The sequence below is a fragment of the Coregonus lavaretus genome (genome assembly GCF_964263955.1).
Source record: "Coregonus lavaretus genome assembly, chromosome: 21".
Lineage (NCBI taxonomy): Eukaryota > Metazoa > Chordata > Actinopteri > Salmoniformes > Salmonidae > Coregonus > Coregonus lavaretus.
Window position 1 is genome coordinate 15607130 of NC_140008.1, and position 69742 is coordinate 15676871.

Consider the following 69742-nt stretch of genomic DNA (forward strand, 5'->3'; position numbering starts at 1 on the left):
GCATAATTAGCAGGCCACGTTAGCATTTCTCCCTCCGCTGTACCGTAAAATACCATTTGTTAGCTAAATTTATGCTACCACGAGATCTGTGGAATCGACACGAGAGATTGCATCAAACAAGCCGTTCGTCAACCGCCAGCTGAGGGGCAATATACATCATCAATATACCACGGTCTCCAGCCCATCGGACTCACCTAAAACACATCTAACGCGTATCAGGATTTTCTGGCCCACCTTTAATAGGTCGCCTGTCTGCCAGGGCTTTTCCATGATTTACAGCGGCTCTAAGTTACATACACATCTGCCTAGGCATTCCTTATTCCTCTCTCAATCGATTGTTCTTGAACTGTTATTCAAGCAAAATCTCTCTATAGACACTCTATAGGCTCTCTCTCCCCCCTTTTGCGCTGTCTACCAGTGCAACCAAATTTATAATGATTAGCCAGACCCCCAGTTCTCAGCAATAACGCAACACCAGGCACACATCGTTCCTTTACACGGTACATCTCCCCAGCGCACATACCCAGAAGCAGAGGAACGAAACGCACACAAGACCGTGAGAAATCTCACCTTATGCCGGCGCCTTGACAGAGAGTCACGTCGTTGCTCATGAATATAACACTGAAGAGACGCAGACCGTCCCTTTTCGTGACGCCATTCTGTAGTGTCGAGTAAAATGTTGCTAGTCATTGCTGTAACAAAGGAGTCCGCTCATACTGAACCTTGATCATAAGTTTATTCACATCACAAGCTTTCAGCATGAGTTACAGGTGTCAAGATCACCCGGAGAGCAACGTCCCAGATTGCAATGGCTGCTCTAACCTCTTCTTCGCTTTTTACCCAGTATATATAATCTTCCCAAGATGTGGGTGGCTCCCTCTACTGTCCAATCCCCTGTCTACAACACACACTTCCTGTCTGTTGTATGTGGCGTTACACTAAAACATTCCCTCTTGATACTAAAATAAACATCCTCAAAGGTTCCACTTAAACCCATAAAGAAAGTCATAATCTTAATACACTACACAAGACTTGAAAATACCTGTCTAGCAAAGATCAACAACCAACTTGACAGAGCTTGAAGAATTTGTGTATTGACTCAGGGGGTTGAATACTTATCTAATCAAGATACACTACAGTTGAAGTCAGAAGTTTACATACACCTTAGCCAAATACATTTAAACTCAGTTTTTCACAATTTCTGACATTTAATCCTAGTAAAAATTCCCTGTCTTAGGTCAGTTAGGATCACCACTTTATTTTAAGAATGTGAAATGTCAGAATAATAGTAGAGAGAATGATTTATTTCAGCTTTTATTTATTTCATCACATTCCCAGTGGGACAGAAGTTTACATACACTCAATTAGTATTGGGTAGCATTGCCTTTAAATTGTTTAACTTGGGTCAAACGTTTCGGGTAGCCTTCCACAAGCTTCCCACAATAAGTTGGGTGAATTTTGGCCCATTCCTCCTGACAGAGCTGGTGTAACTGAGTCAGGTTTGTAGGCCTCCTTGCTCGCACACGCTTTTTCAGTTCTGCCCACAAAGTTTCTGTAGGATTGAGGTCAGGGCTTTGTGATGGCCACTCCAAAACCTTGACTTTGTTGTCCTTAAGTCATTTTGGCACAACTTTGGAAGTATGCTTGGGGTCATTGTTCATTTGGAAGACCCATTTGCGACCAAGCTTTAACTTCCTGACTGATGTCTTGAGATGTTGCTTCAATATATCCACATAATTTTCCTTCCTCATGATGCCATCTATTTTGTGAAGTGCACCAGTCCCTACTGCAGCAAAGCACCCCCACAGCATGATGCTGCCACCCCTGTGCTTCACGGTTGGGATGGTGTTCTTCGGCTTGAAAGCTACCCCCTTTTTCCTCCAAACATAACGATGGTCATTATGGCCAAACAGTTCTATTTTTGTTTCATCAGACCAGAGGACATTTCTCAAAAAAGTACGATCTTTGTCCCCATGTGCAGTTGGAAACCGTAGTCTGGCTTTTTTATGGCGGTTTTGGAGCAGTGGCTTCTTCCTTGCTGAGCGGCCTTTCAGGTTATGTCGATATAGGACTCGTTTTACTGTGGATATACAGTGAGGGAAAAAAGTATTTGATCCCCTGCTGATTTTGTACGTTTGCCCACTGACAAGGAAATGATCAGTCTATAATTTTAATGGTAGGTTTATTTGAACAGTGCGAGACAGAATAAAAATAAAAATAAACAGAAAAACGCATGTCAAAAATGTTATGAATTGATTTGCATTTTAATGAGGGAAATAAGTATTTTAACCCCTCTCAATCAGAAAGATTTCTGGCTCCCAGGTGTCTTTTATACAGGTAACGAGCTGAGATTAGGAGCACACTCTTAAAGGGAGTGCTCCTAATCTCAGCTTGTTACCTGTATAAAAGACACCTGTCCACAGAAGCAATCAATCAATCAGATTCCAAACTCTCCACCATGGCCAAGACCAAAGAGCTCTCCAAGGATGTCAGGGACAAGATTGTAGACCTACACAAGGCTGGAATGGGCTACAAGACCATCGCCAAGCAGCTTGGTGAGAAGGTGACAACAGTTGCTGCGATTATTCGAAATTAAAGAAACACAAAATAACTGTCAATCTCCCTCGGACTGGGGCTCCATGCAAGATCTCACCTCGTGGAGTTGCAATGATCATGACAACGGTGAGGAATCAGCCCAGAACTACACGGGAGGATCTTGTAAATGATCTCAAGGCAGCTGGGACCATAGTCACCAAGAAAACAATTGGTAACATACTATGCCGTGAAGGACTGAAATCCTGCAGCGCCCGCAAGGTCCCCCTGCTCAAGAAAGCACATATACAGGCCCGTCTGAAGTTTGCCAATGAACATCTGAATGATTCAGAGGAGAACTGGGTGAAAGTGTTGTGGTCAGATGAGACCAAAATCGAGCTCTTTGGCATCAACTCAACTCGCTGTTTTTGGAGGAGGAGGAATGCTGCCTATGACCCCAAGAACACCATCCCCACCGTCAAACATGGAGGTGGAAACATTATGCTTTGGGGATGTTTTTCTGCTAAGCGGACAGGACAACTTCACCGCATCAAAGGGACGATGGACGGGGCCATGTACCGTCAAATCTTGGCTGAGGTCCTCCTTCCCTCAGCCAGGGCATTGAAAATGGGTCGTGAATGGGTATTCCAGCATGACAATGACCCAAAACACACGGCCAAGGCAACAAAGGAGTGGCTCAAGAAGGAGCACATTAAGGTCCTGGAGTGGCCTAGCCAGTCTCCAGACCTTAATCCCATAGAAAATCTGTGGAGGGAGCTGAAGGTTCGAGTTGCCAAACGTCAGCCTCGAAACCTTAATGACTTAGAGAAGATCTGCAAAGAGGTGTGGGACAAAATCCCTCCTGAGATGTGTGCAAACCTGGTGGCCAACTACAAGAAACATCTGACCTCTGTGATTGCCAACAAGGGTTTTGCCACCAAGTACTAAGTCATGTTTTGCAGAAGGGTCAAATACTTATTTCCCTCATTAAAATGCAAATCAATTTATAAAAAAAAAATCTGGATTTTTTTGTTGTTATTCTGTCTCTCACTGTTCAAATAAACCTACCATTAAAAGTATAGACTGATCATCTCTTTGTCAGTGGGCAAACGTACAAAATCAGCAGGGGATCAAATACTTTTTTCCCTCACTGTAGATACTTTTGTACCTCTTTCCTCCAGCATCTTCGCAAGGTCCTTTGCTGTTGTTCTGGGATTGATTTGCACTTTTCACACCAAAGTACGTTAATCTCGAGGAGACAGACCACGTCTCCTTCCTGAGTGGTATGACGGCTGCGTGGTCCCATGGTGTCTATACTTGTGTACTATTGTTTGTACAGATGAACATGGTACCTTCAGGCGTTTGGAAATTACTCCCAAGGATTAACCAGATTTGTGGAGGTATACAAAAAAAATTCTGAGGTCTTGGCTGATTTCTTTTGATTTTCCCATGATGTCAAGCAAAGAGGCACTGAGTTTGAAGGTAGGCCTTGAAGTACATCCACAGGTACACCTCCAATTGAATCAAATTATGTCAATTAGCCTATCAGAAGCTTCTAAAGCCATGACATCATTTTCTGGAATTTTCCAAGCTGTTTAAAGGCACAGTCAACTTAGTGTATGTAAACTTCTGACCCACTGGAATTGTGATACAGTGAATTATAAGTGAAATAATCTGTCTGTAAACAATTGTTGGAAAAATTACTTGTGTCATGCACAAAGTGGATGTCCTAACCGACTTGCCAAAACTATAGTTTATTAACAATAAATTTGTGGAGTGGTTGAAAAACGAGTTTTAATGACTCCAACCTAAGTGTATGTAAACTTCCGACTTCAACTGTATATATACAAAAGTATGTAGACACCCCTTAAAATTAGTGGATTTGGCTATTTTAGCCACACCCGTTGCTGACAGGGGTATAAAATTGAACACACAGCCATGCAATCTCCATAGACAAACATTGGCAGTAGAATGGCCTTACTGAAGAGCTCGGTGACTTTCAACGTGGCACCGTCATAGGATCCACCTTTCCAACAAGTCAGTTTGTAAAATGTATGCCCTGCTAGAGCTGCCCCTGTCAACTGTAAGTGCTGTTATTGTGAAGTGGAAACACCTAGAAGCAACAACGGCTTAGCCGCGAAGTGGTAGGCCACACAAGCTCACAGAACGGTTCCGCCGACTGCTGAAGAGCGTAGCGAGTAAAAATCGTCTGTCCTCGGTCAGCACAATAACTTTTCCTCTGGATTTTCATGAAATGGGTTTCCATGGCAGAGCAAATGGGTTTCCATGGCACACAAGCCTAAGATCACCATGCACATTTCCAAGTGTCGGCTGGAGTGGTGTAAAGCTCACCGCCATTGGACTCTGTAGTAGTGGAAACACGTTCTCTGGAGTGATGAATCACGCTTCACCATCTGGCAGTCAGGTTTGGCGGCCCGAATGCATAGTGCCAACTGTAAAGTTTGGTGGAGGAGGATTAATGGTCTGGGGCTGTTTTTCATGGTTCAGGCTAGGCCCCGTAGTTCCAGTGAAGGGAAATCTTAACGCTACAGCATACAATGACATTCTAGACGATTCTGTGCTTCCAACTTTGTGACAACAGTTTGGGGAAGACCCTTTCCTGTTTCAGCATGACAATGCCCCCGTGCACAAAGCGAGGTCCATACAGAAATGGTTTGTCGAGATCGATGTGGAAGAACTTGACTGGCCTGCACAGAGCCTTGACCTCAACCCCATTTAACACCTATGGGATGAATTGGAATGCCGACTGCGAGCCAGTCCTAATCGTCCAACATCAGTACCTGACCTTACTAATGCTCTTGTGGCAGAATGGAGGCAAGTCCCCACAGCAATGTTCCAACATCTAGTGGAAAACCTTCCCAGAAGAGTGGCGCAGCAAAGGGGGGACCAACTCCATATATTGGAATTAGATGTTCGACGAGCATGTGTCCACATACTTTTGGTCATGTAGTGTATATTAGTGTTTATTTTTCATAAATTTTTTTCAAATGTTTTTACAAAATGTCTACTTTGACATTACAAAGTATTTTGTGTAGATAGTTGACAAAAATTACAACTAAATCCATTTTAATCCCACTCTGTAACACAACAAAATGTGGAAGAATTCAAGGGGTGTGAATACTTTCTGAAAGCACTGTATATGCTTAGGCTATATGATAAATATTACCCAACTACAGTGACGACCTGTTGGAGGAGTTGGGTACATTTCAGATTAAAACCCTGCAGTGTTGTGACTTGTCTCCAGATGTTGTTGGGTTGGTCCAATTGGTTACAGTAGATGGGGGCGGGCCCTGCCCCTTCACCAACCCAAACCCTGCACCAACCCAAAACCTAAGCCTTTAACATTTAACCATGTTAAGAAGTTTTCTGAGTATCATAGGCCTCCTGTTGTGAAAGCAGAAGCCTGTATTTGTTGCTGTGGTTACGGCTTGTTTTCCGTCATAACAGCTTATATGTAGACTTCTTTATTGTGTGTGTAAAGAGCCATGACACTGTGATGTCACCACATCTTGGTAAATAACAAGTTGTTACAACCATAAACTAAATACTAAATATTCTAAGCGTTCCAATTTAATAACGTTTGAAAACTGATTTCCAGGTAAAACGTTTAAGGCACACCTTTCATTTCCAACGTAAAATGTTAAACTTGGACCATTAAACATAACCCAAGCTAAAAATAGTACACAGTAAAAATAACACATTCCAATGGCATGACATTGTGACGGTCGACATTTACCCATTTAGTCCAAATATTGCTGTAGCCTACTCCCCGGGCGGTTTGGAGTATAAATATGGGTGGGTGAGAGGCACGTTCCCAGAATAGAGCCTTTCTGTGTGTTGAAAAGGATAATTGCTCATCTTAGCTCACCCAAGATGCAACACTCTCTCTCTCTCTCCTTATCCAATGGCAATATAAACTTCTGCTGCATTCTTGGGAGAAATAGTTATGTTGACCTCTCTCTCTTTCACAGTGTTTTTTATTTTTGATCTGGGGGTTGATAGGAGCGTTTGTACTGCAGAGAGAGAGAGTGGGGAGGCTGGACTGAGAGACTGAGAGCTAAACTAAGCTGGTGTGGGTGGATTGTGTGTGTGGGAGTGGGGGGGGGTGACGACATCAGTTCTCTGGCTCTCTGGTTATTTGAACATTGAGAGTCAGGGCCAGAAATGAGGGAGTAGTTATGCATGGCCCTGGCTGTTTATTATGTGGGTCAGTAGGCTCCTCTTTAACCTTTCAGCTTCACCTCTCTCCTACAGGAAGTGACCAATAGACCCTGAGCCGTGAGTCTGGCCTGACTGAAAAGACAAGTCATGTGTGCAGCCTGGAAAGGAAGTCAAACACAGTGACAGCGCCAGAGAAATCCCTTTGTAGTGCGTCAATGCAGAGGGCACCAATTATTGTGCTGTTTACTCGAGGGAAACAAGGCAAGTGTTTGGTTGGATGGATGGATGTGCAGCAGTACCAGAGTTTTATCAGTAAAGACTACAAGGCAGAGGTTAATGGAAGGGAGGGGCATCTGAGTACTGAGAATCCTCTTAATTAAAGACTCTCTCTCTCTTTCTCTCCCCCCTCTTTCTCCCTCTTTCTCTCTCTTGCTCTCTCTCTCTCTTTCTCCCCCCTCTTTCTCCCTCTTTCTCTCTCTTGCTCTCTCTCTCTGTCACTCTCGCCCACTCTTCCGCTTGCTTGCTCTCTCTATGTCTGTCTCTCTCTCTCTCTCTCTCCCTCTCTGTCTCTCTCTCTCTTTTTATCTATCTCTCTCTCTCTCTACAGGGGAAAGTACTGTACCAGTAGATTAAAAAACAAATCTCAATCTAAATTGTTGATGACATTTGCTGAGGCACAGACCGGACAGACCGGTGCTTGCGTTTGGCATCACATGCACCCAAATTGGCCTTCCTGTTTACGCAGCTGCTTTATATCCAAGGGAATTCCAGATCAAACAGCTCTACGTTGGAAATTACAGAAAATACGCTGTCCTAAATATCTGCACCTGGAACTGCGTGGTCAGACTCCTCCAGCCATACTCTGGCCTCCCTCTATGAGACATTATGAAAAGCATGTATGTACTCACTACTGTAAGTCGCTTTGGATAAAAGCAACTGCTACATGGCATATTCTATTAGAGTTAGGGGGGCTAGACGACCACCTCTGAGTGGGTTGGAACAACACTAAAAGCACAATCCTGGGGACCACAGTAGCCTGCAAACAGTTGTTTGTTCCCCTGCTCACTCTCCCAAGTTCTGCCTGTGAACTGGATCTCTCTCTCTCTCTCTCTCTCTCTCTCTCTCTCTCTCTCTCTCTCTCTCTCTCTCTCTCTCTCTCTCTCTCTCTCTCTCTCTCTCTTCTTTCTCTCTCTCTCTCTTTCTTTCTTTCTTTCTTCTCTCTCTCTCTCTCTCTCTCTCTCTCTCTCTCTCTCTCTCTCTCTCTCTCTCTCTCTCTCTCTCTCTCTCTCTCTCTCTCTCTCTCTCTCTCTCTCTCTCTCGCTCTCAGGATGTAAGGACACATCTGTCCACAGCAATGTCCTGCCAGGAGTTGTGTTATTGCCCCTTGAGGCCAGGGATGGAAAGACAGGGAGGGAGAGACAGGGAGGGAGAGGGATAGGGAGATGGAGAGGGAGAAAGAGAGAGAGACAGTTGGGAAAGGAAAACAGGATAACATGAAACAGAGAGAGGAGAGGGAGAGGGAGAGAGAGAGAAACAGAGAGAGGAGAGAGAGAGAGAGAGAGAGAGAGACCCAGTTCACAGGCAGGGGCAGTGGCAGTGGCAGAGGGAGAGGGAGAGGGAGAGGGAGAGGGAGAGGGAGAAGGAGAGAGAGAGTGACACCACCCTGCTCCAACCCAACAGCCCATGTATCACATTGAACAGAAGGTTCATATTTTGGTTTGTAAGGGCATATTGAGAATACACTAATATTAACCTTCCTTCTTTAACCTGTCTCTTCCCATTCATCTACACTGATTGAAGTAGATTTAACAAGTGACATCAATAAGGGATCATAGCTTTCACCTGGATTCACCTGGTCAGTCTACACTACATGACCAAAAGTATATGAACACCTGCTTCTCGAACATCTCTCATTCCAAAATCATGGGCATTAATATGGAGTTGGTCCCCCCCTTTGCTGCTATAACAGCCTCCACTCTTTTGGGAAGGCTTTCCACTAGATGTTGGAACATTGCTGCAGGGACTTGCTTCCATTCAGCCACAAGAGCATTAGCGAGGTCGGGCACTGATGTTGGGCGATTAGGCCTGGCTCGCAGTCGGTGTTCAAATTCATCCCAAAGGTGTTTGATGGGGTTGAGGTCAAGGCTCTGTGCAGGCCAGTCAAGTTCTTCCAAACTGATCTCAACAAACCATTTCTGTATGGACCTCGCTTTGTGCACGGGGGCATTGTCATGCTGAAACAGAAAAGGGTCTTCCCCAAACTGTTGCCACAAAGTTGGAAGCACAGAATCGTCTAGAATGTTTACCTTCACTGGAACGAAGGGGCCTAGCCCGAACAATGAAAAACAGCCCCAGACCATTATTCCTCCTCCACCAAACTTTACAGTTGGCACTGCATTCGGGCAGGTAGCGTTCTCCTGGCATCCGCCAAACCCAGATTTGTCCGTCGGACTGCCAGATGGTGAAGCGTGATTCATCACTCCAGAGAATGCGTTTCCACTGCTCCAGAGTCCAATGGCGGTGAGCTTTACACCACTCCAGCCAATGCTTGGCATTGCACATAGTGATCTTAGGCTTGTGTGCGGCTGCTCGGCCATGGAAACACATTTCACGAAGCTCCTGACGAACAGTTCTTATGCTGACATTGCTTCCAAAGGCAATTTGGAACTCGGTAGTGAGTGTTGCATCCGAGGACAGACGATTTTTACGCTCTACATGCTTTAGAACTTGGCGATCCCGTTCTGTGAGCTTGTGTGGCCTACCACTTCGCGGCTGAGCCGTTGTTGCTCCTAGACGTTTCCACTTCAAAATAACAGCACTTACAGTTGACAGGGGTAGTTCTAACCGGGCAGAAATTTGACTAACTGACTTGTTGGAAAGGTGGCATCCTATGATGGTGCCACGTTGAAAGTCACTGAGCTCTTTAGTAAGGCCATTCTACTGCCAATGTTTGTCTGTGGAGATTGCATGGCTGTGTGCTCGATTTCATACACCTGTCAGCAACGGGTGTGGCTGAAATAGCCAATCCACTAATTTGAAGGGGTGTCCACATACTTTTGTATATATAGTGTATTTCATGGAAAGAGCAGGTGTTCTTAATGTTTGTACACTCAGTGTATACTCCTAATACTGTGTTGACATCAGTTGTTAGGAACGTCTATCAATTTACTAATAATAAATAAAAATAAATAAATTGGTCATTTAGCAGACGCTCTTATCCAGAGCGACTTACAGGTGCAATTAGGGTTAAGTGCCTTGCTCAAGTGCACATCGACAGATTTTTCACCTAGTCGGCTCGGGGATTAGAACCAGCGACCTTTCGGTTACTGGCACAACGCTCTTAACCACTAAGCTACCTGCCGCCCTAATCTTTCCCACCCTGCTCAACATGTAGTTGAGTGTAGTGTATTAAATATCTTTGTTTTGAGAAGGGGACATGTAGGAGGTGTGCGTTACTGCCTTTGATGTTTGTCAAATCCTGAATACCTCTGCATAAATATTTTTGTGCAGTCAGAAAGAGAACCAAGATATGGTAGCTCCTGACTGGCAAATCATACAGTCGTTGCCAGAGTGATGATGAGGGATTGTAGTTTAAAGACAGTCGTTTGAAGAAAAGCAACACTTCAGCAACTTGGAAATTATATGGAATATCCCCTCTCTGTGAATGTAAAGCAGACTCACTTGGCACAGATGTCTATTCAACATCTAGTCCACGTGAGTTCAAAGTAATTTAATTGAAATGACGTGGAAACAACATTGATTCAAAAAGTGTGTGCCTAGTGAGTAGTCTCTCTCTCTGTCTCTCTCTCACACTCCCTCTTTCTCTCTCTCTCCCTCTCTCTCTCTGTTCTCCAGGGTTTACCATTGTCTTCCTCTTCTCACTCTCCTCAAACCACAGGGGTGTGCCGTGCACCCCTCTCCTTTGTTGCTCTGTTCCACACCCTCTGACTCTCTACTACCCGTAGCCCCTGGCACTCAAACCGTCTGAACCCTCTAATATCCTTCAGCTGTCCAGAACAAAGACCCTTTTCCCCCTCTCTTTCTCCCTCTTATCCCCCCTTTCTATCCCGCTCTCTATCCCTCTCTCTATCCCTTCATCATATGCCACCTTTGGTTTCCCCCCCACCCCCCCGACTTAATTTCATATCCAGACCACTCCAAAAAAAAAAACTCCATCCCCCCACCCCTATGGATCATCATTCACTCTACTCTTACCTCTCCCCCTCAACCAATCAACCAATCCCCAGACAGGTTTGGAGCGTTGTGTTCAAAAGGGAAGAAGTATAGTCTTTCATCAAGCCTGCACAATTGAAAGGAGGGGCTCAGAATGGGGGGAGAGAGGGAAGGTGGAGAAGAGTGTAAGCAGCAGGAGGGAAGGGGAGGACCATCCTCCTCAGTGAATTTCATAAAAACAGAAATGGTAAAACATTAAAAAAGTTATCCTCTATAGATAAAACTATATTCAATATATTCACGTCACTAAATAGTCGTGGTCAAAAGTTTTGGTCTCCACAAAGTTTGCTGCCTCAGTGTTGATGATGGCAATTTGCATATACTCCAGAATGTCATGAAGAGTGATCAGATGATTTGCAATTAATTGCAAAGTCCCTCTTTGCCATGAAAATGAACTTAATCCCCAAAAAACATTTCCACTGCATTTCAGCCCTGCCACAAAAGGACCAGCTGCCATCATGTCAATTATTCTCTCGTTAACACAGGTGAGAGTGTTGACAAGGACAAGGCTGGAGATCACTCTGTCATGCTGATTGAGTCAGAATAACAGACTGGAAGCTTTAAAAGGAGGGTGGTGCGTGAAATCATTGTTCTTTCTCTGTCAACCATGGTTACCTGCAAGGAAACACGTGCCGTCATCATTGCTTTGCACAAAAAGGGCTTCACAGGCAAGGATATTGCTGCTAGTAAGATTGCACCTAAATCAACCATTTATCGGATCATCAAGAACTTCAAGGAGAGAGGTTCAATTGTTGTGAAAAAGGCGTCAGTGCGCCCAAGAAAGTCCAGCAAGCGCCAGGACCGTCTCCTAAAGTTGATTCAGCTGCAGGATCGGGGCACCACTAGTGCAGAGCTTGCTCAGGAATGGCAGCAGGCAGGTGTGAGTGCATCTGCACGCACAGTGAGGCGAAGACTTTTGGAGGATGGCCTGGTGTCAAGAAGGACAGCGAGGAAGCCACTTCTCTCCAGGAAAAACATCAGGGACAGACTGATATTCTGCAAAAGGTACAGGGATTGGACTGCTGAGGACTGGGGTAGAGTCATTTTCTCTGATGAATCCCCTTTCCGATTGTTTGGGCCATCCGGAAAACACCTTGTCCGGAGAAGACAAGGTGAGCGCTACCATCAGTCCTGTGTCATGCCAACAGTAAAGCATCCTGAGACCATTCATGTGTGGAGTTGCTTCTCAGCCAAGGGAGTGGGCTCACTCACAGTTTTGCCTAAGAACACAGCCATGAATAAAGAATGGTACCAACACATCCTCCGAGAGCAACTTCTGCCAACCATCCAAGAAAAGTTTGGTGATGACCAATGCATTTTCCAGCATGATGGAGCACCTTGCCATAAGGCAAAAGTGATAACTAAGTGGCTCGGGGACCAAAACATCAACATTTTGGGTCCATGGCCAGGAAACTCCCCAGACCTTAATCCCATTGAGAACTTGTGGTCGATCCTCAAGAGGCGGGTGGACAAACAAAAACCCAAAACTTTTGACAAACTCCAAGCATTGATTATGCAAGAATGGGCTGCCATCAGTCAGGATGTGGCCCAGAAGTTAACTGACAGCATGCCAGGGCGGATTGCAGAGGTCTTGAAAAAGAAGGGTCAACACTGCAAATATTGACTCTTTGCATAAACTGAATGTCATTGTCAATGAAAGCCTTTGACACGTATGGAATACTTGTAATTATACTTCAGTGTACCACAGTAACTACTGACATAAAGATCTAAGAACACTGAAGCAGCAAACTTTGTGGCGACCAATACTTGTGTCATTCTCAAAACTTTTGACCACGCTGTACAGTAGCCTCAACAGCACTCTGTAGGGTAGCACCATGGTGTAGCTGGAGGACAGCTAGCTTCCGTCCTCCTCTTTGTGCATTGACTTCAATACAAAACCTAGGAGGCTCTTGGTTCTCAGCCCCTTCCATAGACTTACACAGAAATTATGACAAATTCCGGAGGATGTGCTCCAACCTATCAGAGCTGTTGCAGCATGAACTGACATGTTGTCCACCCAATCAAAGGATCAGAGATTGAATCTAGTACTGAAAGCATAAGCTACAGCTAGCTAGCACTGCAGTGCATAAAATGTGGTGAGTAGTTGACTCAAAGAGAGAGAAAGACAATAGTTGAACAGTTTTGAACAAATTAATTTCATCAAAAATGAAGGAGAAGCAATTTCTTTTCACTTTCGGTTTCACTTCGCTAGCGAATGCACCTAGCTAGTTTAGTCTACTCAAAACACCCGGCTCAAACAAAGGGATGTTAGCTAGCTGGCTATGACTATCCAACACAGCACTGGAACCCTTCCAAGTCAAGGTAAGCTTTTGGTTTTATAAAATTATTTCCACCGGGGCCCGCCAGTGTAACCGCTATACTGCTTAGTGACTGTAACGTTACTGCATGATTGTAGGAGGTTTACTAATGCATTAGTTGTATTAGCTATGTTGACTAGGACATTACTTTAGATAATATGGTGACATCGATGTAGGCTGTGTGTAGCGGTTAGGATATGGTTTGAAACTTTTTTTTTTTCGCCTGGTCACATCCTGCTGATGTGTTGTGCATTGAAGTCCACAAACGAAGGGAAAAGGTGAGTGAACTGTGCTTACGCGGGATCACGGGCGTATTCATTCGCCGATGCTGTTGAAAAACTTTTCTTAAACGGAAGCAAACGGAACGAAACGGGGATAAACATACCTGAATTTGTCCAATAGAAACTCTTGTTTGCAACTGTTGGACTAATGATTACACCCTAGATCAGCTAGATGCAAGGCGGTATTGAATGTGTCGCTGTCTGTCACCTCAACATTTTCTCTCAACCTGTGTGCAGCTACGTTGTAAGCTTTCATTCATAGGCTAGGTTGTAACAACCTCATGATGGGTATAGGGAAATTTGAGTATCAGGGAAATTTGAGTATCAAGATCGATGTTACATTGAACTGGGTGAATGGAATATGAATGACAGTCATCCAATTTGCTGTAATAGAAATAAGACCATGCTCATAAAAAATTAAAATTAAATGTCCTCCCTCTTCATAAACGGCACTGACCGCCACTGGCTGGGACAGATACATTTTCAAAGGGCTATTTTTTCATTTGTTTTCCTTCAACATTTCACTAAACAAAAAGAGAGAAAAACCACCCAGTCATAAAGGGGAATCTTTCAGGGACAACTCACTCTCGGCATTAGGAGAAGACATTCCCCATGCTTGTGGCTGCCAGGGAAGGGGAAGATAGTATCTGTGCCCAAAGAGCAAAGCATCTCTCCATTTCCAGCTGTCACCTTAAGTGAGCATCAAATGGGACTCACCAGAAGAACTCCTCCACCCTTTCTTGCAGCCATTAAGAGGGGTAGATATCTGTCTGAGACACTACATCCTACAAATTAAACCAGGATGTATGGATAGATCACCCTGAGGGTTGCTTTAATCCACCATCATCAGAACAACCACAATGCCACAAAGATCCCTCAGTTCCCACAAGCATGCTTTGGACAAAAGGAACATTTTTTATGAATTTCTCTGAAGGGACCTTATATCATTTGACATTGACATACGGTTGTGACTGAGAGCGTTAAGGCATGAACCCTGGTGCAGAAGGAGAGAGGGGGAGGGAGGATGATGATGAGGGGAAGGGTCTGCTCTGAAAGAGAGAGAGAGAGAGAAGAGAGAGAGAGAGAGAGAGAGAGAGAGAGAGAGAGAGAGAGAGAGAGAGAGAGAGAGAGAGAGAGAGAGAGAGAGAGAGATTATCTCAGTAGTTAACACTTCATTACCTTGGGTCTCACATTGTTTTATGTGAACTGCTGTGTCTTTGGTGGGTTGTAACAGGATAGTGAATGTCAGGCCCCACATACTCACTCTTTTCCCCCTTGTTCTGTAGACACCCATAGACAACCCTGGTGTCAGGCAACCTGTAGCCGCTAGTTCAGCAGATTTGCAATCCTGCTTCATGCTGAAACTGACAGCCTAACCAGATTTGTTTACTTGCAGACTGGTTGATGAATTACATTAGTAATTTACCAGCATGTGAAACCGACGTCAGTGTGCTGTTAACAGTATAGCTTCCTCCACTGTCCATGTCCCATACCAGGCTCGAACAAGTGGTCCTCTGATCGCTAACACATGTGACAGCCCTCCTTGACAACGTACCAACCAAATGAACTACAGAAAAGGATCCAATTCGATAACTCCATTGGCGCCATTTTGCTTTCACAAAGACTTGGTTGGATAGCGGAGTGGGTGACAATGATCTTGCCATTGATGGATTTGGCTTACCAGTCCGTTTGGATAGAGACAAGTTGAGGACTGGAAAAGAACAGGGCGGTGGGGTTTGCGTTGACGTAAATAAGAACTGGCGCAAAACAGTATTAGTGCTAGATAAAATCTGTAAATCTTACATTTAACATCTTGCCGTCTTTCTCCACCCCTTTTATCTGCCACAGAATTTCCCCAACTATTCTATGTTGTTGTTTATATCCACCCATGTGCCAATGCTGATAAAGCTACAGAACTCTTAGAAAACACCCTGCACAAACTTCATACCATATCACCAGATTCTCTCAAGTTTCTCCTTGGGGATTATAACCATTCCATCATGGATAAAGCACTAAAAGGCTATCATCAATATTTGACCTGTGGTACTCGCCACAATAGGATTCTGGACTTATTCTATGGCCCAGTTCCAGGAGCCTATAGGTCAATCCTCCTGCCCCCCCCCCTCGGACCGGCTGATCACAATATCGTTCTACTTGCCCCTGCCTACACTCCAGTGGTGAAGAGAGTAAAGAGGGAGGTGAGAAAAGTTAAAACATGGACTGCCCCAATTATTAATGCGCTGCAAGGCTGTTTTAACTGCACCAATTGGGAACTGTTCTTTGGTCATGCTCCATCTAAAATGAACAAGTACTAACAGTGTCAAAATACATTACTTTTTGTGTTGACTTAATAATCCCAACAAAACAGATTACAATGTTTCCCAACAATAAACCCTGGGTTACCAAGGAGCTCAGGGGCATTCTTAATGAGAATTTTTTTTTTTTTTCACAGATACAGTGGAGCAGAAAAAATTGTTAACAAGGAAGTCAAGCAAGCCATCAGATGAGTTAGAAATCTACAGTACCAGTCAAAAGTTTGGAAACACCTATTAATTCCAGGTTTTTTTTTTTTTTTTTTTTACTATTTTCTACATTGTAGAGTAATAGTGAAGACATCAAAACTATGAAATAACACATATGGAATCATGTAGTAACCAACAAAGTGTTAAACAAATCAAAATATATTTTATATTTGAGATTCTTCAAATAGCCACCCTTTGCCTTGATGACAGCTTTGCACACTCTTGGCATTCTCTCAACCAGCTTCATGAGGTAGTCACCTGGAATGCATTTCAATTAACAGGTGTTAAAAATTTAATTTGTGGAATGTAATGCGTTTGAGCCAATCAGTTGTGTTGTGACAAGGTAGGGGTGATATATAGTCCATATTATGGCAAGAACAGCTCAAATAAGCAAAGAGAAACAACAGTCCATCATTACTTTAAGACATGAAGGTCAGTCAATCTGGAAAATTTCAAGAACTTAAAACGTTTCTTCAAGTGCAGTCGCAAAAACCATCAAGCACTATGATGAAACTGGCTCTCATAACTTTTAACACCTGTTAATTTAAATGCATTCCAGGTGACTACCTCATGAAGCTGGTTGAGAGAATGCCAAGAGTGTGCAAAGCTGTCATCAATGCAAAGGGTGGCTACTTTGAAGAATCGAAAATCAAAAATCTATTTTGATTTGTTGAACACTTTTTTGGTTATTACATGATTCCATACGTGTTATTTCATAGTTTTGATGTCTTCACTATTATTCTACAATGTAGAAAATAGTAAAAATAAAGAAAAACCCTGGAATGAGTAGGTGTTTGTCCAAACTTTTGACTGGTACTGTATATAAAAACAAGATTGAGCAGAAGTTTGAGCAGGGGGACTACAGGGCAGCCTGCAGGGTATTAACAACAGCACTGACCTCTCGTGTGATGAAGTTCCTGGAGAAGTTGGTCAGGGTCCACATCACATCTGTGGCAGGTGCTCTGCTGCTGGATCGCCTCCAGTTCGTGTACCGCACCAAGAGAGGTGTGGACGACGCCAAGCTGCTTCTAATGGACACCATTCACAGACATCTGAAGAGCAGGGGGGCTTTTGTCAGGCTCCTATTTGTGGACTTCTCGTCTGCATTTAACACCATGCAGCCTGCCATCCTCGCCAGAAAACTTGATTCACAGTTAAATCTCGACAATGGTCTTATTTAATGGATTATGGGTTTTTTAACTGATAGGCCACAGAGAGTCTATGCTAATGGTGCCATGTCAGACACCCTACTCACTAGCACAGAATCACCACAAGGGTGTGTACTGTCACCCCTTCTTTTTATTCTCTACACCAATGACTGTCAGAGTGCCCACGCCCACTGCCATCTTGTGAAGTTTGCTTATGACACAGTCCTCCTCTCACTCCTCTCAGGGTCTGAGCAGGACCACGGCCCAGCCCTCCAGGAATTAATTGACTGGTGTGACAGTGCGCTGCTGGAGTTGAATGTCTCCAAGATGAAGGAAATGGTTGTCGACTTCAGGAGGAAGCCCCCCAGGATGGACCAGGTGATCATCCATAGTGAGGAGGTTGACATTGTGGACCAGTATAAATATCTTGGTACCATCTTTGATAACACCCTGAAGTTAGAAAAAAACACAGACTCCATCATCAAAAGGCACAGGGCCTCGTTTGTGCCCGAGGTCATCCACCTGGTAAACAGGACCATTAAGGAAGACCTAGGGACTACTCTAGAGATAGTTTAGCCCTGCAATTAATTAAGAACTGTGGCTACCATTACGTTTTTGTTTCTAAATTCCACTATGCACCTTTAACTGATGCCTTAATAAGTGTTTATATTTATTTTTTATACTGTCAGTGAGTGTTTGTCCTGTTTGAAGCACCCTGTCAGCCCGGAATGAATTGCCCCTTGGGGATAAATAAAGTTGTATTGTATTGTATTTCAATCTAGCTGTGGAGTGAGTTTACGGCACGTTCTTATCACTGTTACACAAGCTTAACTTATGTTTTAGAGCAGACAGTTGTCTTGGAGTGGACAGGTCTGTTGACGTGGCTAGCAGGCTAACAGGCTAAACTAAACCTGAGTTTCTTAGCAGCTAACAAGCAAATCATCTACACATAGCAGCAGGGGTTGGAACCGAACAGAACCACTATTATTTATTTCTTTGTTCCACTGTTCTGACCAGTACAATAAAGTTCTGATCCGGTTCAAACCCCCCAAAAAGTACTGGTTTATATCGTTCATTTCTGTTCCTTTTTTAACCTGTGAAATCGACCGTTTTTTACATTTAGCTAATTATATTACTTCACCAGTCAGTGCGGCTAGAGCAGCTTGCTATGGAGTGGCATGCTAGTTGTTTACATGTGTGATGGACAGACAAGTGTAGGGCGTGAGATATGACTGAAATTTCTGCGGGTTGGAAGAGAGCGAGAGAGGGTGGAGGAGGAGGCTTGGCTTGAAGCACTTGGCATCTTGTTATGACATCCATTATCTGAATTAGGCCCACAGAATTACACCTACAGAGGAGCGGCTTCTATGGAGGAACTTTGAATGTCCTTTGAACTTCCTAGAGTTGGCTTAACGCTGGACCAGAGCTCTAACAAGCAGAATTAAAAACGTAATATATTAAAAGTTAATATATCCAATGTGAAACGTGATAACTATAGTATCCTTAACTGGCATTCAAAAAGTATCCATTCTTCTCTAATTAAACTCCCTCTTCTGAATCACGCTTGTAATGTCAGTACAGTAGCTTGTGCTTCGGCGGGGGGAGGTGCAGGTAACCAACAGACACACACACACTGGCAAAGATTTTCAGCTGGCAGGCAGACATTGGAAGAAGTTTCTGAGTGACAGAGTGAGGGCTTTGCATAGGTGCTTTGTTGCATTTTTTGTGGGACTGGAAAAAAATGCCCTAAATGTAAAATAACTTTATTAACTGGTTCCCATGCTTTTTAAATAACGGTTCTGGACTGGTCACGTCAATCATCATCATCTCAGTTTGAAGATGTGCAGTCTGTCGCCCTGGGTGATAAGGGCATGTGACAAGAGCCATTGTGTCAGGAACAAGATGGCAAAGCGTGAGAAAGAGTGGCAGGGAAGAAGGGTGGAGGATGGGACAATACAGTACTGTACATCATGACACAGCCACTTAAATCCCCCATCCTGGTGTGAGTCAAATCGTATAAATCAATGTTAATTGTGGTATGGAAACTCTATTATGATAACTAAAACATTAACCAAGCTGGCACTTTCAGAGTTGTTTCTGATCTCCTCTACTTTCTAATGAGCACATTCCCAAGCAGAAGTGTTGCAGGCCTGTCCTTTGTTGTTATACTGTATTTCAGGCCTAGTATCGTGAGTGGAGTTTCCTTCTCCAGTTTTGAGACTTAAACTTGATCTGAAAAATTGCATATCAGAAAGGAAAATGGCAGTGAATGGAAAGAGGGGAAAATAAACTTTAATCACAGAAATACAGACCCAGAAAAAAGGAGAGGCAGACACAAGTGGAAACCAGAGGAATGCTAGCCAGCTGGGGGATGCATCTAGCCCATCCAGCCCATTCTGCTGCATTTTAATGGCAGGCAGGAGTGAGCTAGAGGATGGTGTGGGGGGAAGGGAAAGGCCCCGAAACAAAAGCCAAATTGAAGGATAAGCTAAAACCAGCACAGCTAAAACCCTGTGGCTGGGACTGGGTCCCAGAAGTGCAGAGCTGCAGGCAGGCTGGCCGCACATCTCTGGGCCCTGGTCAAGACTCCTTTCCCTTTCTCAGCCTTCCCTCTAGTCTTCACACCCTGAGGAGAGGAGAGGAGAGGAGAGGAGAGGAGAGGAGAGGAGAGGAGAGGAGAGGAGAGGAGAGGAGAGGAGAGGAGAGGAGAGGAGAGGAGAGGAGAGGAGAGGAGAGGAGAGGAGAGGAGAGGAGAGGAGAGGAGAGGAGAGGAGAGGAGAGATGAAAGGAGAGGAGAGGAAAGGAGAGGAGATGAGAGGTGAGGCAGATGGCAGGGCTGTTTAATTACCTAACTGGCCCATCCAGCCGGCAGGATCGGCCACAGCAGTGTCTGTCTGACAGGCTTCCTCCCTTCTGGCCCGGGCCGGCTGGTCTCCACGCCCTAGCTGCATACTGGAGCTAACCCACATCCCCTTCTGCACTGGGAGCCAGGCCCACTGAGACACACACTGGAGGCTACATGCTAACAGAGCAGACTATTCACGTCATGCTCTCTTACTGTATGCACACACTATGTTAACAAGATGAGTATGGATGGGATTGGGAAAAGAAACCCTATCTTTTTCTCATCAGCTTGAGCATGCTTAGGCTTACAATGCACAATATTTAATTGACACTTCTATTCCAATTAAATGGTTATTTGCTGCTATGTTATTCCATTGTCAGCTCCAAAAGAACTGAAAGGCTCCAGGTAACACTTTACGAGCTTGGCTGTCTGTCAATTCATTATTTTTACCCCCTACTGGGCAAGCCCAAACCACTCGCCCTTGGGGGGAATCCCTTCCCTTCTCAAACCGGATGAACTTTCGGTGCCATTCTGAAGGGCTGGTCCATGCCATTAAACATGCGAGAGAGGTATGTCCTTGGCTTTTGATTTGGCCTGAAGGAGAGAGTTTCTACAAAACTGTTATCTGTAATGTTGAAACTCCCCACTGGGCAAAAACTGGTTGAACCAACGTTGTTTCCACATCATTTCAAACAAATAATTCCGTATGAAGACGTTGAATCAACGTGGAAAACGTATTGTATTTGAAAAATGTAAGCTTAAGGGAATTTTGTCTATTTTTTACCCAACTTTTCACCTAAATCCAATGACATGGTGACATGTTTTGTTGATTTCACGTTGAATTTGCATTAGTTGACAACTTCAATCGACAGCTGTATATTTATGTTTCTTGCAAAGTTCCCTTCAAACAACTGACATACTGTACACAACAGTTCTGTTTGTTCAATCTATTGGTCAATGCTGCTCTACATGGATTGTTCTTGCAGAGTTCCCTAGCATTGTAGAGCATCTTCCTCTATGGTTTACTAGCCGTGTGGAAGAGATTTGGTCCATTGATGTAGCAAGTGGCATGCAGTGTGTCTCTCTGCACAGAGACCAGCTCCAGCAGATCTGAGCGATCCTGAACAACAGGTGGGCTGGAAGTCGAAAAGCTGATCCAAGACAGGAAAAATGTCCCATTAGTGCTGCTTATTTTCTTTTCATGGACCACACACACAAACACAAACACACACACACATGCATGTGTACATTTACATGCATGCACACACACATACACACACAGCACATCCTCTTCGTAAGTCAATCATAAACAACATGAAATCATACAAGCATGAGTTTCCTCAAAAACACACACACTGGATCCAGAGACAGAAAAACAGACACATGCACTTTCTCCTTTATTTTCTTCTGGGCCTGTAGCTGCGCTGGTGGAGAGGAAAGAGAAGGTGCAGAGAGCAGACCAGAGCGAGGGTCTGTAATCAGAGCCCCGGGCCGTCCGCCCTGCGCTGCGGCTCTGTAGTGGTTTGAGAGCAAGCCAAACATTCCTGAAGAAATCGCCGCCCAGACATCCAGCAGCAGCCAGTCAGCAGCAAATTCCAGAATAGCAGCGCCGTCACTAAAAATAGTCCTCTGGCCAGGAGAGCCAGGGAGGGAGCGGGACGGGTGCAGGATAGGGGGAACAAAAGATGAGAGAGGACAGGAGGAGAGCAGAGGGAATGGAAAGGGATTGAGGTTTATTCCATCTCCATTCACAATGTTATCACAGCGGCTCAGAGGAAGAGGAGTGCCGGGGAGATCTGAATGTCACCGGCGTGTATGTACAGTGGCCTTTACTTAAAGCCCATAGCTACTTTTAAAACAATATGTGTCAGCTATCGGAGTAACACACGCTCCACTGTACTCAGGCCTGCTCTAGGCCCCGCCCTGTGTTTATTTTTCCTGCTATGAACGGGCAGCTCGTTTTACAACACCCACCCTAAACCCTCAATGTTCCTGCAGGCTCCCTGCAACAGCAGCCAAATTTGGCAATTGGCAGCACTGACTAGGGCAGATCTGAACTGCTGTTTTTGCTCTATTGGTAGAAACCCTTTTTCTTCAGCAAAAGACTGGTAAACTTAACTGAAGTATTATTTCAACGTTATAGATTATTTATATCCTAAAATCCTCTCTATGGGATGTATTTTGTCCTTTACATTTCAGTTAAATAGAGTTGAAAAAGCAGTGGCCTGTAGGATCTAGCCCCTAATGTGTAGTCAGTGTGTCAACTTCCATCTCTCCAAGGCAGACTCAGGGGGGGGGGGGGGGGGGTGATGGGGGGGAGGGGTAGCTCAGAAAGTCTGGCAGCTGCATTTTATTTGAGGGTCATGATGTGAACCAGATTTTTCTGTAAAAGGAAAAAATCCCTTTGAAACTCAGGTCAATATCATGTCAGGGTTTCGTAACTTCCAATCTCTGTTCTGACCTGCGGTTCATTTCGGGAAACCATTGGCTGAAAACTGCTCTTAGTGCACTGAGGTAAATATGGCTCCAAGCCAAAGGAGGTTGGTGGCACCTTAATTGGGGCGGACGGGCTCGTGGTTATGGCTGGAGCGGAATGAGTGGAATGGTATCAAATACATCAAATAAATGGTTTCCATGTGTTTGATGCCATTCCATTTGCTCAGTTCCAGCCATTGTTATGAGCCGTCCTCCCCTCAACTGCTCACTCTACTCTTGTTCATTCACCTCTTATTCTCCCTCTGAGGCTTTCCCAAACACATATTAGGTCAACCAGAAATCTCCACAACTAGTAAAAGACTGATTCATAGTGGTATTTAATGAATGCTTTACTTTGTTAGTGTTTTCTGGGCACCAAAGGCTACAGTATATGAAGCACAAAACACAAATTCAACTATGTGAGAGGAAAAACTACAGTAACTCTTTCTGTAGATATAATCTCACGTGACAGATTATACCCTGTATAGAAATCAAGTTAGCTATCTACCTAGCATGAGATTTGGTTAGAAGTTCCTAGATCAGTGTAGATAAACCATGTTTCTCTTCCTGGGCCCGTTGTCGTCTGGTCTGGACAACATGAGGCAGGGGGTGCTGTCTCACATATCAGCACCGAAGCCCCAAAGACTCCTTAGCTACGGCCAGATCAGCCAGCCAGAAGGCCACCCACTCCCCCTAAAAGTAAATGTGGATCAAATTAGCCTAACAGCAGCAATGTTCTCCCTTGACTACCAACCGCTTGTCTCTGTTCTGCTCTAAAAAACAAACTCTTCTTTCTCCCCAAGACAGACAGACACGCTCACTCACTTTCTTGTCCCTGAAGTTTCTCGGAGAGATTCTTCCAATTCTCAAAATGTGCAAGTAGATTACAGAAGGAGTTAAATGCCAAGAAAAGTATGAAAGACAGAAACTGAACAACACTGAACACACAAAAAGTCAGACAGGAAACAACTTCTTTGACGTGATCCATTTATTTGAGTTGGTACAGTACTACAGAAGCATGGTTTGTAGTAGAGGGACCAATGAAGTTTGGTTCCTTCCAATAACATTTCTTAAGACTTAGTCATATATGATGAAATCTGATTGTTTGTAACTCCAAAACATATACTTGAACAATGCTTTCACAATGAAATGTCATCTTCACTCCCTCAATGCTATATCCCAGACAATGGTATCTCTCCATTTATGCCATCAACACACTCCCAAGCAAGCCAAAGCATGGACAGAGTAGCTTTATTCGTCAAATGAAATGGCTTAATCACCAATAAATACAAGTATAAAAAACACCTTGATAATAATTCTCATTATCATCAAATTAAACATGATCATAAAAGATAGCAAAGTCACTCAACTTAAATCACCTTAGCAGTCCAGGTTCATCAACTGATACCAAAACAAAATCATAACTGTGGCAATAGCCAACAAAAATAATACTTAAATAACATAATAATACTATTATTATTGTCTTAATAGCAATATCCAGTCAAGTTTTCCTATGATTAGACTTTCTGCTACTAACTATTGTATATGCACCAGTTATTTCCAGTTTGGCAGATAGAGAGTTTAATCAGATTTCTTCCATTGTTTTCTCCTGGTGTCATTCCTTTATTTAGGATCTCCTTGCTTTGGTACAGATGGGCTCTGACTACTCCTTTGGGATCAAACAAGCGGTTGTCAATGTGATGGCACATACATGTACGTGTTTATCTCTGTGTTGATAATATGTGTTAGCATTTTAGAGAGATTACTATCATAATAATAAGCCATGGATTTCCCCTTTGAGTGGTGTCAATGGGCACCTCTTTCTTTGGAAGGGGGTAGGTTTAAATGCCCTGTTCTCTGTGGTTGGGTCACCAGGCTGTATTGGTAAGTTGACTCTCTATCTGATGTAAGTTCACAGCTAAACACTCTGCAATATGACTCAGGTCAGCTGCTCTGACCCCTCAGGTGTACCAAAAACAGGGGAAACACTGAGATCTCACTGATGTCAGATCAGTCCTCTGATCTCGTACGGCCAAACTCAGGGAAGAAATACTTTCTGCCATAACATAAAGCAATATAAAGTTTCTATATTTTGGAGAATCAAAAACAGAAGCGTAATAAAACAAAATACTAACATAGTATAATTTTATCACTGTAAATCCAGTTGACAATAAAAGGCCATACAAAGGGCAATAAAATGCAATATAATACGGAACGGGTCTGTCGTTTCAATCAATAACCAGGACTTTGCACTAGCGGACCTTTGAAATCATTCAACATGTTAATTTTGTTGCTTGGGGGTTGCTATGGTTTTCCATACACATATTCTGATGATATATCCAATGTATCAGTCACAGATCTCCCTCTCCATCCCAGTTGAAAAGTGTTGCACACTAAGACCATTCTAAATACGTCGAACAGACACACTCCACAGAACACACTCAGCCCATGAAACAAGTTGCTTTGCCAGCCTCTAGCTTTTGGCCTAAAACAATCTCTTAACACAAAAAAACATAATAAAAGCCTGTCAGGCTATTATTGTTGCGAAATGAATTCATTTTCAGATGGGGTTTCCCAGCTATCATAAAGGTTCCAGGGGCACATACAGTACCCAATCCATGTCATCCCCTGCATCAATGAAGCTTCTCATCTTTGGTAAAAAAAATAATTAAAAAAAGACTTTCCATTTCCTTTCTTTCCCCTCAGAACTCACTTTCTCTGTTACTTTCTCTAGTCTACATATCTGTTTCCTTCAACTCAACAACTCAATTCTTTCACCCTTTCCAACAGGAAAGGCCTCTCAAATCTCACCATCACTAAGAACATTCTCTTTCACTCTAACACTTGTTTTCCTCTAAAATCTCTACTACACTCTACCTCTCTCTTTCACTCTACCATTATTATGTTTCTCTCTACTACACTCTACCTCCCTCTAATAAAAACAATAGCTGGCTAATTGTGCTTATTTGACATAATGGCCCTGTACACACAGCTGGAGACCTGACAGCACAGACCACAGAACCCACCTGCCTGGTGCTGATAACATCTCCCGCACCAACACGTCTCCAGCCATTGTCTGTGGAATGTGCTGTGTCATCAGAGCACTGAAACACATCCTTCTACTAAGCCCTTTGTGGAGTTGGAGGGGGATGGTTTAAATTTTAACTAGGCTATAACAATATCCACAGATAACAATCTGAGCATTGTGTACACGACTCGTAGGCTTTCTCTGCCATTTCCAGCTGGTATGAGTCTGTAGCCAAGTTATGCCAATTGAGTGAGAAGGCCTCAGCAGAGGCAACTCCAGCACTGCACTACAGGCATACAGACAAAACAACCACAGACATGGCTGTTTATTTGCCAGGAACATTCCGGGGCTATGAGAAGGTTTCTGGGCCATCTACCTTCGAAGGTGAGCAGCTCCAGACCCCTCGAGCTGGCCTGACCAGGCCTTGTGTTTAACTAAATCACCAAACTGCTGACACATCAAGCAAGAAAGCACTGCACGAAAAGCCTTATTGTTTAAGACTCAGTCATCTCTCTGGGCTTGGTTCTTGTTCCTGGCAGTGTGTATTTTGGGATGGAGATTGGACTGTTTCATCTCAACTGCTGTTTTAGGTCTGTGTGACCCCTGACATGTGACTGTGTAAGGCAATAGGCCGCTGTGTGTTCCGTTAAGGTCCTGGGTCTCTCTCTCTCTCACCACATTCACATGTATACGAATCAAAACAGCATAACTGGTGACAGGTTGGCCTGGCATCCATCTCACTCCACTTTCAGGAAATGACATACATAATTTCATTTAGATCTAAAAGGCACTTATATCATATGCTCATATATAGGACATACGCTTTTATGGTGATATACGTAGCCAAATGTTTTACATATGCGGCCATATTAATATATAATGTATATATGTTTAACTTTCTTGGGTAACATAATAATTATATATGTCAGTTCCACAATCCACACAAAGGTTGGTCACATTGAGCTTTGGACTATTTCAGTACTGCCAGAACCCACCAGTTTTGTATTCAAACTAAAATCTACGCAAATATTAATAAATAATTAACATTGTCAGTTATTATGGAGCAAGACCCTGGTTTGTTTTTTACATGAAGTAAAAGATCACAAAAACATGTGCTCTGTGTGAGTTTTTAAGGTGCTTTTGTAAACTCAAACTCAATTCATGGTTCGCTTTGAGAGCCAACCAGTTTCTGGTTGCTGCGTATGTGATTCTAACTTGTCTTTTGCTGAATATGTAAACATTTGAACACAGCAAAGTCTACGGGCGGACGGAGGAGGAAGGCTGGGACCGCATTCTCTCGTGCCAGTTGTTTTTTCTCTCACTCACAACGTTTGAAAACCCTGCTAACTGAATTTCCTTTGGCCTGAGAAGTACATAATAGGAATATATTGTATTTATGAGTGTGTGTTTAATATAGTTTGAACCCCGGTAAGAAAACTATAACCTCCCAAAAGGTTTAGGTAGGCTATCCCAGCAACATACGGCTCACTGGTCGTCATTGACATACACATACATGTACACACACATACACACAGACACACACACACCAACAGAGACAGATGTTATAGCCTCAACCTGGCCACCTGGCTGCCTCCTCTCTCCCCCTCCGGGCCCTCCTCGGCTAGGTGAGGTTGCTGCTGATGTCCAGGGCTTGCTGGTACACCTGAGTCATGTCGTCCAGGTCCCCCAGGAGGGAGAAGCTGCCGTTGTCCCCCGGGGACCCCCGCGATCTGGGGGTCCGGCTGAACTTTGACCCTTGGAGCAGAGGGGCCACCTGGAAACCCTTGAAGCTGGCCAGCTGCAGCAGATTTTCGGCTGACACACAGGCCCTGATGTTGGGGCGGTGCAGGGCGGTGGGGGGCCAGTCGGGGGACAGCCTGGGGGACAGGACGCCATCCTCCAACACCATGCTGGATGGACGGCTCTGGCTGCGGGACAGGCCCGAGTCACCCTGGGAGGGTTCCCCAAGAGCACCAGCCGAGGGAGGGCCGCTGTAGGTGGAATACTTCCCGTTGCGCTTCAAGATGCCCTTCCTCCCCACAACTCTCCTGGGCGGGGAGCTGCAGGCGGTAACCAGGGACATGGCGGCACCCCCTAGCAGCTCGGAGGACTCACTGCGCTCCGGGGAGGAGTAGTACCCTGATTCGCGTTGTTGGTTGTTCTTCAGGATGCCCTTCCTGGGGAGGGTGGGCACCATCTTGGCCGGCGAGCCCCCTGCCAGGGCGGGCTCCTCCTCTTCCGCCTCTCTGTTGGGGCTAGAGCAGGCTGGTTCTACCTCGGCTGGCCTGATGCCCATCATCGCTCCACCGCTCCCCAGCTCCACCTCCTCCAGGCTGGGCGAATGCTGCTCCTCTGTCACCCGGGTCTTCAGGATCCCCTTGGGCCTTTTCAGCCCAGACTTGTCCCCCTCCCCTCCAACGTGGGGCCCATCCCCCACCCCGTTCTCCTTCTTCGACTTCTTGGGGCGCTGGCGGAGGACCAGGGGCAGCAGGGTGGTGGGTTTGCCCGGCCGGGGCTCTGTCCGGTTCTGCCAGTCGATGAAGCGGGCCAGCATGGGAGAGGAGGTGCCGTTGTCCCGCTGGGTCTCGCAGTCGCACACGCTGCTCTTCCAGCCCCAGTTCACCCACCAGTGGTTGGCGATGTCTTCCACTGTGGCCCGTCGCTCTGGGTTCACCATCAACATCCAGCGGATCAGACCACGGGCATCTGGGAAGGGCAACAGGAGGGGAGCAGAGTTTAACACTCTATATATGAGCACAACGGGGTATTAATGAGCTAGGTTAAACTTCAGTGTTGTTTTTCGCTACAGAGCATTTATTATCTAATGAATAGATCTTAGACCAAGGTTTCCCAATAGGCGGCCCGCCAAATTCTTAGAAAAAATTAAATAGTTGTGGACATAAAAGACTGTAAAATCACCAGGAAATCAGCTCAAAGTGATTTTAATTTAGGAAATCTCTTCCCAAGTATTCCCACGCATAAATAGAGGAGCATATGTGATCGTATCCCAATGTAATCAAGGTTTTAAATTATTCTGTTTGGGATTCCTGCGGTCAATTTGAAGTGTACAAATGATTTATAACAATGTTCCTGCCCCCCGACCATCCACGGATGAATGTAATTGGGGACCCCTGTCTCAGACTGTGTAGGTAGAGGGTCTTGTTCTGCACCTGAGGACTGGGTGGGCTCTCTGTACTCTCCATTGCTTATCTGGCGGATGAGGTTCTTGTGGTCTCCTCCATCGAATGGCATGGTCCCATAGACCAGGGTGTACAGCAGCACCCCCAGAGCCCAGCTGTCCACCTATAAAAACAAAACACACACACGGGTCACTACACAGATCAGGATCATGATCAGATAGACTGAAAGTGAGAGATCAGTCAGTAAAATCTGTCACTGGAGACGCAGTTGAAAAGAATAGGAATCTCACATTTCCCTTTACCAATTCCCATTCACTGGTAAATGAGGCTCAATGCCATTACTGGGTTAGCAACAGATCATCAAAACATTAACAAGGAGCGAACTGTATCTGAACTGGAAAGACGAATGTTGTAGCGACAGCTGAAACAGTGTATGCACCGCACAGCTATACACTCTAGAAAGGGTTCTACATGGAACACAAAAGGGCTTTGCCTGGAACCAAAAGGGTTATACCTGTAACCAAAAAGGGTTCTTCAAAGGGTTCTCCTATGGGGAAAGCCGAAGAACCCTTTAAGGTTCTAGATAGCACCTTTTTTTTAAAGAATGTACCATATTACTCTACAACATAATATCATAGGTAAACGTCATTTTGGCACATTTTTGCTGATATTTTTCTCAGTACATTGCAGTCAATGGGAAAAGATGAGTGTCACAGGGTTGTGTCACCCTCTGTCACTCTCTCCCCTCTCTCTCTCCCTCCCTCCCCCTCCTCTCTCTCCCAGTCCCTCCTTCACCCTCTCCCTCTTTCTCTCCCCTACCCTCACTCTCCCCCTTCTCTCTCTCCCGCCTCCCCTGCCTCCCTTTCCTCTCATCTCTCTCTCTCTCTCTCTCTCTCTCTCTCGCTCTCTCTCCCTTTTCCTCCTCTCTCTCCCTCCTCTCACCCACCTCTGTCTGTCTGTTGACTCTCTCTCTCCCCTTCCTCCTCTCTCTCCCCCCTCCCTCCTTCACCCTCTCCCTCTCTTTCTCCCCTTTCTCCCCCTCCCTCACTCCCCCTCTTCTCTCTCCCTCCTCCCCCTCCATTCTCTCTTCCTCCTGTCCCTCCCTCCTCCTCTCATCTCTCTTTCTCTCACGCTCCCTCTCCCTCTCCCTCCTCTGTCTGTCTGACAGACAGACAGGCAGACAGACAAACAGACACAAACAGGCAGACAGGCAGACAAACAGGCAGGCAGACAGGCAGGCAAACAGGCAGGCAGACACGCAGGCAGGCAAGTTGACATACAGACAGGCTGACAGACACAGGCAGACAGACAAACAGGCAGGCAGGCAGACAGACAGGAAGGCCGACAGGCAGGCAGTTAGGCAGACAGAGCCAGACAGACAGGCAGGCAGACAGACAGACAGTTTCAAGTTTCAAGTCAATAACATTTTCTTTGACTGTTCCCCGGTCACAAATATGTAACATTTGGGTAGATTAAACCTTTGCAACCCTTCGAAACGGCCCCTATGACCCCCAATTAAGTCACTTCCTGTAATCGCAGGAAGCTGAAATTCAATGTACGGGGGACACTCTTTAACGATGCCTTGAGTTTCAAGTCTTTATGTTAAGAATTGACAGAGAGGATGGAAGACAATGTTTTTGTGTAACTGCAGGGAGAGAATGAAGGACCATGTTGAGGATTAAGGGGTTACTTCAGAATCTTTATCTACTTCCCCAGAGTCAGATGAACTCGTGGATACCATTTTTATGTCTCCTTTGAAGGAAGTTGCTAACTAGCGCTAGCGCAATTGCTAACTAGCGTTAGCGCAATGAGCTCGTGAAACTACCTCTCATTTCCACGGTTAGCTAGCTTAATCACAGTCAACAGGGGCGTCATGGTTAAGTGAGGGCTGTAGGTAATGCTTTTCTATGGAAGAAATGCCTTGTTCTCTGTGGGACCAAGTTTTCACTGTGAAGAGTTCATTTCACCTGGTCAGATGTAGGCTTGCGTTCATCTAGAGTGTCTGTTGAACGATTCCATACACACATTTTGTTTTCTAGCCTCAATCGTTCTGCTGATGTCACTCAAAAGCACACTAACTTTAGGTCAGGCTTCAAGGCCCACCTTTCTGCGATGTAGTGGAGGGAGGGGCAAATGAAATAATAGTTAATTTGATTAAATCAAATCAAATTGTATTTGTCACAAGTGCCGAATACAACAGGTGTAGGTAGACCTTACAGTGAAATGCTTACTTACAAGCCCTTAACCAACAATGCAGTTTTAAGAAAAATAAGTGTTAAGTAAAAAATATAAATAACAAATAATTATAGAGCAGCAGTAAAATAACAGTAGCAAGGCTATATACAGGGGGTACCGGTACAGAGTCAATGTGCGGGGGCACAGGTTAGTAGAGGTAATTGAGGTAATATGTACATGTAGGTAGAGTTAAAGTGACTATGCATAGGTAATAAACAGAGAGTAGCAGCAGAGTAAAAGAGGGGATGGGGGAACAATGCAAATAGTCCGGGTAGCCATTTGATTAGGTTAGGGTTATGTCTAGGGTTGAGACCCTAAACCTAACCCTAGCTTCATATCAACTCCCGACTCAACCCTAACTCCAACCCTGACCCTAACCCTCGGTTCATCTCCACATCCCGGCTCAACCCTAACTCCAAGAGCCAAGATGTGGAGGGCTAGGAATAGGGTTAGGGTTATGGCTAGGGTTAGGGTTGAGCTGGGATGTGGACATGAAGCTTGGGTTAGGGTTAGGTTTAGGGTTGAGTTTAGAGTTTGTCTGTCTGCTTTCCTGCCTGCCTCCCTGTCTGTCTTGGTCTCTCTGTCTGTCTGACTGTCTGTGAGTTTATGTCTGCCTGCCTGCCAGTCTGTCTGTGAGTGGATATGTCTGTCTGTCTGTCTGTCTGTCTGTCTGTCTGTCTGTCTGTCTGTCTGTCTGTCTGTCTGTCTGTCTGTCTGTCTGTCTGTCTGTCTGTCTGTCTGTCTGTCTGTCTGTCTGTCTGTCTGTATATGTCTGCCTGCCTGCCTGCCTGCCTGCCTGCCTGCCTGCCTGCCTGCCTGCCTGTCTGTCTGTCTGTCTGTCTGTCTGTCTGTCTGTCTGTCTGTCTGTCTGTCTGTCTGTCTGTCTGTCTGTCTGTCTGTCTGTCTCTGTCTGTCTGTCCCTCTGTCCCTCTGTCTGTCTGTGTCTTTCATCAATTTACCCATTGCAGCTTTATCACCAACGTTTTTTACCTTGAATGCAATGTATTGACTTATGTGCCAATACCCTTGATACATATCAATATCCTGTCTGTGGAGGTGGGAAAGTTGAGAGAGAGATGGAGGTAGGAGAGAATGGATGGAGGGAGAGGAGAGGAGGAAGATAAATAGTATAGAGGAGGGGAGAAAGAAGTAGGGAGATATAATGGAGGGGGGGAGAAGGGGGAGAGAAAGAGAGGGTGAAGGCGGGAGAGAGAGGAAGGTGTCATGTCTGTGATGCCTTTCTCTATACTTTATTCTATTTTATTTCACCTTTATTTAACCAGGTAGGCCAGTTGAGAACAAGTTCTCATTTACAACTGCGACGTGGCCAAGATAAAGCAAAGCAGTGCGATAAAAACAACAACAACACAGAGTTACACATGGGATAAACACAACATACAGTCAATAACACAATAGAAAATCTATATACAGTGTGTGCAAATGTAGTAAGTTATGGAGGTAAGGCAATAAATAGGCCATAGTGCAAAATAATTACAATTTAGTATTAACACTGGAGTGATAGATGTGCAGAAGATGATGTGCAAATAGAGATACTGGGGTGCAAAATAAATAACAATATGGGGGTGAGGTAGTTGGGTGGGCTAATTACAGATGGGCTGTGTACAGGTGCAGTAATCGGTAAGCTGCTCTGACAACTGATGCTTAAAGTTAGTGAGGGAGAAAAGAGTCTCCAGCTTCAGAGATTTTTGCAGTTCGTTCCAGTCATTAGCAGCAGAGAACTGGAAGGAATGGCGACCAAAGGAGGTGTTGGCTTTGGGGATGACCAGTGAGATATACCTGCTGGAGCGCATACTACGGGTGGGTGTTGCTATGGTGACCAATGAGCTAAGATAAGGCAGGGATTTGCCTAGCAGAGATTTATAGATGACCTGGAGCCAGTGGGATTGGCGCCGAATATGTAGTGAGGGCCAGCCAACGAGAGCGTACAGGTCACAATGGTGGGTAGTATATGGGGCTTTGGTGACAAAATGGATGGCACTGTGATAGACTACATCCAATTTGCTGAGTAGAGTGTTGGAGGCTATTTTGTAAATGACATCGCCGAAGTCAAGGATCGGTAGGATAGTCAGTTTTACGAGGGCATGTTTGGCAGCATGAGGGAAGGAGGCTTTGTTGCAAAATAGAAAGCCGATTCTGAATTTAACTTTGGATTGGAGATGCTTAATGTGAATCTGGAAGGAGAGTTTACGGTCTAACCAGACACCTAGGTATTTATAGTTGTCCACATATTCTAAGTCAGACCCGCCGAGAGTAGTGATTCTAGTCGGGCGGGCGAGTGCAAGCAGCGTTCGATTGAAGAGCATGCATTTAGTTTTACTAGCGTTTAAGTTCAGTTGGAGGCTACGGAAGGAATGTTGTATGGCATTGAAGCTCGTTTGGAGGTTTGTTAACACAGTGTCCAATGAAGGGCCAGATGTATAGTCCCCTGTAGCTCAGTTGGTAGAGCATGGTGCTTGCAACGCCAGGGTTGTGGGTTCGTTTCCCACGGGGGGCCAGTATGAAAATGTATGCACTCACTAACTGTAAGTCGCTCTGGATAAGAGCGTCTGCTAAATGACTCAAATTTAAATACAAAATGGTGTCGTCTGCATAGAGGTGGATCTGAGAGTCACCACCAGCATCATCATTGATATACACAAAGAATAGAGTTGGCCCGAGAATTGAACCCTGTGGCACCCCCATAGAGACTGCCAGAGGTCCAGACAAAGAGAGGTTGAACAGGCTAGTAACAGGGGTTGCTACAATTTTGGCACCTAATTTTAGAAAGAAAGGGTCCAGATTGTCTAACCCAGCTGATTTGTAGGGGTCCAGTTTTTGCAGCTTTTTCAGAACATCAGCTATCTGAATTTGGGTGAAGGAGAACCGGGGGGGGGGGGGGGGGGGGGGGTGCATTGGCCAGTTGCAGCGGAGGGTGCAGAGCTGGTGGCCGGGGTAGGGGTAGCCAGGTGGAAAGCCGTAGCAAAATGCTTATTGAAATTCTCCATTATCGTAGATTTATCAGTGGTGACAGTGTTTCCTAGCCTCAGTGCAGTGGGCAAATGGGAGGAGGTGCTCTTATTCTCCATGGACTTTACAGTGTCCCAACACGTTTTGGAGTTAGTGCTACAGGATGCACATTTCTGTTTGAAAAAGCTAGCCTTTGCTTTCCTAACTGATTGTGTATATTTGTTCCTGACTTCCCTGAAAAGTTGCATATCGCGGGGGCTGTTCGATGCTAATGCAGTACGCCACAGGATGTTTTTGTGCTGGTCAAGGGCAGTCAAGTCTGGGGAGAACCAGGGGCTATATCTGTTCTTAGTTCTGAATTTTTTGAATGGGGCATGCTTACTTAAGATGGAGAGGAAAGCACTTTTAAAGAACAACCAGTCATCCTCTACTGATGGAATGAGGTCAATATCCATCCAGGATACCCGGGCCAGGTCAATTAGAAAGGCCTGCTCGCTGAAGTGTTTTAGGGAGCATTTGACAGTGATGAGGTGTGGTCGTTTGAACGCGGACCCATTACGGATGCAGGCAATGAGGCAGTGATCGCTGATATCCTGGTTGAAGACAGCGGAGGTGTATTTAGAGGGTAAATTAGTCAGGATGATATCGATGAGGGTGCCCATGTTTACGGATTTAGGGTTGTATCTGATAGGTTCCTTGATAATTTGTGTGAGATTGAGGGCATCTAGTTTAGATTGTAGGACGGCCGGGGTGTTAAGCATATCCCAGTTTAGGTCACCAAGCAGTACGAACTCTGAGGATAGATGGGGGGCAATCAATTCACATATGGTGTTCAGGGCACAGCTGGGGGCTGAGGGGGGTCTGTAGCAAGCGGCAACAGTGAGAGACTTATTTCTGGAAAGGTGGATTTTTAGAAGTAGAAGCTCAAACTCTGCAGGCTATCTTTACAGTAGATTGCAACTCCGTCCCCTTTGGGAGTTCTATCTAGACGGAAAATGTTGAAGTTGGGGATGGAAATGTCAGAGTTTTTGGTGGCCTTCCTAAGCCAGGATTCAGACACTGCTAGAACATCAGGGTTGGCGGAGTGTGCTAACGCAGTGAATAACTCAAACTTAGGGAGGAGGCTTCTGATGTTAACATGCAAGAAACCAAGGCTTTTACGGTTACAGAAGTCAACAAATGATAGCGCCTGGGGAGTAGGAGTGATACTGGGGGCTACAGGGCATGGGTTAACCTCTACATCACCAGAGGAACAGAGGAGGAGTAGAATAAGGATACGGCTAAAGGCTTTAAGAACTGGTCTTCTAGTGCGTTGGGTACAAAGAATAAAAGGGGCAGATTTCCGGGCGTTGTTGAATAGATTCAGGGCATTATGTAACTCCCGAGTGGCGCAGTGGTCTAAGGCACTGCATCGCAGTGCTAGCTGTGCCACTAGAGATCCTGGTTCGAGTCCAGGCTCTGTCGCAGCCGGCTGCAACCGGGAGACCCATGGGCGGCGCACAATTGGTCCAGTGTCGTCCAAGGTAGGGGAGGGTTTGGCCGGCAGGGATGTGGGTTCGTTTCCCACGGGGGGCTAGTATGAAAAAAAATTTAATGTATGCATTCACTAACTGTAAGTCGCTCTGGATAAGAGCGTCTGCTAAATGACTAAAATGTAAATGTACAGACAAGGATATGGAAGGATATGAGTACAGTGGAGGTAAACCTAAGCGTTGGGTAATAGCACCGATTGAGCCGGTCTCCGCGTGTGTGGGGGGTGGGACAAAGGAGCTATCTGAGGCAGGTTGAGCGGGACTGGGGGCTCTACAGTGAAATTGTATAATAAGAACTAACCGAAACAGCAATAGGCAAGGCATATTGACATTGGAGAGAGGCATAAAGCAATCACAGGTGTTATTCGAGAGAGCTAAGACAACAACTGATAATGACGATGAAAGTTTGGGCTGAGGCTAAACAGATAAACAGGACAGATACACAGGATGGGGTACCGTGTAAAGGAACAGTCCAGCAGGCATCAGCTGAGTAGCTGAGTGATCATAAGGTCCAGTGAACAGCAATAGGTGAGTCCGGGAGTAGTTCGATGGCTGCTACGGCACAGGCGAGCAGGAGGCATGGCTGTTGATTGCGTGTGCTAGCGGGCCGGGGCTAGCAGATGGATCTTCCTGGTCGTCGCAACAGGAAGCCTGTTGGAACCACATCAGGCGATTACGTCGGCAGACCAGTCGTGATGGATCGGCGGGGCTCCGTGTCGACACTAGGAGGTCCCGTCCGGTTGACAGAGAGGTAGATAGCCGGGAGATGGGCCTGGGTCGAGGCTAGCTCAAGGCTAACTGGTGCTAGCTTCGGGACAGTGGTGATTAGCCAACAACAACATCCATTCGGTTGCAGCTAGCTAGTTGCGATGATCCGGTGTTAAAGGTCCAGTGATTCAGTGATTCCGGCAGAAAATCCGATATGTTCTGGGTCGATAGCACGCTGTGCAAACTGGACGATAATTGTCCAGGCTAGAGCTGGCTGGTAGGTAGTGCAGGCCACGGACAATGGTGAAAACCGCTAACGGTGGCTAATAGCAAGTAGCTAGCAAGTAGCTAGGTATAAGAAATAATAGAATCCGTTCCACATTGGGTGAGGCGGGTTGCAGGAAAGTATATTTAGTTGAAGGATGAAAAGTGAGATTGAGAAATATATACGAAAAAGACAAAAAACTAAAAAACAGGCTATTTACACGAGCACACTACAGAATACACGACCGCACTGCTACGCCATCTTGGATCTCTTGCTATGCTTCCATATTGTGATGCTAATCTTCCCCCATTGAATGCAATTTATTCACTTAGGTCTCAACCCTGAGACACTCATCTTTTCCCATTGACTACAATGTACTGAGAAAAACATCAACCCTGTGACACTCATATTTTCCCATTGACTACAATGTATTGTGAAAAACGTCAGCTGCTGTGACATTTTACCTTTTTTGCAAAAACGTGCCAGGATGATGTTTTCAGGCTGATAATGGGCTGTGCTCTCAGCCCTGCCTTCCACTTCCACCCTCACAGCCATAGAACCAGTGATAAACACCAGAGTGTGGAGTCTGGAGTGTGCAAGTTTGTTTCCATGCACATAGAACTCTATTTCTCCCTCTGTCTTTCTCTGTGTGTCAGCCTGCGCTTTGTGACCACTAATCTAATGCAATGTGACTGTCTCAGTAAACGGGTTATGCAAGACAAGTGTCTGGGGCATGGAGGGGGCAGGAGGGGGAACAGAGGGATGGAGAGGTGGGTACTGAGTCCAGCAGAGATGGCAGAGCCGTGATATCCTGGCCCTAACAGATCTCAGGAGACACACTGCCGGTCACTGATGTCAGGCTTTGGAAGAGGAGGACAAGACTCCTGGAGGAATGTGGCTGCTTGTTGATGGTCAGGGGGATTTAGCCAGCCCATGTCTGGGACTGAGCTCTGGGACTGGGGTCTGCGACTGGGCAGACTGTCGGGGCACAGGAAATCAGATAGAGCCATCCCAGAAGCACCACACTGACTGGACTTCCTTTAAGGCCCATGCTAGGAATGTCTCACACTGGAGCCGCTCTGTCATTGGTTCAATGACTAAGACCGCTCCTCTGTCATTGGTCGGCTGGCAGGGCTGCAGGGAGGGCGAGATGGGGTGAGTGCCATTGTTGTGTTCTGTTTTTGTTTCCAGTGTTAGCTGTAATTTGCGGCTTTTCCCCAACTGGATTCTGTAACTTTGATTACAATCTCTGTGTAGTTATTTTGAGAATTCTGAAGAAAATGACAGTGAATTATACTAAATTGAATTGTTGGACTTTTCAGTCTAAAAATACGACTTTCACTTTGTTTAATAACGCACAACTTTTCTTGCAATTTGGAAAACGCCCTAAAGAATTACTTTGGAATTAGTCAACAAATAGTTTTGAGGCTATTTTGTCACATTCTCTCTCCCTTTTTCTTAACCAAACAACTTCTCTGTCCCACCCATCCTTGGCAGTGAAGGTGCTGAGCCTGTCTGTGTAACTCATTCATATTGTATTAGAGGATACTGTGAGCAACAACAACACTATATTCTTCAAAGGGAGCCAAGACACCATCTGTGGCCTTCCACTGAGGATGTGAGTCTGAGGACTTCCACTAAGGATGTGAGAGTTGCTGTGAGTAGTAACTGACTGGGGAGCATCCCATCAAAGAGGAGACCTCATGCCATGGTGCGCGCTAGTAGCATTTCAATCAGTGACATCACTCACTCTGAGACCTTGAATTAGTTGTTTCCCTTGCTCTGCAAGGACTGCGGCTTTTGTGGAGCGATAGGTAACGATGCTTCGAAGGTGACTGTTGTCGATGTGTGCAGAGGGTCCCTGGTTCAAGCCCAGGTTGGTGCGAGGAGAGGGACGGAAGCAATCCTGTTCCACCTCCTCCCTCCCCCCCTCCCCTCCCCTCCCTCTACCACTAACTTTCTCTATCTCTCCCTCTCTCTCTCTCTCCCTCCCTCCCTCTCTATATCTGCTTTGGGACTCCCACCCCATTAGTAATAACTTCTCCCAGGGACAAAAGAAATCCAGTCTGTCTCATTGTGTCTGTCTGTGGCCCCTGACCTCTGTGGTGCCTGCCTAGTGCCTACCTCTGGGCCACAGTAAGGTCTTCCGTTGACTATCTCCGGTGATGCGTAGAGTGGGCTGCCACAGAAAGTCTGCAGCAGTTTGTCCTTGTGGTAGAGGTTGGACAGCCCAAAGTCAGCAATCTAGTGGTTTGGTAAAACATCATAACAAATGTCATTAAAAGTCTTATGGCACTGACAAGGTTACAGACTCTAAAAAATTAAGTTGTCTAGTAGTGCCTGCATATCTAAACACTACTCAAAGTTACAGACTGTTACACAATTACAGATTATGTTACAAGGTTACAATGTATGGACAATAGTCTGTAGAGTTGAATATAAATGACTCTTTCTTACCTTAATGTTACAGTTTTCATCCAGTAGCACATTTTCCAGTTTCAAATCCCTGTGCACCACCCCATTCTGTAAAAGACAAACAGTCCATCCGTTGGCTATAGAAGAAAAATCACCAGACCGATTGCCGTGCTGTACAACTCCAGTGTTGTTCTCAGGGGATATAGTCAGAGTGGGCCAATTGGTCTAGCACAGTTTAATTGCCCTGCCTGGCCCTCTATCATCTGTGTGTTGACATCTGCAGTGATTTTCCCTCTAACTCACATGTCACATAAACAAGAGCCTGTAATGATGGACCAGGATAAATTATGTTCTCACAAAAAAAAGTAACTATGAAGTTTAGTGGCCCTTTCAAGGCAGGCATTAACATGTGGTACACACACTGGGACAGGAAACACAAGCAGCCATTTCAGATCTGGAAGTGATGGGGTGACTTCACTACAGCTGTAACCGCCAGGCCTACACTGTACTGTGCGTCTCCAATTGGTTAGGATGTGACAGGGAACACTTGTTCACATGCTTCTAAATGGAGTGGATGAGGTGGGTCTAATCAGCACTCTCACAGTACACCTGCTTCCTGTGTCAGTCAACCACACTATATCACCCCACCACCCTACACCATGCTACTCCACCCCTCAGTGTGGTTGCCCCTAGAGACTCATCCCTACGAGCTGGCTGTGTGTCTGGAGCTCTCCCTTATGCTGGGGAGACTAAAATGTTAATGTAAATGAGATGACATCATCCCATTCCAGCTGTAGAGATGATGACTAGGGGGGAGCCCACCCAAACATCCCCCCTCCCTGGGGGACCATGGTTTAATGAGGGAAGGGAGGAGGGAGAGGAGAGGGGTGGGCTAGGATCCATGCTATGGGGGGAGAGGAGGGTAGGGTGTCCTGGGGGAGCTATGAGGGGATCCAGGGATATGGAGACATGACAACAGATGAGGATAGAGGGAGCCAGAGCTGGGACTGTGTGCACGATGGACAACACTGGTTTGTGTTAAATCTGTACTCCCTTACAGTCCTCCTTAACACCAAGAGGCCACTAAAAGGATAGCTCATACTGCAGATGTATTCGCTATGTGAGGAATATATACGGTTATAGTCATAAGGTTATGATATTTCGCCCTGCATCTGATTAGCAGAAATGTGTGGGTGTGTGCGTGCACGTGTGCACGTTTCTCTGGATAATTTTACCTTGTGACAGTGGTGCACGGCAGAGACTATCTGTCTGAAGAAGTGTCGCGTCTCTCTCTCGCTCAGGCGCCGGCGCTCGCTGATATAGTCATACAGCTCACCCTTACTGGCGTACTCCATCACGATCACGATCTTGTCCTTGTTCTCAAACACTGGAGGAGAATGGACACACAGTTATTATGGACAAACAGTTAGCAACCATCTTTTTCATAGCAGAGGTTTCATCATAAAACATTCAGGAGGAGAAACAACTAACTTCATCGTTTCAGTGGACAGTATTATGTTGAATAAATGAGAAGAGTACCCCTCCCAGTTTCAGAGCCAACTGGCTGTATTCACACTCCAGAGCACGTTGCATCTCTCTGCACTGCTTCTACAATTACATTACATCACCAATCCCACCTCATGTGTCTGGCTTGAGTCTTAACAACACAACTGGGAGGGAGGGAGGGATGGAGGGAGGGAGGGAGGGGGTGTTTTAGTAACCAGCCAAACCCCTTGGTGAGGAGAAGGCGAAGAGAGAGAGAGCAAGAGAGAAATGAGAAGAGAAGAGAAGAGAAGAGAAGAGAAGAGAAGAGAAGAGAAGAGAAGAGAAGAGAAGAGAAGAGAAGAGAAGAGAAGAGAAGAGAAGAGAAGAGAAGAGAAGAGAAGAGAAGAGAAGAGAAGAGAAGAGAAGAGAAGAGAAGAGAAGAGAAGAGAAGAGAAGAGAAGAGAAGAGAAGAGAAGAGAAGAGAAGAGAAGAGAAGAGAAGAGAAGAGAAGAGAAGAGAAGAGAAGAGAAGAGCATGGTTAACAGAAGGTCCATAGTGTCATCCTGACCTGGACAGTAAATCAACATCTCTTCATGTCACTAACTTTCACCAGTCTCTCCCACATTCCAAGCCATCACACAAAGCCCCATTCAACCTGGGGCCCGATTCTGACTTAGGAAATGTACGCCTTTCTTACGCACGCCTTTCCTACACACTTCTCAGTAGTTGGTTTTCACACTTACCTTATGCAGATAGGGTTTTCAGTACATTTATCTAAACCCATCCCTTTAAATTTGGTGTACCTTTCATTTTAATTTTCTCGACTGACTTACTACAGTTCCAAATATTAGGGATCAATTAAAGAAAGCCATGTAGGCCTAAATACACGCATATTCATCTCCTTTTAAACACACATTGGTAGATAAAAAAATACTCTGATCTTGTAGATTATTTAGGGTTAGGAAAGTATTTATGATGAATGAAAACAAAACCAAAAAGGTTTGGAGAGCCTTTACACTCTAAATATATTGGTGAATCAAAAATGGTGGTTTGATTCATCTTGAAAGTTGCCATATTCAATTGTTCCATCCATGAAATATTGGAAGGTGAGAAAAGTGCACAATAGGGGTTGAACAGTAGTCCTATAAATCTACCCTATTAATCCTCACTAATCATGGAACTGTGATGACAACGGTCCAGCCGTTGTAAACCGTGAACTGTGAACCGTGCGCCAGGCTCCAGGTAAGCTGCTACCTATGGTCTACGTTCCATAATGATTCAAATAGGCTACATGTCCCAAATTATTGCACAACTTCTAATACGTTAGCCTAATATGATCCACTATTACTAGCGATCTACAGGAACAACCACACAAACGTGACAGAGGAAAGAAAGTTAAACTACTATGTAATGCAATTATACAAAATGTAATGAAACTAACACTAAAGTGACAGTTAGAAATGTATGTGGGTATAACTGACGGTGGCTACCAATAGTGGCTAATATTTAACATGATACAAATTGTAAAACATACAGTGAAATGTCCGGGCATATAATTAAAACATTCTAGAAATCATATATCAACATTGCAGGTTTGGCGCTATACTGTCATTTGCGTATGGCTACAGATCCTATAGCTTGGGTCATCAAATTTCATCCTTGCAAGTTATAAGGCCAGCATTTCATAAACTTCACAGTGGAAAAGGTGATATGTTGATATGCTTCAGTTTGCTGCCATATGACTGGTTTTACATTTGTCTCCATCGATCATAAGGTAAAATAATTAAAACAATTGTCATTTATATTTACAATCCCCAAATCCAAACGTCTTACTCATTTAGCTCTTATTAACTTGTAAATTACAGTGTATGGATAATGTTGTTATTTATATCGGAAAAAGTTAAGCAGATGTTGTTCCACTTGGAACCGACAGGTTGCTCGACCTTATTCATTCTTTCATCGTGCGTAAAGATGGTGGAATTACGAGTGAATTAAGTCGAGGTTAGAATACGGTGTATCTGTAGACACACCTCTGCCACAATTTCCTTTCTGTGAATAGCTGGCTGAAACATACATTACTTCATGCATAAGTTCAAGGTCAGAACACGCATAGAGAGAAAAGTACATAAAAATGGAATTAAGTTCCATTTAAGTGTGCATAACTCGGGTCTGAATCGGCCCCCTGGAGAAGAGATAGGAACGCCCTACAGACTAGACACAGGACAACCTGTCCTGTACTGTTCCACTATCTATCTAGCCTCCAATGTATCATTTCGCCTACTGCCAGGGCATGTTGCCGTGCCAACAGCAGTGCATCATATGGGGGATGAGAACTGTTAGTCAGGCGGAGAGAGAGGGGATGATGACACAACCATCGGCCATGTTCTTCTTATTGTCAATGTATTTTCCCACACTACAGGGACTCCAGGGGTGAAGGCCTAGTCAACGCTCTGCACCCATGAGCGAGCACCTTCACAGGCCCACCCATCCCCTCTCCTCTCCTCCCACCCTCCCCTCCCTTTCAGAGAATAATCCTGTGGTAAAAACATGTTGATGCTGATTGATGGTAACCCTCCCTGATTGTGACTGCTCCGCCGGGCAGGGCAGGCAACACGGGAACCGGGCCAACCGACCTGGGGGTCGGTTCTGATTGGCCGACGGAGACGTGACCCGGGACGACCCTTCCGGCGATCCATGGTGGGGGTCCGTTTGAGAGCCCAGCGTGGGCACTCGTTACCTCTGACCCCTGCCCCTCGTGCCACCCTCCCCCATAATTCACTGGGGTAATTACCTGGCTTAAATAATGGCGTGCCCTCTCCGTCCATCACTCACTCAGTCTTTGTTCAACAGGCCAGCAGGCCTCAGATCACACTAATTAGCACCCATTGTCCCAATGCTCTGCTCTGCTCTCCGCTGGGTCCACTAGGCCTCTGAGCTGCTAACATGGGGGTGGGTTGCTAATCACTGCCTTAGCAGAGTTAGATAGAGGACAATGAAGTTACTAAGAAATGTAGCTTTTATATAAAAAATTATAATTATTATATTTTAACATAAAAGCTTTAAAAAATGGTAACTGCAGCCCTGATAGTGTGTTAATGTCTGAAGTGAGGTCTTTAACATAAACATTTAGGAGCCATTTATGCCTTTCCTACGCACTTCTCAGTATTTGGTATTCAGACTTACATGATTCAATTGCATAACGCGCTCTGCAGGTGTGGCTACCTTGCACGCTCTGAATGAATTGCGTTCAACTGCTGAAACCCCTCCCACTTGCTGGCCAACAGATTTTCTTGTGGAGTTTTCATTCAATAGGGTTTTCAGTCCATTTATCTTAAGACATCCCTTTAAATACGGTGTACCTTTTAGTTTGAATTTTGTCAACAGTCTCGATAGAATATATCGAGAGAACGGATTCAGAATATTAGAGATCAATGAAAGAAAGCCATCTAAATATATGCATATTTGTCTCAGTTTCAGCACCAATTGGTAGATAAAAAAATACTCTGATCTTGTAGATTATTTAGGTTTAGGAAAGTATTTATTAATTGGTTTGGAGAGCGTTTACGCACAAAAGAAAGAAAACGGTGGTTTGATTCATCCTGAAAATTGCCACATTCAGTTCTTCAACCCATGGTAATGTTGGAAGATTAGTATGCATAGAATTATAATAGAGAGAATAGTGTAGAATAGTAGGCTATACCCTCGTCTATTGCCTGCACTAACCATGAAACTGTGTGATGAAACGGTCAAGTATTGCGCCATGCGTCGGGTTCAAACTATTAGGGCTTGGTCTGCGCTCCATAACGATTTAATTAGCCTATGTAGCACATAGGAACGTGTGAAGCTTACTCCTCAGCCTGAAGTGTCGCCACTTGCGCCAGCGAATAGCTAGCTTTTCGGGTGGCGTCGACTGGTAAGACGCTTCAGGAGGGCGGTCACGCGTGTTAGCAAGGCAGAGGTCCCGAGTTTGTGCCAGGTGTGGGCCGAATAAGGAGGAAGTGGTACTCGCTAAGCAAGCAGCGTGACGTCCTTTACACCTACGTCTTTCTAAAAATATTATCAACTGTTACTAATGATCCTCAGTAACAACCACACAGCCGTGACAGTGTTTACACAGGAAGCAAATGAAGGTAAACAAAACAATATAATTAAATGGAAAGATAATTTAGGCTATACCAACTATAGGGAACTAACGGTAAATTGGCAGTTGAATATAAGTTGTTATTAGGCTTACTGACCTTCTATAGAGATAGTGGCTAATATTTAACATGGTATAAATAGGAAACAGAGAATGTCGGGGTAGCCTATAATTAAGACATTTGAGAGTGCCCATCGCTGCAAGTTAAAAGGCCATACATAAACGTTACTGTGGGAAAGTTGATATGCTTCAGTTTGATGCCATATACCTAGTTTCACATTTGTCTCCAGAGATAAGGTCAAATAGATATAAACAAGTGTCATTTATATTTACAATTCCCTTATCCAAATGGATTACTCATTTACCTACCTCTTATCATGTTGTAAATTACTGTGCATGGAGAATAGTGTTATTTATATGGGAAAATATTAAGTAGATGCTTTTCCCACTTGGAACCGGTAGGTTATCATGCTTAAGTTCAAGGTCAGATAGAGAGAAAAGTGCATAAAAAGGAAATTACGTTCCATTTATGAGCGCTTAAGTCGGGTCAGAATTCCCCCATTAGTGTTTTGGCTTATATTTTACATGGAGGGTTATGTACAGTACTCATAATGCAGTGCTTTTTTGATTCAAACCAGAAAATGAGTGGGAGGAGGGGTACCCCCTTTAAAATCTATCCCTTCTCAAAGTCCTGTCTTCTCTAAACCAGAGGGAGGTCCTTGTCCTTGTCATGCCAGGCTTGTTTGACTGCCTTTAAGTCTGCTGGGGGACAATAGCATTACCCAAAACACTACACAAATAGATGACGTGAATACCATTTAAACTGAATGGACCGAATTGACTTTCAGCAAGACCTCTCTGGAAAATGTTCCTTTAAAATCAAGTTATGAGGTTATGAATTATGCTGGAAGTGACAAGCGAATGTGCTTTAAATGCTCGCAGGCCTGCTGATGGGATGCAGAATGGATGCAGAGCAGGAAAATCAATCTCAACTCTGCACATCTGGTTCAGCTTTGTTTCACACAAGCAGTTATCTGTTGACACGGGTGTTGCCGGATACACATATGGGTCTATACATTTGCAACACTTTTCTGGGAAGGGGCCAGCCCTCAACAGTAACCACTGGTTAAAGAGAAACACCAGAAACCAAGCAACCTCTCCAAAAAAACGACTGGCAATGGTTGGGAGGGAGCAGCACCCCAACTCCTTATAGGCTAGTTTATAGGAGGGAGCAGCAACCCAACTCCTTATAGGCTAGTTTATAGGAGGGAGCAGCACTCCAACTCCTTATAGGCTAGTTTATAGGAGTGAGGAAGCACCCCAACTCCTTATAGGCTAGTTTATAGGAGGGAGCAGAACCCCCACTCCTTATAGGCTAGTTTATAGGAGTGAGGAAGCACCCCCACTCCTTATAGGCTAGTTTATAGGAGGGAGCAGCAACCCCACTCCTTATAGGCTAGTTTATAGAAGGGAGCAGCACCCCAACTTCTTATAGGCTAGTTTATAGGAGTGAGGAAGCACCCCAACTCCTTATAGGCTAGTTTATAGGAGGGAGCAGCACTCCAACTTCTTATAGGCTAGTTTATAGGAGTGAGCATCACCCTAACTCCTTATAGGCTAGTTTATAGGAGTGTTCTCCTAATCAGCCTCTCAGACACATACAAACTAAGTTGAACCATAGCAACCACAACACTCACTGAAGACCGGCAAGTTCCCATGACAAATAGCACTGTTTGTCGGGTCAAAAAAGATTGGCAGACTGAACCCAATCAAAGCAGTGTCATAGTCAGCCTGTTTGGGCAGTGTTGTTAGACCAACAGTTCTGACATGGTAGATATAAAACATATCTTTTATGATGTGGGATATAAAAACAGACACTAGATCTGACTTACCGCATCTATGTGCTTTAGGTTCAACTGCCCTTTGAGATGGAGGTTCATTTGTGGGTCAAACGTGTGATGGAAATTGTAAGGTAATGTAATCTGCATCAACATTCTCTGTAACTCACACTTCCCCTCTCAAACTGAGGTGTGGGGTCAAACCAAAAGAGCAGATATGCAACAAACAATATGAGTGAAGCCTTTGTCTTTTAGAGGGTTGTCTAGTGCAGGGGTTCCCAAACCTTTTCACTCAGGACCCCCTTCCAACATTGAGGAAGATATTGCGCCCCCACTGCTTGCGCACGCCACGTCTATTTCTATGGGAACAAGCACTGTTCATGACACAAACTGTTCACACCCCTCTTGTTGGCAGAGATTTTCTTGCAATTCTATACATTTTGCCATGTCTAATTCATGTGATATTTGAGTGACTCAAATATTACAACAAAATCTATGGGTTAAAAAACCTAGCTAAAAAACGTTAGCTGACATGGGCTAGTTGATCTGGACATTTCTGACAAGTTATAAATAGCTCTCTAAGGTATGCAATGACTAACATGACAAGAGGAACTGATGATGCACTACCCAATTTCGAAATTGCACCTTCAGCATTCTACTATTACAACTTTCAGGAGTAAGTTGAAAGCCGGACTGAGTTCCTAAAATATAATTATTATTATTATTATTATTGGGGCCCCACAGTTTGGGAATTATTGGTCTAGATATTCTGTATGTGGAGGTGGCTTTAGCGTGAGCTTAGGTCCTCTCCTCCCTGTCCATATCTTTGGAGTCTGGCTCAGGGTTAGTGGGGTGGGGTTAGCCTCCTCTCTCTCTCCCTCCCTCTCCCCCTTTCCTCCCTGTCCATATCTGTGGAGTCAGACTCGGGGTTAGCCTCCTCTCTCCCCCTCTCCTCCCTGTCCATATCTGTGGAGTCAGACTTGGGGTTAGCCTCCTCTCTCTCCCTCTCTCCCTGTCCATATCTGTGGAGTCAGAGTTGGGGTTAGCCTCCTCTCTCCCCCTCTCCTCCCTGTGCATATCTGTGGAGTCAGACTTGGGGTTAGCCCCCTCTCTCCCCCTCTCCTCCCTGTCCATATCTGTGGAGTCAGACTTGGGGTTAGCCTCCTCTCTCTCCCTCTCTCCCTGTCCATATCTGTGGAGTCAGACTTGGGGTTAGCCTCCTCTCTCCCCCTCTCCTCCCTGTGCATATCTGTGGAGTTAGACTTGGGGTTAGCCCCCTCTCTCCCCCTCTCCTCCCTGTCCATATCTGTGGAGTCAGACTTGGGGTTAGCCCCCTCTCTCTCCCTCTCTCCCTGTCCATATCTGTGGAGTCAGACTTGGGGTTAGCCTCCTCTCTCTCCCTCTCTCCCTGCCCATATCTGTGGAGTCAGACTTGGGGTTAGCCTCCTCTCTCCCCCTCTCCTCCCTGTGCATATCTGTGGAGTTAGACTTGGGGTTAGCCCCCTCTCTCCCCCTCTCCTCCCTCTCCTCCCTGTCCATATCTGTGGAGTCAGACTTGGGGTTAGCCTCCTCTCTCTCCCTCTCTCCCTGTCCATATCTGTGGAGTCAGACTTGGGGTCAGCCTCCTCTCTCTCCCTCTCTCCCTGTCCATATCTGTGGAGTCAGACTTGGGGTTAGCCTCCTCTCTCTCCCTCTCTCCCTCTCTCCCTGTCCATATCTGTGGAGTCAGACTCAGGGTTAGCGGGGTGGGGTTAGTCTCCTCTCTCTCTCCTTATACTGCCTCAGTCTCAGTCTGGCTCCCAGCTGGAGATCTCTCTAAGTACCAGCAGATGTCTGGCCCTGAGTTCAAGACCAGGGAAGACATAAGAAGAAACCTCTCAGATGTGGGAGAGAGAGGCTAACCTCACGGACACCCGTCTGACACATACACACACACACACACACACACGTGAACGTGCACACACATACACTCTTTGAAAGACATCCAGAAACGCACACATGCAGCCACACACACACACACACACACACACAATGGATCTACTCACTGACTTGGATCAGACAGAGAAGAAAATATGAATAACATCCCAAAGCCGACGTCCAGATCTTATTATGACATCTGCTTGTCATAACATGACAGTCCTACAGCGGGACGAGGCAGAACTGGGGGAGGGAAGAGAGTGAAATGGTGTGTGTGTGTGTGTGTGTGTGTGTGTGTGTGTGTGTGTGTGTGTGTGTGTGTGTGTGTGTGTGTGTGTGTGTGTGTGTGTGTGTGTGTATGTGTGTGTGTGGACAGAGACCCACCTTCATAAATAGAGATGATGTGGGGGTGTTTTAGGGATGACATGATCTCTATCTCCCTGCGGATGTGAACCATATCCTGCTCATCCTTGATCTTCTCCTTCCGGATGGACTTGATAGCCACCTGAGGACAGAGAGGACAGACAGGTGTTCTGGTCAGTTCAAGTGGACTAATAATCAGATGGATACAAGTATACAAAAATGGCTAGTGGGGCAGCTCAATCAAAATCAGCAATACCTCCAAACTGATTGTGATGATGAACCAACTCAGGTCAAAACGTGAGTCAACAAACCCACACAGCAAATCACAGACAACTCTTCACAGTGATCGCACATCAGCAAACACATTTGGACAGCCAGAGAATGAAGAAAACTCTGTTGACCATTGCAAAATGTCTTACATAACATAATCTAAATGAATACTCTCTGAACCTCCTCAACCACATAACCCCCCTCCCCAGAGCCCTATAGTGACCAGCCCACTGTGACCTCTGACCTCTGCTCTCCCACTTATCCAGTCCACACAGACAGGAAGGGGTCAATTGACTGAGAGACACAGACTCAGACATCACAGTCATCACAGGCTCTTGCTGTGTAATTTACCGTCTCTTTAGAGGAGAAAATGAAGGTGCTCTCTGAGGAAAAACAACTTGGCACGTGGTGCAGTAATGGAGGACTCCTTTGTACTGTGTTCACCCTAGTATTAACAGACAGCTTGGTCTCTCAAGTCTATGATGTGTGTGTGTGTGTGTGTGTGTGTGTGTGTGTGTGTGTGTGTGTGTGTGGAACGGGGCAGGGGCAACTCCCCCTAACCTGACCCCAGTCTAATGGATATATCAGGTAGCACATCAAGAAGAATAGGGGATTTCTGTGCTGCGGGTTTCCATGGCAACTGCAACTGGTGGAGGTGTGTGTGTCCCAGCAGGGGAAGTGGATTGATGAGCTGAACCTTCTAAACTAGCCCGTGACGACACTACTAATGTTGATTTATACCATCCCTCTCACAAACACTCACACACGTCGTACAGTGTGTAGGCCTACACCCACATCAGAGACCTAAGGTCTTGTCACTAGACCACTAATACTATTATTATAATAATATAATATAAACTCCACTAGGGCTGACCCCATTTAGTCAACTGGTCAAATTTATGACACGTCTTGATTGACGCCTATCTGAGTGGACTAATCCATTGCGGAGGCCGCGGGGATGGCACACCAGTATCACCAGTACTACATTTACCCTTAATTACCATCATTTATCATCTACAATGTTTGTTTCGTTACTGTAATTTATTTTAATACATTCAATATATTATATTACAGTCTTTTACAGTTCTCATTGTTGAAGTGGACATGTTGTTTGCAGAGAGCACAACCTAGGCTATACTTGTGAGAAACACGTTTTGGTTTATTTAATTCCATTTACGAGTTGTCAATGTATTAATTGTGTTTTGTTTGGAGCGCTCCTGATTTGGCATAGAAGTAGGCCTAGGCTACCTGGCCTGCGCGCAAATGTAGGCTTATAAATGTGCCCATTTGGGGATCTGATAGTATTTCTAATTGTCTTAACTCAACACCACTAATGAGCGGTGGAGCTTCTCAAATAACATTTTCTTCACCTCAAACAGTAAGTAAACAAAGTCTGTTTTTACATCCATTGAGAATGACAATAGTTCCTTAATGTAGGCTATTTGAAAAATCTTTACAGATCTCTACCTTTTGATAACCACGGCGTGAAAGGGGTAAATGTCATGCTCTGATCCGGTGGAAACATCATAAAATAGGTCTACCTGATTACTTCTTATCCCTTGTGCAAATAGCCTACAGCTGTGTCTGTCTGTGCTCACTGGCATAGGAAAATCTGAGGGTCCAGAATATTTTATACAATGTTGCAAGGTTGTTAGAGAAAGCTTCAGGCTGGACCAAGTTGATAGCTCAATCAATGTTTCAAGTTCCTTGCAGACAGGCCATGCGTAGCCATTGTGATTTATTTTCATGAGGATATTTTCTACCTGCAGGCTGCAATGTTTTTATTTGTTGGCTTTTATGTAGGCTATTTTTACATAGTTGGCAATGGCAATATAAGTTACTTTTAGATTTGTACAATTTTCATTTAGATTGAGATAAATTGGCACTACAAATGGAAAAGGTTGCTGACTCCTGGTGTAGCCTATTATAGGCAACTTCGGGAGCGTAATGGCAGAATCTGCCAAAGCCAGCAGCAGCAGGAGGCGGAGCTTCAGGAACAGGTTTCTTTCTTCTGGTTAGGCTCTCTTCAGTAATTTGTGTGTCTTAATTATTTAATCACAGTGTGCTCAAAGCATCAGACAAGCTCAGTAGCCTACACATAGTTGATTTTATTAAAACAATTAGGGTGCGTCTATATATGGATAAATACACATTTTAAACATTTAAAAAGATCTTGGTGGACTCTTGGGGACAGCCCTAGATTCCACTAATACTAAACATTCAGGTTTGAGCCCCATGGACTATTTTTACTACTGTATACCTGTACTGTATATTCATTTAGGCCTAGACTGCCTCTGTTAGCTAGGGAGGAAAAAAGCTTTCCTTACTAAGAGAAAGGTCCATTACAGTGAAGGTCAGTTCTACTCCAGGGCCAGGCAGGAGTAGAAACCACATACAGTCACTGTTCCAAGCTAATTACGGTGTACCTTAATCAAAATAACCAAGACTGGAAAAACTCCTCATCCAGACCATGACTTGATTACATAGAATAAAAAAAGATATAAATATAAACAAGTAAAGGCCCCGTTTTGTTTTCACATGCTGAGTGGTAGTCTTTAGTCTGTTAATTATTCGCTGGTCTTGATTGTACCTCCATTGTTTTGTGTTTTCCATTACCTCATGGGGTCATCAACAGCAATAGTACTGTATTCACGTCATGCCCATACACAAAAATGTATGCACGCATGACTGTAAGTCGCTTTGGATAAAAGCGTCTGCTAAATGGCGTATTATTATTATTATTATTATGCCAAATCCTAAACTAGTAGGACTGTAAGCCCACAGTCTGTCTCTATGTGAAGCAGCACACCGTCTGCACTGCAGGTCAATTTTTTTCACATTTGCTTTTTTAATTTAAAAGTAAGAGGGTGTGGTTTCAGTTCCTATAAAAATGCATGACAGGAGGAGGTAATCTACCTGGAGATGGTACGATATAAATTCACAATGGTCTTAATGACATGACCCTAAAGCACGTGTCAAACTCACTCCACAGCGGGCTGAGTGTCTGCGGGTTTTCGCTCCACCCTTGTACTTGATCGCAGTATTAAGGTCACTGATTAGTAAGGAACTCTCCTCACCTGGTCGTCTAGGTGTTCATTGGAAGGAAAAAACAAAAAGCCGCAAACACTCGGTCCTCTGTGGAATGAGTTTGACACCCCTGCCCTAAAGTCATGGGTACAGTGGTGTGTGTGTGTGGGGTTTCATTTCTACAGAGATATGTGGACGGGATGTACTTTCCACAGGAGGTTGGTGGCACCTTAATTGGGGAGAACAGGCTTGTGGTAATGACTTGAGCGGAATCAGTGGAATGGTATCAAATACATCCAACACATGGTTTCCAGGTGTTTGATGCCATTCCATTTGCTCCGTTCCAGCCATTATTATGAGCCGTTCTCCCCTCAGTAGCCTCCACTGGTGCTACTTTCTTATGGCAGATAGTAGAGTACAGTATCAACAGACACTGCTCTTTGACCCTCAAATTAGACCGTTTGTAAACTCATTAGATTAGAGAGACAGCATCCCAACAATACAGAGAGCAGACAAAGAGATCCATCCCTCCATCCCCCTAGGCACGTTATTCCCCTGGGACCCTGTAGTGTAGTGGGTCATTAAACATGCAGGCCTGTGTGTTAGAGCTGGGCGATAAGGACAAAAATCCATATAGCGATAAATTGCCTGAATTGATGTGTTAATGATAAATAGAACTATACGTTTATAACATGAATGTGCACCACAGTTAATTTTTTATTATCCTTTAAACTACCACTACTAGTTTGATGGTTGTAGCCATGAATTGTCCCATTAACAATCACCCATATTAGCAAACATATTTAATTTCAAACGTCACATTTCTCTAGCATAGCCTACTTATCATAATGAACGATATCAGCAAAATGCCTGAGATAAGTGACCAGTATGGTCGGTGTCGATCATTTTCGGTTTATCGTCCCAGCTCTACTATGAAACATCCACTTGCCAGCTGGCTGTCACAGTATAGTGCAGCCCTGCGCCTGTCTTTAAGTGGTGGGCTATTACTGTCAGTCACACAGATCGCTGCCCTGCTGGCCTGGCCCAGCCACCCTCTGTCAGGTACACTCCTCCTGCTAGGCTCTATGCTGCAGTGTGTTTGATGTGAGAGGCCATGCTCCGCTCCACTAGAGCCTGACAGCGGCCAGTGTTTTCTCAGCCCCTTAAAATTGATGAGGTATAGATCACAAGTTCCCCCTTTCTCTCTGAAGATCATGTTCATGTGTGTGGATGGAGAGAGAGATAGTGTGTGTGTATTAGGGGAGTTGACAATAGCAGGGAGGACCCTATGATTGATTGTGAGAGCAGAGCCATCTCTCAGTATAGTATGTTTACCACAGAGCCAGAGAGAAGAAGAAAAAATGCTGATATCTGCACAACTACAGCCAATAACAGTGAATCTCTGTATTTTTCTCCTCACAGTTAATCCCCACTGAATCCACTGTTTGGGGGTGAGGTAATCTAGTGCTTTAAACTCATATTAATGTGATTTTGTAACCCCTTAATTGAAGCCCACCCCTACCATTATGGTGGGGTTATCTTTAAATTGCTCTCCCCTCCCTCCATCCTTCCCATACTCCCTCCCCCTCTCTCCCTACCTCACCCCTCTCTCCCTACCTCCCCCTCCCTCCGTCACCCACCCAACCCCCCCTCCTCCCCTTTCCCCCTCCCTTCTTCCTCCCCTCCCTCTGCTTTGGACCCCCACAGGATATTAACTTTCCATCCCTGTCTCATTTCCTGCTGGGGATGGCCTTTCATGTGTCACTGCTCCCTCTGGGCCCTGCTGTCACCACAACCTTTTCACGAACACACCCACACACAGTACAAACGTGCGCACACCCATACATGCAAGCACACACACACACACACACACACACACACACACACACACACACACACACACACACACACACACACACACACACACACACACACACACACAAACACACTCACACATACCTGTCCCGGAAACATCTACAACATTACAAACGCACATGAGCACGTGCAAGAGTCATAATGGCATACACATTTACATTTGCACATCCAAGCTCATGCCCACATACAGTAGTCAAATCAGACCAGATATACAGTAGTCAAATCAGACCAGATATACAGTAGTCAAATCAGACCAGATATGCAGTAGTCAAATCAGACCAGATATATAGTGGTCAAATCAGACCAGATATGCAGTAGTCCAATCAGACCAGATATACAGTAGTCAAATCAGACCAGATATACAGTAGGAGAACACAGACACTGACTTTCCATCCAAACCAAGCAGCCAACACACACTCAACAGAAGGGTGTGCAGATCCTATGTCTACAGAATCAGTCACACTTTGACTAACACATATGCTCATGTACCCACACATCTAATCAATCTCTCTTTAGTGACAGTCCCTTCCAAGCTTCACACACACACACACACTCTCTCTCTCTTCTCAATCTCTTTCCCCTTCTGCTCTTCTCATTTAGTCTAGCTGCTAAGGAAGCCGGCACGCCAACCAGGGAAAGTAAAAAGGGCAGAGCCAGAGCAGAGGGATTGCATAACGGTCTGTCACCCTGTTGTAATCTCTATCATATGGACACCAGGGGCTCTTTAGGCCAGAGACCATGTACCGCACTCTCACAACACCATGCCAGACACACAGTCTGTCTGTACACTCTCTCTCTCTCTGTCTCTGTCTGGGTGATGCTTAACCAAATGTACTCAAGTGTTGATTTACAAAGGGCCCATGGCCACTTGTACTGCTAATAATGTTGTCACACATTAAATGGAAATGGTTTAGGTTGATTTATTATTAGCTACACACTGTTCCAGGATCAGCTCTGCTGCCTGCCATTTAAAGTGGAACCATTAAGGGCTGGAGAACTAAGCTAGGCCAAGCTCACTGATAGAGGAGGAATGCATGGGGATCGGGGAATCCCATCACTCCATACATCTCTAGAATGATGTCAGGGCATGTGAAGATGGCAATGACATACAAAGTGGTATTACAGAGGTTATTAATGGGGTATAACATAATAGCCATAAAAATATCAAAAGATGTGATTAGGCTACTCAAACAGACCCAAACAGACCCCAATTTTCAATACACCGAAGCACCCTGTGTTTTTAATGAGTTGGGAAACTTGTTATAAAGCACTGGCTGCCATAAAGCGCCAGTCACCAGCAAGGCAGGCCATCTGAAGGAGCTATTTGAGCTATGGGTTTATGGTGCCCCCACCAAGCATGCATGTGTGTCAGGAGCGATGGACATGTTGACCCTACTGAGTTTTCCCCCTGGCATTCTGAATCTGAACACACATATGGAAAGTTCATCTCCTTCTGCCAATGGGGAACATGGGTCAAATTCTGCAGCATGTGGAAAAATCTGGTCTCCAAGTATGGTGCATGAGGGCAGATGGTGAGCATTCAATTACAAAAAAGAAATGGAGAAACTTGAAGAAATTGTCGATCAAAACAGCACCAAGACACAAACAAAAACCAAACAGTTAAGGGACATTGGTCCAAATGACAGTCATTCAGGAAGCTATTATTTTAACATGCAGTTAAATAAAAAAACAGAGGTCTTGTTCTAGGCCAGTTCTCAAGTTTGAGTTTGCCAAACTTGGAACCTCTTCACCTTAAAGCAATAAATTGCACAATCCCAGCCCATTCAATGTGAGTAGGCGGAAGTATCTTGGAGGACTGTTGGCCGCTTTCAATGGTGCATATGGTTGGGTTCATTTAAGCTGCATCAATAAGTCAGTATCACTTAAGCATCCGATCGCGAGGTACTGCTGGGGACAGCGCGCGTGCTGCAGAGATTCCCAGGGCACTAGAGGCCCTATGAGCACGGGGGAATTCCCAGAGGGGGAAAAAGACGCACATGCCTAGAGCGCAACAAAGTAGCTATTTGGGTATTTAAGGCCTCTTTGTTGTAGCTATGTTTACTATGACTCCGGATTGGGCGTCTCAACAGTAGCCTGCAGTCTGTAGGCCTAAATTATATGAGCCGCATTCTAAGAACCTTTACAGAGGTTATGTACAGGGTGCTTCAAACCCCTATGCGTAAAGAGCGTTTTTAACCCCTACCCCTATCCATAAAGAGAGTTGTAAAGTGTCTCACCTCTCTCCCTGAGTTTCGTTCAATTGCCTTCTTTACTTTGCCATAGGTCCCTCTTCCTAGAGTCTCGAGCAATTCGTAGCGATGTTTCAGGTTATGCTTGTGGTGGTGTTTCTTGAAGCCTGAATTTCTCCTGCTGCCATCGCCAGCTGCCGGTGTCTCTGCCATTGAATGACCGACAGGTAGCGGTGGCGGGGACAGGTCGCCTCCAGATGGCTTACCCGATGAGGTGAGGGTTTGTTTGGACTCAGGACGGGTCAGCCCTCGGTGGGCCGAGAGAAAAGTTGTATCCATCTTCTCTAGGGAAGTATTAAAACTAACTTCCCACAGTTAAAGATATTAAACTAAGCTATTTGTTACAAATATTGATATTATAGTAATACTTTATTATAGGCCTAATAATAGTCGTAATAAATACAATAAATTACAAGGAACAATGCGTAAATATTATATTATTAAACATATACATTATTCCGATTGTCTAATGATCACTGCCTTTGTTAATTCTTTTCAGATCAAAGAATTCTCCACATCTATTCATCCATTTGTCGCCTTATAAGAGTGAGTCATTATTATACGATTAAATAAAAAAGCAAAAGATTACAAAGGAGACATCATCTGTCTTGACGCGTCTGATACATAATGCAATGCATATTATATATGTCTAACTATAAAGTTATATTCTAGGGCAACAGTCCTCTAAATATGTATTCAGAATTCGACGGACCAATGCATGTCAGAAGCTGAATCCACTTTCGATTGATGTCTCCTCGGGTATGGACAATGATGCTCAAAATTGAGCAATCCAAAAAGAAACAATATTTAGGTTTATTAAAACATCGGGCTATTCTATTCTCGTTATCCGTATAGTAACTGGCATTATCTATCTCACAGTCTTTCGTTTATTCTGGGCCGTTCACATAATCTACGGTGAAAGTGCTGCCAACATCATTAACTCAAAACTAACAGGCGAAACCTTCAGCGTCATTGCCTCCCGAGAAAGCAGCGACGAAACCGGCGTTCTGGATGAAGATGACCCTCATTTTGTCCTCAGGTGCAACGTCATTCAGCTGCTGAACTCTGTGTATGGCGCGAGTGCTCCATGCCCATGTCAACGTTAGAGATGCGCTATGATCAGATATGTCAAGCTCAGACGTTTTGAATATTGCCATGTTCGTTTTGCTCTCCTTGCTCTTGTGCCCTTCGTCTCTCTTTCTCTTTATTCTCTAACGTGAGGGGCTGTGAATAAGGAATGTGAGATGATCAAATCCGGAGGCGGAGTTACAGTCCTCCTCCCCTCTGTCCCTCTCTTCGTGCCCTCCACCTCTCCCCTCCTTATGCGACTGCTGCTGCTGACTGACTGCTTTTCATCCTGGGGCTGTGGAAGCTACAGTCATTTTACTATAGCATAATCATTAGAGTTCCATTTTCAAGGGCAACTCAGACCGAGTCAAAGTTTAATATATTAGTTTAATTATTAATATTGCTGAAACGTTTATGAAGCCTTGTGAAATGAGTCCTGCAAGTGCAAACCCTGACTCGTTGATTTCCCCATCAATAATATAACAACTGTGCCCTGTACTGTGGGTCAGTCAGTCCAGAGCCAGCAGCTATAACTAAGAATCAGGAAGGAAAAACAGGAACATGTAGTCCTATTCAATGTTAGGGTTATCACTAAATAAATGTTGTGCATTCATTCTCTCTGATGACATTGATGGATGACAGGCAGTGTGGCACATTGATAATCTGGCTCTGCAGAATTCAGAATCTTGCTCAGTGTTCCTGTCATTCCCTGGGGACAACTCAGTATTATGTTATTATCATGCATACTGAATTAGATTTTTGTTACATCTGGTTCTTAGAATGGAATGCAACAGAATCTCAGAAGAGATTATCTAATTAATAGGGCTACCATTTTGCTGAAGGCTACATTGTATGATACTACTGATCACTGCGTGCAAGAACATCTTGTGTTATTACATGGCCATGTAGTGCTGATAAATTGTATCAAAATATTAAATCAAATCAATTAAGCAGCAGAGGTCAAACGAAGGTGTGGTTTTTGCTTATTTTTAATACAACTAACACATTATATTTGTACATTTTTTATTGACTATTATATTTAAAATGTATAAAATATTTTGTGATTTTCCTACTAAATGTATTAAAGAAAACATGTTACTGTAATGTCTATTTGCCAATAATAGCCATGGAAGGCAACTCCTCTCCTCTGAGCCCTCATCCTCCAGCCAACTACAGCATCAGATGGGCCAGTGCCAATCTGCCCCGGGAGCCTCACATCACCTCCGGTCCACTGGGGGTCTGTTCAATTAAACGTTCAGAATATTGCAGCTGGAAATTCAATCTACCTTAAATTCTACTTGACAGATTATCATAGTTCTACACAATACATATATAGCTGAGTGTTATATCAAAGTGTTGCACACTCTTGAACAGACCTACTATGCCCAGAGAGCCTCAATTCACTTCTGGTCCTAATCTAGACCGAGACTCCCAGAGGTTACCAGGAGATGACCTGATGGAGCCTGCAGCCTCCTCACTGAATCATCTCATTGGGTTTACTGTAATGGCTCTTGTTAAAGCTATGTTGTGTATGGTGTAATTTATACAGAGAGAGGGGAAGTTTATGTTAAACAGCAACTGATTAGAGTGACCCGTTTTACTTCTATGATCTCTACGATAGATGAATACATTTAAAAAATGTGTGATATTTTTCTCTCTCTAAACATGGTCATTGGAGTATCCATTTATAGCAACACTGACTCAGTCAGAGATGTGTATCTGATATGATGCAAAGAGGGCCTTATTTGCACTCTCAGACAATTTGTTCTTGGACAAATATAATGTAAATACTGCCCTCTAGTGTGAGAGGTATGGAGACGTCCCATAAACTCAACTCGAGCTTTACCAAAGTCAACCAAGAGGTCCAGTCTTTACATAACTAACAGTCATATTTTTATCCTGACGCAATTTCTTTCAAAACAATATCAACAGTTCCAAATAAATATGTATTCCTCTCCACTAGGGTTTTGATCTACGAATGTATGATTTTAGAGTTCCCAGCCAGTCAGAACTCAATGAATTAACCATCAGACAGACAAGCATGGCTGCCAAATGAACATAAAAGTACATTCTGGGCAGCACCTGTGGAAATAAATGTAATGGCTTCTACATAAAAATAGAGATGTTAATATTCTTGTATTTGTTGCAGTCGCCTCTTGGAACATATGTACCCCTATATTATATTTTAGAAATAATATTCTCAAACAGATGTCACTATAGATCATTTTCATAACACTGGAACATGATAAAGAAAGACAAGTCTTAAGTTTCCATTTCAATGTGTTCAATAATAGTAAGCTATGATACTTAACACGAGGGCACTTGCCCTGTTCCAAATGTCCATTTCCTTTTTCTCTGCAATGTACTCAACCAAAAAGTTATAAAATATATTTATAAAATACCTTATTTAAACACCAAATATTTTTTTGGTTTGTAATAATTCCAAACTGCAATTTCACATTGTGCTCTTGGTGAATCCGATTTTTTAAAATCTGAACTCTAGAGCAGTGATCTCCTTGAAATGCATGGTTACATACCACTCGGGCTCCCGAGTGGTGCAGCGGTCTAAGGCACTGCATCTCAGTGCTTGAGGTGTCACTACAGACAACCTGGTTCAATTCCAGGCTGTATCACAACCGGCCGTGATTGGGAGTCCCATAGGGCGGCGCACAATTGGCCCAGCGTCGTCTGGGTTTGGCCGGTGTAGGCCGTCATTGTAAATAAGAATTTCTTCTTAACTGACTTGCCTAGTTAAATAAAGATAAAATAAATGGCACCCATTTTCGTATAGGCCTATAGTGCACTACTTTTGAACCGAGACCTATGGGCCCTGGACAAAAGTAGCACACTATAATAGGGTGCCATTTCAGACACAGTCCGTGTGTTTCTGTCAGGGATTTAGAACCCCTGGGCAGCTGGCAGAGGTCACTCACAATAACAATTTCAAGATCAACACAACTACTTCGGCACACATTAGGCATCCAAAATATAATATTTCTCATAATATGACTGTTGTTTCCTCTTTTTTATCTTTAAGAAGCTAGACCACCATTAAGAAGAAACAAAAATGCTGTATTAAGCATGCCCAAAATAGGGACTGATCCACACTTCAAGAATTCGGACAAACTTTGAGATTACATTGGACATCCGGGATACAGTTATTTGTAATGAGAAATCTACGTCATACCATCTTGACTCCCACTGACTCACCAAAACACCTCATCATAAATTTGAGATAGTGAATGTCCTACCTGTCTGACATGGAAAGCTGAGACAGAGAGAGAGAGTGTGAGAGAGAGAGAGATGAGATGCAGAGGCGTATTCAAATATACAGTGGGGAAAAAAATTATTTAGTCAGCCACCAATTGTGCAAGTTCTCCCACTTAAAAAGATGAAAGAGGCCTGTAATTTTCATCATAGGTACACGTCAACTATGACAGACAAAATGAGAAAAAGAAAATCTAGAAAATCACATTGTAGGATTTTTAATGAATTTATTTGCAAATTATGGTGGAAAATAAGTATTTGGTCAATAACAAAAGTTTCTCAATACTTTGTTATATACCCTTTGTTGGCAATGACACAGGTCAAACATTTTCTGTAAGTCTTCACAAGGTTTTCACACTCTGTTGCTGGTATTTTGGCCCATTCCTCCATGCAGATCTCCTCTAGAGCAGTGATGTTTTGGGGCTGTCGCTGGGCAACACAGACTTTCAACTCCCTCCAAAGATTTTCTATGGGGTTGAGATCTGGAGACTGGCTAGGCCACTCCAGGACCTTGAAATGCTTCTTACGAAGCCACTCCTTCGTTGCCCGGGCGGTGTGTTTGGGATCATTGTCATGCTGAAAGACCCAGCCACGTTTCATCTTCAATGCCCTTGCTGATGGAAGGAGGTTTTCACTCAAAATCTCACGATACATGGCCCCATTCATTCTTTCCTTTACACGGATCAGTCGTCCTGGTCCCTTTGCAGAAAAACAGCCCGAAAGCATGATGTTTCCACCCCCATGCTTCACAGTAGGTATGGTGTTCTTTGGATGCAACACAGCATTCTTTGTCCTCCAAACACGACGAGTTGAGTTTTTACCAAAAAGTTATATTTTGGTTTCATCTGACCATATGACATTCTCCCAATCCTCTTCTGGATCATCCAAATGCACTCTAGCAAACTTCAGACGGGCCTGGACATGTACCCGCTTAAGCAGGGGGACACGTCTGGCACTGCAGGATTTGAATCCCTTGCGGCGTAGTGTGTTACTGATGGTAGGCTTTGTTACTTTGGTCCCAGCACTCTGCAGGTCATTCACTATGTCCCCCCGTGTGGTTCTGGGATTTTTGCTCACCGTTCTTGTGATCATTTTGACCCCATGGGGTGAGATCTTTCGTGGAGCCCCAGATCGAGGGAGATTATCAGTGGTCTTGTATGTCTTCTATTTCCTAATAATTGCTACCACAGTTGATTTCTTCAAACCAAGCTGCTTACCTATTGCAGATTCAGTCTTCCCAGCCTGGTGCAGGTCTACAATTTTGTTTCTGGTGTCCTTTGACAGCTCTTTGGTCTTGGCCATAGTGGAGTTTGGAGTGTGACTGTTTGAGGTTGTGGACAGGTGTCTTTTATACTGATAACAAGTTCAAACAGGTGCCATTAATACAGGTAACGAGTGGAGGACAGAGGAGCCTCTTAAAGAAAAAGTTACAGGTCTGTGAGAGACAGAAATCTTGCTTGTTTGTAGGTGACCAAATACTTATTTTCCACCATAATTTGCAAATAAATTCATAAAAAATCCTACAATGTGATTTTCTGGATTATTTTTTCTCAATTTGTCTGTCATAGTTGACGTGTACCTATGATGAAAATTACAGGCCTCTCTCATATTTTTAAGTGGGAGAACTTGCACAATTGGTGGCTGACTAAATACTTTTTTCCCCCACTGTATATATATACAGGGGTGAAACTTTCCCTGGGGACGGGGTGGGTCATATCACCCCCACATTCTGAAATTTCATTTGTTTTTACAGAACAAAACTAGTATTTTTTTCCAGTGCTGAACTAGTATTGTAACTGACATGTAATGTTAGCTAATGTTTCATCCCCTCTCGACTGAGGTGAATGAATAAGGTACGCTAGGTAGTATCTACCACAGCCAGGTCAGCTCTAGCCTCTAGCCCCACAGAAAACACTGCTACTCCTACTGCTTTTTCCTCGTCTGACCATGTGTTCTCGCATACCCTGAGAGCATCTGGTCAGTGTGGCGGTGGCACAGGAATCCTCATCTCTCCCAAGTGGACATTCTCTCTTATTCCCCTGACCCATCTGTCTATCTCCTCATTTGAATTCCATGCTGTCACAGTCACTAGCCCATTCAAGCTTAACATCCTTGTCATTTATCGCCCTCCAGGTTCCCTTGGAGAGTGCATCAATGAGCTTGACGGCTTGATAAGTTCCTTTCCTGAGGATGGCTCACCCCTCACAGTTCTGGGTGACTTTAACCTCCCTAAGTTTGCCTTTTGACTCATTTCTCTCTGCCTCCTTCTTTCCACTCCTTTCCTCTTTTGACCTCACCCTCTCACCGTCCCCACCTACTCACAAGGCAGGCAATACGCTTGACCTCATCTTTACTATATGCTGTTCTTCTACTAATCTCACTGCAACTCCCCTCCAAGTCTCCGACCACTACTTTGTATCTTTTTCTCTCTCGCTCTCCTCCAACACTACTCACTCTGCCCCTACTCAGATGGTAATGTGCCGTCGCAACCTTCGCTCTCGCTCTCCCGCTACTCTCTCCTCTTCCATCCTATCATCTCTTCCCTCTGCTAAATCCTTCTCCCTCCGATCTCCTGATTCTGCCTCCTCAACCCTCCTCTCCTCCCTTTCTGCATCTTTTGACTCTCTATGTCCCCTATCCTCCCGGCCGGCTCGGTCCTCCCCTCCTGCTCCGTGGCTTGACGACTCATTGCGAGCTCACAGAAGAGGGCTTCGGGCAGCCGAGCAGAAAGGGAGGAAAACTAGACTCCCTGCGGACCTGTCATCTTTCCACTCCCTCCTCTCTACATTCTCTGCCTCTGCCTCTACCCTAGGAAGCTCTTTGCCACCTTCTCCTCCCTGCTGAATCCTCCTCCTCCTCCTCCTCCCTCCTCCCTCTCTGTGGATGACTTCATCAACCATTTTGAAAAGAAGGTTGACGACATCAGATCCTCATTTATTAAGTCAAATGACACCGCTGGACCTGCTCACACTGCCCTACCCTATGCTTTGACTTATTTCTCCCCTCTCTCTCCAGATGAAATCTTGTGACTTGTGATGGCCGGCCGCCCAACAACCTGCCCGCTTGACCCTATACCCTCCTCTCTTCTCAAGACCATTTCCGGAGACCTTCTCCCTTACCTCACCTCACTCATCAACTCATCCTTGACCGCTGACAATGTCCTTTCCGTCTTCAAGAGAGCGAGAGTTGCACCCCTCCTCAAAAAACCTACACTCGATCCCTCCGATGTCAACAACTACAGACCAGTATCCCTTCTTTCTTTTCTCTCCAAAACTCTTGAGCATGTCTCTAGCCAACTCTCCTGCTATCTCTCTCAGAATGACCTTCTTGATCCAAACCAGTCAGGTTTCAAGACTGGTCATTCAACTGAGACTGCTCTTCTCTGTGTCACGGAGGCTCTCCGCACTGCTAAAGCTAACTCTCTCTCCTCTACTCTTATCCTTCTAGACCTATCCGCTGCCTTTGATACTGTTAACCATCAGATACTCCTCTCCACCCTCTCCGAGTTGGGCATCTCCGGCGCTGCTCACTCTTGGATTGCGTCCTACCTGACAGGTCGCTCCTACCAGGTATTCTCTCTATACACCAAGTCACTTGGCTCTGTCATATCCTCACATGGTCTCTCCTATCATTGCTACGCAGACGACACACAATTAATTTTCTCCTTTCCCCCTTCTGATAACCAGGTGGCGAATCGCATCTCTGCATGTCTGGCAGACATATCAGTGTGGATGTCGGATCACCACCTCAAGCTGAACCTCGGCAAGACGGAGCTGCTCTTCCTCCCGGGGAAGGACTGCCCGCTCCATGATCTCACATCACGGTTGACAACGCCATTGTGTCCTCCTCCCAGAGTGCAAAGAACCTTGGCGTGACCCTGGACAACACCCTGTCGTTCTCCGCTAACATCAAAGCGATGACCCGATCCTGCAGGTTCATGCTCAACAACATTCGCAGAGTACGACCCTACCTTACACAGAAAGCGGCACAGGTCCTAATCCAGGCACTTGTCATCTCCCGTCTGGATTACTGCAACTCGCTGTTGGCTGGGTTCCCTGGCTGTGCCATTAAACCCCTACAACTTATCCAGAACGCTGCAGCCCATCTAGTGTTCAACCTTCCCAAGTTCTCTCATGTCACCCCGCTCCTCCGCACACTCCACTGGCTTCCAGTTGAGGCTCGCATCTACTACAAGACCATGGTGCTTGCCTACGGAGCTGTGTGGGGAACGGCACCTCCTTACCTTCAGACTCTGATCAGACCCTACACCCAAACGAGGGCACTACGTTCATCCACCTCTGGCCTGCTAGCTCCCCTACCTCTACGGAAGCACAGTTCCCGCTCAGCCCAGTCAAAGCTATTCGCTGCTCTGGCACCCCAAAGGTGGAATAAGCTCCCCCACGACGCCAGGACAGCGGAGTCACTGACCACCTTCCGGAGACACTTGAAACCCTACCTCTTTAAGGAATACCTGGAATAGTATAAAGTAATCCTTCTATCCCCCCCCCCCCTCCCCCACCCCCCCACTGGCTATCATATGTTGAATGCACCAATTTGTTAGTCGCTGTCACGATCGTTGAGAGCCGGGTCAGACCAAGGTGCAGCGTGAAAAGCGTACATGTTTATTTAACTCAATAACCATAAACAAAACAAGAAACAACGAAACGTGAAGTCCTCAAGCTATACACATACAAGCCTAAACACAGAACAAGATCCCACAACTAAGGTAGGCAAACAGGCTACTAAAGTATGATCCCCAATCAGAGACAACGAGCGACAGCTGCCTCTGATTGGGAATCACACCCGGCCAAACCTAGAAATACACATCTAGATCCTAAACATAGAAATACTAACATAGATCCTCACGCCCTGACCAAACCAACTAAAGACAACAGGCCTCTCACGGCCAGGGCGTGACAGTACCCCCCCCCCCCCCAAAGGTGCGTACTCCGGCCGCACCAACCTGACTCATTAGGGGAGGGTCTGGGTGGGCTTTCAGCCTCGGAGGCGGATCCGGCTCCGGGCGTGACGACCTCTTCCTCTCTGCCTCCCCGTTGCGCCCCTGGTCTGGTCTGGACCTCGGCGCGATGCTACCCCTCTCCTTCCTCCCACGATGCACCAAGCCCTGTCTGGACCCTGGTGTGGGAGACCCCAAACCTGGAGAGGGGCGGACGTCTGGGCCTGGATCGGCAATCCTCCCACGATGCACCAAGCCCTGTCTGGACCCTGGTGTGGGAGACCCCGAACCTGGAGAGGGGCTGACGTCTGGGCCTGGATCGGCAATCCCCCCACGATGCACCAAGCCCTGTCTGGACCCTGGTGTGGGAGGCCCCGACCCTGGAGAGGGGCTGACTTCTGGGTCTGGAGTGGAGCCGCTGACCAGAGCTGAACTGGGCCCCGGTGGAGCGGACTGCTCTGACTCCGGAGTGGAGCCGCTGACCATTGCTGGACCAGGCACCGGTGGAACAGGCCGGGCCGGACTGGGGACACGAACCACAGGTCTGGTGCGAGGAGCAGGAAAGGGCCGGGACGGACTGGGGACACGCACCACAGGTCTGGTCCGAGGAGCAGGAAGGGGCCGGGCCGGACTGGAGACACGCACCACAGGTCTGGTGCGAGGAGCAGGAACGGGCCGGGCCGGACTGGGGAAATGCACCACAGGTCTGGTGCGAGAAGCAGGAATGAGCCGGGCCGGACTGGACTGCTCTGGCTCCGGAGTAGAGCAGCTGACTGGAGCTGGATCAGGCACCGGTGGAGTGGATTGCTCTGACTCCGGAGTGGAGCCGCTGACCATTGCTGGACCAGGCACCGGTGGAACAGGCCGGGCCGGACTGGGGACACGCACCACAGGTTTGCTGCGGGGAGGAGGTACGGACCGTACTGGGCTGGCGACACTCACCACTGGTTTGGTGCGGGGAGCAGGTACGGGCCGTACTGGGCTGGCGACAGGCACCACTGGTTTGGTGCGAGGAGCAGGCACGGGCTGTACCGGACTGGATACGCGCACCACTGGTTTGGTGCGAGGAGCAGGAACGGGCCGGGCTGGACTGGAGACATGCACCACATGTCTGGTGCGAGGAGCAGGGACGGGCCGGGCCGGACTGGGGACACGCACCACAGGTCTGGTGCGAGGAGCAGGAACGGGCCGGGCCGGACTGGGGACACGCACCACAGGTCTGGTGCGAGAAGCAGGAATGGTCCGGGCCGGACTGGACTGCTCTGGCTCCGGAGTAGAGCAGCTGACCGGAGCTGGATCAGGCACCGGTGGAGTGGATTGCTCTGGCTCCGGAGTAGATCCGCTGACCGGAGCTGGACTAGGCACCGGTGGAGCGGACTGCTCTGGCTCCGGAGTGGAGCAAACTTCCGGACCCGTATCCATCCCCATCTCTGGAGCAGGAATAAACGGCGTGCCCAGCCTGGGCACCGATGCAGAGGAAAATTCCAGCCCTGTAATAGGACTGGTTGCCGGCCCCAGACTGGGCACCGACACGTTTAGGAGCTCCTGCTCCAAAACGGGGATGTACGTCGTGCCCACCCTGGGCACCGACACAGAGATGGTTTCCAACCCTGAAGTTGGGCTGGTTGCCGGCCCCAGACTGGGCATCGACACGCTAAAGTGCTCCCTGCAGGGGACTGTGGCTGGAGGGCGGGTGAGTTGTGTGGCTGGAGGAGGTGTAGAAACGCCACCTCTCTCCCGTCGCTCCAATGTACTCAGCACGCGCACCATTGCACTGCCGAGCTCCTGGATCCTGCTTGCCTGCCGTTGGATACGTTCCTCCCAAGATCCGGACGGACCGACTGTACCTGCTGACTCCATTTTAGGTGCGTGTTTCTGTCCTGGAACGGGCCGTGCCAGACTGGGAACACGCACCCCTGGCTTGGTGCGAGAAGCAGGCACGGGGCGTACCGGGCTGGGAACTGGCGTTGGATATGAACGACTGTTCCAGTCCTTCTCTCTCCGTGCCCAATCCTCTTCCAGTGAGGTCTCCTCCAGGAGCCCCCACGAGTTAGGGAACAGAAACTCATCGTCCCCAGTGTAAAACTGTTCCCATTCCTGTTCCCATGGTCGTAGGGACTCCAACTGGAACCCCACCGGGTGCAGTGGTCGGGGCTCTTCTCTCTCGATCCGCAGGTCTTGGAGGACCTCTAAAATAGCGTCCTCCTCCTCTCTAGTCAGCCCTTTCCCGGCCTCCTGCTGCCTCGTCATCCACCCCGTGAGCCCCCCCTCAACATTTTCTTGGGGCTGCTTCTTGGGCTTCCTCTTCTGCCGGCTTCGTTGATGTCGCCGTTGATAATCTCCTACCTGGGCTTCCTCCTTCATTGCCTTACCGTAACGGACGGCCTCCTCCTCAGTGATTTTCCCCCAACCGAGGAGGACATCTACCAACGTAGCCTCCTGTTGAGTACCAGGCGTTTGCTCCCTCTGGGCACGCTGCTTGGTCCTTTTGTGGTGGGATCTTCTGTCACGATCGTTGAGAGACGGGTCAGACCAAGGTGCAGCGTGAAAATCGTACATGTTTATTTAACTCAATAACCATAAACAAAACAAGAAACAACGAAACGTGAAGTCCTCAGGCTATACACATACAAGCCTAAACACGGAACAAGATCCCACAACTAAGGTAGGCAAACAGGCTACTAAAGTATGATCCCCAATCAGAGACAACGAGTGACAGCTGCCTCTGATTGGGAATCACACCCGGCCAAACATAGAAATACACATCTAGATCCTAAACATAGAAATACTAACATAGATCCTCACGCCCTGACCAAACCAACTAAAGACAACAGGCCTCTCACGGCCAGGGCGTGACAGTCGCTCTGGATAAGAGCGTCTGCTAAATGATGTAAATGTAAATGTAAATGTAGTTATCTGTCAGATAACAATATGAGGTGGCTAATATTATAGTATGGAAATTGTTTGTAGCCTTTGTTTTGTCCCATTTCAGAAGTAAATGAACTTGGCTATCTTTCTCCACTTGATGTACTGTGAGAGAGAGCTGGCCAAAAGTTAGCTAACGTTAGCTATTATTTTTGCCTCAATCACACTAGACCTGAATCAAACGATGAAACCATTGGCCAAACGATTGAATATTGATATTCTGACGTTTTTTCATTGCAATGTGAGTTTTATGAGTCAGTATGGCAATGTGACGTTAATGATCTGTCTGTTTCCCTAGCTAATTCCCTACTTTTCACACGAATAAACTGCTCTAACATTACAGGTTTCACTGTTATGGTGCACAGTAGACGTCTGCATGGGACCGATTTCTTCATCCTGCTCCTACCAGCACCTGCTGGCTTTCTGTCCGACTCCCACCCACTGGTCCCAAACCCAACCGCAGTCCCGCAGTCCCGCAATGTTATTTTAGGCGTATGTGACGCAGCTCACTTGCCAGCCATGGTCCCAGCAATTTTGTGCCATATAGGCAATATCAAATGCGGGAAAATAACTTAAGAAATAGGTTAAATTACCAGAGATTTTCACATGGCCTTTATATTGTATTACTGGGCTATATCAGCCAATATGCTAGATGTATACTGAACAAAAATATAAACGCAACATGCAACAATTTCAAAGATTTTACTGAGTTAAAGTTCATATGAGGAAATCAGTCAATTGAAATAAATTCATTAGGCCCTAATCTATGGATTTCACATGACTGGTAATACAGATATGCATCTGTTGAATACAGGTACCTTAAAAGAAATTGGCCTCACAATGAGCCTCAGGTACTCGTCACGGTATTTCTGTACATTCAAATTGCCATCAATAAAAAGTAATTGTGTTTGTCGTCCGTAGCTTATGCCTGCCCATACCATAACCCCACCACCACCATGGGGCACTCTGTCCACAACGTTGACATCAGCAAACCGCTCGCCCACACGACGCCATGCACATGGTCTGCAGTTGTGAGGCCGGTTGGACGTACTGCCAAATTCTCTAGAACGATGTTAGATGCAGCTGACGGTAGAGAAATGAACAGTCAACTCTCTGGCAACAGTTCTGGTGGACATACCTGCAGTCAGAATGCCAATTGCACGCTCCCTCAAAACTTGAGACATTTGTGGCATTGTATTGTGTGACAAAACTGCACATTTTAGAGTGCCTTTTATTGTCCCCAGCACAAGGTGCACATGTGTAATGTTCATGCTGTTTAATCAGCTTCTTGATATGCCACACCTGTCAGGTGGATGGATTATCTTGGCAAAGGAGAAAGTCTCACTATCAGGGATGTAAACAAATCTGTGCACAAAATTTGAGAGAAATAAGCTTTTTGTGGATATGGAATATTTCTGGGATATTTTATTAGCTCATGAAACATGGGACCAACACTTGACATGTTGCGTTTATATTTTTGTTCAGTATAGTTTGAGGAGAGCAGAGATGGAGAGACTTGCACTTTCTCTTGAGCTAT

The 69742-nt window shown here is 45.4% G+C and overlaps 1 protein-coding gene across 1 annotated transcript; it reads right to left on the reverse strand.

Annotated features, from left to right (window-relative positions):
• Positions 1-23506: 23506 nt before the first annotated feature.
• LOC311148512 (NUAK family SNF1-like kinase 1) lies at positions 23507-56267 on the reverse strand (the record flags this gene model as incomplete). The annotated part of the gene is made up of 7 exons (XM_084185493.1): positions 23507-28270; positions 28735-28867; positions 38536-38655; positions 38869-38934; positions 40062-40213; positions 48589-48709; positions 55977-56267. The coding sequence occupies 7 exons, from the start codon at positions 56265-56267 to the stop codon at positions 27186-27188; spliced, it is 1968 nt and encodes a 655-aa protein (XP_084041619.1). The 3' UTR covers positions 23507-27185.
• Between the last annotated feature and the right edge of the window lie 13475 nt (positions 56268-69742).